Source organism: Pecten maximus, chromosome 6 (genome assembly GCF_902652985.1).
Source record: "Pecten maximus chromosome 6, xPecMax1.1, whole genome shotgun sequence".
NCBI lineage: Eukaryota > Metazoa > Mollusca > Bivalvia > Pectinida > Pectinidae > Pecten > Pecten maximus.
The window spans coordinates 14,000,008-14,072,096 of NC_047020.1; the positions used below are offsets into that span (position 1 = coordinate 14,000,008).

The 72,089-nt window shown below is 36.9% G+C and overlaps 5 protein-coding genes across 6 annotated transcripts; all 5 read right to left on the bottom strand.

Annotated features, from left to right (window-relative positions):
* Window positions 1–1,574: 1,574 nt before the first annotated feature.
* On the bottom strand, window positions 1,575–15,424 carry LOC117329030 (carbohydrate sulfotransferase 11-like). Of its 2 annotated transcripts, none has more exons than XM_033886716.1 (4): window positions 15,264–15,424; window positions 13,081–13,190; window positions 10,728–10,771; window positions 1,575–3,343 (listed from the first exon to the last, which is right to left on the bottom strand). In XM_033886716.1, exon 4 carries the CDS (start codon window positions 3,295–3,297, stop codon window positions 2,215–2,217), a length of 1,083 nt encoding a protein of 360 aa, XP_033742607.1. In that variant the 5' UTR covers window positions 3,298–3,343; window positions 10,728–10,771; window positions 13,081–13,190; window positions 15,264–15,424; the 3' UTR covers window positions 1,575–2,214. The 2 variants fall into 2 exon arrangements, with proteins under 2 accessions (XP_033742607.1, XP_033742608.1); XM_033886717.1 differs by having other exon boundaries at window positions 13,061–13,190.
* Window positions 15,425–18,354: 2,930 nt separating this feature from the next.
* On the bottom strand, window positions 18,355–28,415 carry LOC117329033. Its single transcript, XM_033886719.1, has 8 exons — window positions 27,832–28,415; window positions 27,079–27,225; window positions 26,146–26,281; window positions 22,716–22,853; window positions 21,949–22,053; window positions 19,794–19,918; window positions 19,467–19,575; window positions 18,355–19,284 (listed from the first exon to the last, which is right to left on the bottom strand). The coding sequence occupies exons 1-8, from the start codon at window positions 28,069–28,071 to the stop codon at window positions 19,214–19,216; spliced, it is 1,071 nt and encodes a 356-aa protein (XP_033742610.1). The 5' UTR covers window positions 28,072–28,415; the 3' UTR covers window positions 18,355–19,213.
* Window positions 28,406–31,721, bottom strand: LOC117329032. The gene is made up of 2 exons (XM_033886718.1): window positions 31,695–31,721; window positions 28,406–30,062 (listed from the first exon to the last, which is right to left on the bottom strand). Exons 1-2 carry the CDS (start codon window positions 31,719–31,721, stop codon window positions 28,425–28,427), a joined length of 1,665 nt encoding a protein of 554 aa, XP_033742609.1. The 3' UTR covers window positions 28,406–28,424.
* Window positions 31,722–50,820: 19,099 nt separating this feature from the next.
* On the bottom strand, window positions 50,821–54,324 carry LOC117330050. The gene is made up of 3 exons (XM_033888270.1): window positions 54,124–54,324; window positions 52,745–52,795; window positions 50,821–52,402 (listed from the first exon to the last, which is right to left on the bottom strand). Exons 1-3 carry the CDS (start codon window positions 54,322–54,324, stop codon window positions 51,299–51,301), a joined length of 1,356 nt encoding a protein of 451 aa, XP_033744161.1. The 3' UTR covers window positions 50,821–51,298.
* Window positions 54,325–62,559: 8,235 nt separating this feature from the next.
* LOC117329034 lies at window positions 62,560–65,294 on the bottom strand. Its single transcript, XM_033886721.1, has 2 exons — window positions 63,244–65,294; window positions 62,560–63,132 (listed from the first exon to the last, which is right to left on the bottom strand). The coding sequence occupies exons 1-2, from the start codon at window positions 65,098–65,100 to the stop codon at window positions 63,127–63,129; spliced, it is 1,863 nt and encodes a 620-aa protein (XP_033742612.1). The 5' UTR covers window positions 65,101–65,294; the 3' UTR covers window positions 62,560–63,126.
* Between the last annotated feature and the right edge of the window lie 6,795 nt (window positions 65,295–72,089).

The window sequence follows — 72,089 nt, forward strand, 5'->3', positions numbered from 1 at the left end:
TCGTCTTAGTCTAGACACAACACATGTACTCTTTGACAAAGGAAGAGGTGTAACTCTCATTAATGATAAGAAAGCACGTTTATAATAGTGGCATTATGTTAAAGCCAGAATCATTCATTACTATTTGTCAGCAGGCAGGAAATCATTAATTATTTACATAATTATTTACATTTATGTAAATATGTATAATCAGGGCTCGTATGCAAAACTTTTACATAATAGTTGCTTCCATTATTCATATCGCTGTTTAATTGATAGATTACAAGAAGAGGGACAGTATGGTGGGACATGGAAATGCTCGCAGTATAAGGTTTCGTACGTACACATGCTTACTTGTGACTTACTTTTGCACTTTCTTCTTGTCATTATATCATCATTTGATAACAAACACGCCACAAAAGATTAATACACATGTAAGACATATTTAAAAAGATATCTAAACAAAGAGCTGCCAACATACTAAGTATGGTCTATTTCATATATAACCAATACAATACAAACGTATGCCATCAAGGAAAAACTTGGTACAGATGTTAAAAATAATTTTTAAAAGTTTTAAAGTTTTTCATTGTTGACTTTTCACTTTAAGATTTAATATTTGATATATCTTCTTCGGTGTTTTGTTGTTTTGATATACTTTGCTTAACGCACATGTACAGGGTACCAGAAATACGGGTTGTACACGGTTATATTAAGTTGTATGGTCCTAAACATAACCTGATATACAGATTTTCCGATTTTACAAAAATATGGGTTCCTTTTCCATTCTATTTCGACATATCGAAGCTTACAAAAATGTAGATTCTTTGTCCCCGTCCCATTTCCACACATCGAAGCTTATAAATATATGGTTTCATTGTACCCGTTCCATGTCGACATATCGAAGCTTATGAATATGTTGCTTCGTTGTCCTTGGTCCATTTGCACATGTTGAGGCTTATAAATGTGTGCCTTCATTGTCCCTTCCAATTTCGACATATCAAAGGTTACCAATGTGTTGTTTCGTTGTCCCCGTTCGATTTCAAAACATCAAAGGTTATAAAAATGTGACCTGATTGTCCCTGTTCCATTCCCGACATGTCGAAGCTTATAAATATTCGCGTTCACAGTCCATGTAAAATTTCCACGCAATTTTTTGAAATCATTTAATAACGAATGTTTATGCTATTAAAATATATCAGTTGTACATGTGTACCTTAAATAGGAGTCAGTTACTCCCTCATCTAATAGTGTAAAAACCATTTTGAGAAGATTGAAAGCTTTTCTATTTGAATAGGGTTTGAACAATGATTTTATTGCGTTTACGGTGGCATGGACGCAATTTGATACAAACATATTTGATATACAGCGCTGTAAGCGCTGTATATTGAATGTCTGTATCCCATTGCGTTCATTCGACCGTAAACGCAATAAAAACACCGTTCAATGCATATATTTACATCAAATAATTCGTTGAAATACCGTACGAAGAAAATAAAAGTCGTGATGTGTTGCGACGTTGGTACCTAAGGCAGTCGTGGTTGCAAAGATAACATAGATCCAGTGAATCTACAAAATTAAAAGAAACAACTCAACTTTTTGTTTAATAAATTTTACGTTTTAAATTCATTGATTTATTAACAATCCATAATTTCCGTCTCGCATTAACTATGGTTATCAAGCAGAGCGAGTATTAACACAGATATAGAAGTGACGTGGTCGGTTTATTCACTCATTTCCTCAATCGTCAGTTTAGTTTTTGAGAAAACACTCACTTGACATTAGCTTTTTGCACAGAGATCATCGGGTAATTTGAGAAAACGCTCAAATTGTGTAGATCAGTCCTTTGAAAATGGCGCCGTCTATTTGACGTTTCGGTAACGTCACAAAGAGACGACGTCATGATAATCCACTGAGCCTTTTTTCACTGCTTTACGTTATCTCTAACGCAGTCAAAAGCTGAAGAAGGGATAGGTGTAAATATAGACAACAACTACAATATTTCACTGATGTAGTGAAATGTTTTATGTTGTACTTCCTTTGTGGTTAAGGAATTTAATGGTAAACAACCAGTCTGAAGTATAATAAAACTCGTATAATAATAAATCCCTCATGAGTGAAGTATGCATGTACATAGAACAAATTGCCATTCATTTCTCAAAATTGCAATTCAATACTGGAACAAAACATAACAATTTCCTCAAACGATTATTTTTGAATAAATATAAGTGAATATCATCGCCATCTATTGAAGAGAAATGAAGGTCTATCATCATATCCAAATAGCTTACAGTCTGGGAGAACATATTCTCTGAATTTTTCCAACAACTGTTCGTTAAGTGTCCCATATGTTTCTATCAAGGACTTTCGTCTGTACTCCGACACACGTGACGGTTCACTGACCTTGACCGCTTCACGATACAACGTATCTATGGTAACGTTTCTTTGAGTTGGAACTGGGGCTTCAGGATTGATCAAACCTCGCATCTGTAGGGTCCGCCACGCACGACTGATCATTTCCCTCTGGGGCATACAATGCGCCATCTTCTGTCTCAGACTAAAGGTGTCATTTAACACCAAGTAAATAGACAAAGTTACTGATGCGTTTTGTGATAACTCAACAGGCGTATTTTTAAAAAGCTGAAGTTTGGAAATTAAAAAAGATGCGTCTTCATCGAAATTTTCCATTGTACCTACGAAGTCATAATTCAGTTCACATGGTAAACAGTGCGTGTATATTTGTGAGAAATGAACGTCAATTCTGCCGTGAAGGTTTCTTTGCTTCATACCCACTATATATCTTATGAATTCAGTAAAAGTTAAATCGTGGCCACACGCTAAGCTGGCCGCGGTTGCATTTTTTCGTAATGCTTTAATGATACCTCGACCAAGCGCTTGCATGTAGTAATAGTTGAGGGAATATAGCTTGTCCACATACCCAGAAAATGCACGAGCGTATGGCTCACGGACAAACATCGCCTTATTTGCTGAATTGATTATTTTCGTGGAATTTTGGATACTGAAATTCCGCAACGTCGGTAGCTCGTCATTTCGAACGAGATAACTAGGGATGGAATACAAGTCTCTGTATTCGGGGTGATTTAACAGATGAAATACCCTTCTCCAAAATTTACTTCCGATCTTCTCTACCATACAGTAGATAAAGTTGTTTTTTGAGTCATACCATAAGTTTCTGTCCTTGATAAAACCAAATGTTGGAATCACCTGGTACACGGATTTCGACTGGCAAGCTTCCGAAATATTGAAACGCATAGCCTCAAAACGGTTCTGAACCATCGTATCGTGTGTAGCTTTCATGATCCCGAAACTGTTTTCTTTCCTGTTATCTCCGAGCAAAGTTTATCTGTGGAAGAAATAAAATATATTTCAAAATTCAAATAAAATGATTTAATCAAGGAGAACGATATCAATATGCTATAAATTGAATATAAAGCAAATTACAAAAGAGATAACTTTGTGATTATATATGAACTCCTTTGGAAATAGAATTTTGAAAAATATAATAGATTTTATCAAATGTTTTGAAATTTTGGCTCTTTTTCCATCTTATCACCCCATCTTGATTTTGACATTTCTTTGACCTACTTCGACGTTTTGATCGCCTCCTGTGGTCAATTTAGGCCTAAGTATCACTGACAAATCCTAGGACTAATCAGCTGTATATGACAGTGTAATTGATTTGTTTAGAAGATTTGTGATATCTCGAGGTCTTACAATCATGCGAGCCTGGAATTTGGATTTTGTTTTTCGAAAAAGCTTAGTTGAAGTTCTTTTGGATATTTGTTGAGTTTTTTTCAATGAAGAATATTATTTATTGTACTTTTTTGAATAACCATTCAACTATTTAAAATGAGAAATTTACTACCCACCACATGGAGTTAACGCAGTGATCATATGATATATCGGTACCACAGAACAGACTGACCTCTCGTCCCACAGAACAGACTGACCTCTCGTACCACAGAACAGACTTCCATATGTACCTCTCGTACTACAGAACAGACTGACCTCACGTACTACAGACTGACCTCTCGTACTACAGAACAGACTAACCTCACGTACTTCAGACTGACCTCTCGTACTACAGAACAGACTGACCTCTCGTCCCACAGAACAGACTGACCTCACGTACTACAGACTGACCTCTGGTACTACAGAACAGACTGACCTCTCGTACCACAGAACAGACTGACCTCTCGTACCACAGAACAGACTGACCTCACGTACTACAGACTGACCTCTGGTACTACAGAACAGACTGACCTCTCGTACCACAGAACAGACTGACCTCACGTACTACAGAACAGACTGACCTCTCGTACTACAGAACAGACTGACCTCTCGTACTACAGAACATACTGACATCTCGTACTACAGAACAGACTGACCTCTTGTACCACAGAACAGACTGACCTCAAGTTACACAGAACAGACTGACCTCGCGTACCACAGAACAGACTGACCTTTCGTACAACAGAACAGACTGACCTCTCGTACTACAGAACACACTGACCTCACGTACTACAGAACACACTGACCTCACGTACTACAGAACACACTGACCTCACGTACCACAGAACAAAATGACCTCACTTACTACAGAACAGACTGACCTCACGTACTACAGAACAGACTGACCTCACGTACTACAGAACAGATTGACCTCTCGTACTACAGAACAGACTGACCTCACGTACCACAGAACAGACTGACCTCACGTACCACAGAACAGACTGACCTCTCGTACTACAGAACAGACTGACCTCTCGTACTACAGAACAGACTGACCTCACGTACCACAGAACAGACTGACCTCTCGTACTACAGAACAGACTGACTTCTCGTACTACAGAACAGACTGCCCTCACGTACTACAGAACAGAATGACCTCTCGTACCACAGAACAGACTGACCTCTCGTACTACAGAACAGACTGACCTCACGTACCACAGAACAGACTGACTCCACGTACTACAGAACAGACTGACATCTCGTACTACAGAACAGACTGACCTCACGTACTACAGAACAGACTTACCTATCGTACTACAGAACAGACTGACCTCTCGTACTACAGAACAGACTGGCCTCTCGTACTACAGAACAGACTGACCTCTCGTACTACAGAACAGACTGGCCTCACGTACTACAGAACAGACTGACCTCACGTACTACAGAACAGATTGACCTCTCGTACTACAGAACACACTGACCTCACGTTCTACAGAACACACTGACCTCTCGTACTACAGACCAGATTGACCTCACGTACCACAGAACAGAATGACCTCACGTACTACAGAACAGACCGACCTCTCGTACCACAGAACAGACTGACCTCACGTACCACAGACTGACCTCTCGTACTACAGAACAGACTGACCTCACGTACTACAGAACAGATTGACCTCTCGTACTACAGAACAGATTGACCTCACGTACTACAGAACAGACTGACCTCTCGTACTACATAACAGACTGACCTCTCGTACTACAGAACATACTGACCTCTCGTACTACAGAACAGACTGACCTCACGTACCACAGAACAGACTGACCTCACGTTACACAGAACAGACTGACCTCGCGTACCACAGAACAGACTGACCTCTCGTACAACAGAACAGACTGACCTCTCGTACTACAGAACACACTGACCTCACGTACTACAGAACAGACTGACCTCACGTACCACAGAACAGACTGACCCCACGTACTACAGAACAGACTGACCTCTCGTACTACAGAACAGACTGACCTCACGTACTACAGACTGACCTCTCGTACTACAGAACAAACTGACCTCACGTACCACAAAACAGAGTGACCCCACGTACCACAGAACAGACTGACCTCTCGTACTACAGAACAGACTTACCTATCGTACCGTAGAACAAACTGACATCACGTACTACAAAACAGACTGACCTCACGTACCACAGAACAGAATGACCTCACTTACTACAGAACAGACTGACCTCTCGTACTACAGAACAGACTGACCTCACGTACCACAGAACAGACTGACCTCTCGTACTACAGAACAGACTGACTTCTCGTACTACAGAACAGACTGCCCTCTCGTACTACAGAACAGACTGACCTCACGTACTACAGAACAGACTGACCTCACGTACTACAGAACAGACTGACCTCACGTACTACAGAACAGATTGACCTCACGTACCACAGAACAGACTGACCTCACGTACTACAAAACAGACTGACCTCTCGTACTACAGAACAGACTGACCTCACGTACCACAGAACAGACTGACCTCTCGTACCACAGAACAGACTGACTTCTCGTACCACAGAACAAAATGACCTCACTTACTACAGAACAGACTGACCTCACGTTCTACAGAACAGACTGACCTCACGTACTACAGAACAGATTGACCTCTAGTACTACAGAACAGATTGACCTCACGTACCACAGAACAGACTGACCTCACGTTCTACAGAACAGACTGACCTCACGTACTACAGAACAGACTGACCTCACGTACTACAGAACAGACTGACCTCACGTACCACAGAACAGACTGACCTCTCGTACTACAGAACAGACTGACTTCTCGTACTACAGAACAGACTGCCCTCTCGTACTACAGAACAGACTGACCTCACGTACTACAGAACAGACTGACATCACGTACTACAGAACAGACTGACCTCACGTACTACAGAACAGATTGACCTCACGTACCACAGAACAGACTGACCTCACGTACTACAAAACAGACTGACCTCTCGTACTACAGAACAGACTGACCTCACGTACCACAGAACAGACTGACCTCTCGTACCACAGAACAGACTGACCTCACGTACCACAGAACAGAATGACCTCACTTACTACAGAACAGACTGACCTCACGTTCTACAGAACAGACTGACCTCACGTACTACAGAACAGATTGACCTCTCGTACTACAGAACAGACTGACCTCACGTACCACAGAACAGACTGACCTCACGTACCACAGAACAGACTGACCTCTCGTACTACAGAACAGACTGACCTCTCGTACTACAGAACAGACTGACCTCTCGTACTACAGAACAGACTGACCTCACGTACCACAGAACAGACTGACCTCTCGTACTACAGAACAGACTGACTTCTCGTACTACAGAACAGACTGCCCTCACGTACTACAGAACAGAATGACCTCTCGTACCACAGAACAGACTGACCTCTCGTACTACAGAACAGACTGACCTCACGTACCACAGAACAGACTGACTCCACGTACTACAGAACAGACTGACATCTCGTACTACAGAACAGACTGACCTCACGTACTACAGAACAGACTTACCTATCGTACTACAGAACAGAATGACCTCTCGTACTACAGAACAGACTGGCCTCTCGTACTACAGTATACAGAATGACCTCTCGTACTACAGAACAGACTGGCCTCTCGTACTACAGAACAGACTGACCTCTCGTACTACAGAACAGACTGGCCTCTCTTACTACAGAACAGACTGACCTCACGTACCACAGAACAGACTGACCTCACGTACTACAGAACAGACTGACCTCTCGTATTACAGAACACACTGACCTCACGTTCTACAGAACACACTGACCTCTCGTACTACAGACCAGATTGACCTCACGTACCACAGAACAGAATGACCTCACGTACTACAGAACAGACTGACCTCTCGTACCACAGAACAGACTGACCTCACGTACTACAGACTGACCTCTCGTACTACAGAACAGACTGACCTCACGTACTACAGAACAGATTGACCTCTCGTACTACAGAACAGATTGACCTCACGTACTACAGAACAGACTGACCTCTCGTACTACAGAACAGACTGACCTCTCGTACTACAGAACAGACTGACCTCTCGTACTACAGAACAGACTGACCTCACGTACCACAGAACAGACTGACCTCACGTTACACAGAACAGACTGACCTCGCGTACCACAGAACAGACTGACCTCTCGTACCACAGAACAGACTGACCTCTCGTACTACAGAACACACTGACCTCACGTACTACAGAACAGACTGACCTCACGTACCACAGAACAGACTGACCCCACGTACTACAGAACAGACTGACCTCTCGTACTACAGAACAGACTGACCTCACGTACTACAGACTGACCTCTCGTACTACAGAACAAACTGACCTCACGTACCACAAAACAGAGTGACCCCACGTACCACAGAACAGACTGACCTCTCGTACTACAGAACAGACTTACCTATCGTACCGTAGAACAAACTGACATCACGTACTACAAAACAGACTGACCTCTCGTACTACACAACAGACTGACCTCCTGTACTACAGAACAGACTGACCTCTCGTACTACAGAACAGACTGACCTCACGTACTACAGAACAGACTGACCTCACGTACTACAGAACAGACTGACCTCACGTACTACAGAACAGACTGACCTCACGTACCACAGAACAGACTGACCTCACGTACTACAGAACAGACTGACCTCACGTACTACAGAACAGACTGACCTCTCGTACTACAGAACAGACTGACCTCACGTACCACAGAACAGACTGACCTCTCGTACTACAGAACAGACTGACTTCTCGTACTACAGAACAGACTGCCCTCTCGTACTACAGAACATAATGACCTCACGTACTACAGAACAGACTGACATCACGTACTACAGAACAGACTGACCTCACGTACTACTGAACAGATTGACCTCACGTACTACAGACTGACCTCTCGTACTACAGAACCGACTGACCTCACGTACTACAGAACAGATTGACCTCTCGTACTACAGAACAGACTTACCTCTCATACTACAGAACAGACTGACCTCTCGTACCACAGAACAGACTGACCTCTCGTACTACAGAACAGACTGACCTCACGTACTACAGACTGACCTCACGTACCACAGAACAGACTGACCTCACGTACTACAAAACAGACTGACCTCTCGTACTACAGAACAGACTGACCTCACGTACCACAGAACAGACTGACCTCTCGTACCACAGAACAGACTGACTTCTCGTACTACAGAACAGACTGACCTCACGTACCCCAGAACAGATTGACATCTCGTAATACAGAACAGACTGACCTCACGTACTACATACAGAACAGACTTACCTATCGTACTACAGAACAGACTGACCTCTCGTACTACAGAACAGACTGACCTCTCGTACCACAGACCTGACCTCGTGTAACACGGAATAGACATGATGTAACATAGAATAGATTTGCAATAGATCTAATGTAACATTCATTGCACGTTACCCTTCGTCATTGTGGGAGTGTAAAATGTACATCGTCATAATATGGCTGATTACCCTTCAATAGTATTATTTATTGCAAATAAATGTTCCAAATGTACTGTAGGTATGGAAATCAAGTACATGCTAAGGTAATATCATTACGTTATATAAAAGCAAACTAAATTCGTAGTCCACATATGATTTGGCATATATCACATCAAATGTAAGATATCGGAAGTTAAATCGGAGCACACTGATCAATTCCATTGTTATGTAATTCTTCTTTACAATACATACAGTTTCATTTTCAACATATTATGATTAAGATGCTATCAATTTGTAAAAGAAAATATTGGCATATTCAATTGCTTTCATACTAGGTATATCCTACATTAATATTCAAATGGTTTCAGCATACAGTGTGACTCTACTCAAAACAACGGAGTTCTTAAATTCAATATTATTATTTTAACCAAAAAAGGGCCGTAACGTTTGGTTTCCAGGTGGCGTGATTCTTATGTAGAATTAATAACAGTCTTGCCTTAATTAAATCTAGGAATGACCGGTAAATCTTTCATCCGGACTAGTTGATGGTCACAAATTATCATTGTAACCATGCATTTTGATGAAATCACGAAGTCTTGTCAAGCACCAGAAATAATTCATATTAGGAAAATAATGTCAGATCAGAATGTTATGTATATGATACGTTAGATAATTAATGTCTTAAAATGCGAATCCGGCGAGGTGCTACTTCCCTATACACATATCCCTTCTTTGCGTCATTTGTCATATATCCATATTTAAATAATTCTTAATTTTCGTTGAAAAGCTAATTATTTCTCATCCTTTCTCTTAAATGTCAGCCTGAACATGAATGGAATAAGTGATATATACATTTTTATCCTGCAACTGCCACTGCATTGTCGGAAGGCATCCACCATATATGTTTTTGCTGTATACGGTAGTGACGGAAAACAGCTGTATTTTGGAATCTTAGCACGTGCGTCAGATCTACATGTACTTCCAAGTGAAACAACGTTTAAAAGGCGAACATATTTGGAATATTGTTGATACCGTTTCCCTTCACAATGACTATTTTTGATGACTGTTGCAGGGTAAATAGAATACATGGTCAGTGTCTTAAAATATACGCTGTATTTTTTACTAGGGACAGAAAGACAAAAATGGCTCGTCAAGGCTCGCCACTTTTGTCTTTCTTTTCCCGCGCAAAATACAGCTTACATTTTAAGACACTGACCATGTATTCTCTATGTATATGTACTTCTCTTTCTCTCTACGGACTCTGTCTACCATCTCCGTCTTCAGTTTTAAATGTGATTAAGAACGAAATGATTCCACACTTGTAAAAGGTTTGAAAAATAGGAGACATGTTGTTAATTATCCTAGGTTGTTCGTTAACTCGGCCCATTACTATCGAATTATATCACTCTACGTACCTTGGTTTCCTTTGAGGTGTCACTATCTAAAACATCCGGATACCCTGCATCAATAGAAAAGGTTATGAAATACTGAAAATATCTGCAAATTTTAACGTGAACCAGATGACTATTCTACGAAATATTGAGGAAGACAAAGATAAATGAAATTCTTTTAAAGTTTGAAATATCAACGCTTAGTATATATTTGTTAACCAGGATACGCTCATAGTAATTTTGGCTAGAGTTTGTGTTAATCGACATAAAATATCCACATTGATTTCTTCCGAAAGAATTGTACAAAAGACAATTTATTGATTCAAAATGAATAGAGAGTTAAATACCTCGGTGAAGTTGATTACTTATTCCTTATTCCTTATTCCATTACTTATTCTATTCCTTTACTTATTCCTTATTCCATTACTTGTTCCTTATTCCATCATCATTCCTTATTCCATTACTTGTTCCTTATTCCATTACTCATTCCTTATTCCATTACGTATTCCTTATTCTATTACTTATTCCTTATTCCATTTCTTATTCATTATTCCATTACTTATTCCTGATTCCATTACGTATTACTTATTCCATTCCTTATTCCTTATTCCATATCTTATTCCTTATTATATTACTTGTTCCTTATTCCATTACTCATTCCTTATTCCATTACGTATTCCTTATTCTATTACTTATTCCTTATTCCGTTTCTTATTCCTTATTCCAATTACTTATACCTGACTCCTTATTCCATTACTTATTCCTTATCCCATTTCTTATTTGATTCCATCATTGCATTTTCGTTTCCTTTTACTAATTAGCACTTCAAATGGTTCAAAACCTATAATTAAACGTTTCCATTACCTATTCGAACATGTTATTCCTTATCCATACCTTATTACTTAAACAATTCTTTCATTACTTATTCGATTCCTTCATTACTTATTCGTTTTCTCTTTACTAAGTAACACTTTAAATGGTTCAAAACTAATTATTAAACATTCCCATCATCCAGTCGACCATTCCATTCCTTATCTATACCTTATTACATGTTCAATTCCCCTCATTACTTATACGATTCCTTCATTACTTATTCGTTTTCTCTTTACTAATGAACACTTTAAATGGTTCAAAATTAATTATTAAACATTTGCATCATCTAGATACAGCAAATGAATTAAACTGTATGATATAGATGTCCTACCAGGGCTCGTCAGTGAAGCTAATGTGATTATAGGAGAAGACTAAAATCTTGTAATATGCCAAACGGAAATGTCAACATATGGATGGGGAGGTGCCAACAACCGTAATTCCAATACACTTCCTAAGTTTTTATATCTTATTTCATGAGAACATTAAGTTCACGTGTTTGTTCTAATCTGTATCACTGATGAAAGTTACATGCCATGTTTCTCTAGTTATTTTCCTTATCAAATATCTACCCCTTGCAAGGACAATCGCGTAGAGGATCGGGACATGTTTTTACTTTATTGCTAGGCCGTTAAGACATTTCATCAGATACTATACTATAACGTGAGTTTCTGTGATTTAACTTAAATTCCGATTGTAAGTAAACACAAATTTGATGAAATAAAATGATCATGTGTAGACGAAATCGTATTTCATCTTTTGAGGAAAACATATTAATCCTGATCCTGACATAAATCAGGGCGTGTAATGTTTAGGACTATAGACAAGATTAAGTAATCTAAGAAACAAAACATAAGAATAAGAGCAAGGGATGGTGTAAAGAGGATAACCCGTAACTAGCCGAAGCCATGAATTGTAAACAAATGATACCGAAAAGTAGGATGACAATTAAATGTCAATAACAGAATAGCAAACAGAACAATCAAACCGAAGACAATCTCCCGGAGGGAACGGACAGATCTGATCGGCAAGTTCCATCGCGGAGTCATATGTGGTTTCATTGATGTTAAGACTATACAGAGTAGGAATGCAATAATGTCCTCATTAATTCAGAAACAACACATACTAGAAGTAACAGAAATATAAACACTAAATCAAAACCAATGACGCTATTTCTAAAAGTTCTAAAAGTCAAGAAGGAAACTTCAGTAACAGTAATTTTCAGTAAAACATCAAAACCTGGCTATCAAATAATTCCTCCAATTTTATATCTTAGCCAAAATTAGTTTAGAAAATGTTGTTTACAAATACGTATTAGTTGTATATTGGTCTTTTGGCGGATAACCTGGTGTCACGTTTGAAATAATCACAGAGGTCCAAAACCAAGTTGACAACCTCGTCAACGACGAACCCAATCTGTGTTCTAGTCACAGCAGTAGAAAACAGGTATATGAGCAAAGGATGAAAATGTATTTTGATAATTTTACCCTTGTATATGGTTACCCACCAGAAGAACCATCCTCCCGATAATGCCAGACGACTATACATGCGAGTGTCAACACGCCTATTGTTACATGCCAGGGCCACCTCATGACAGGACATGTAAAACGATAGCACCTGCAATATATGTAAATAACATGTAAAGCAAAAGGAAAACATTTAGATTTTCATGGACAGGTGAGGTGTAATTAACTCCCAGCACAAAGAAAGGTGACATAATAGGAATTACATATCAGTCATCATCAAAATATTAACTCTCGGTCTATTGTCGCAGGCAAACGATATATATCTCTGTTAAGTGTCTCCAGAATCATTTAATACAGCAGTAAGTTGTAAATTCTAATTTATCAGTGTTTTTGTACTGATTGTAGACAAGAATCAACAGGTAAATTAGGGGAATCATTCACTACATGTAAGCATCAGGGTTCTGGAATTTCGATATACTAGTAAAGAATGTTATATTATGCGAGTCAATTACTCTTGAACTGTAAGTTTAATTGGAATGTCTGACCTTTAAGTAACCCAGTAGTTCCTTAACAAATAGTTGATCGATTCTTCTTGAACTCTAAAGCAAACATGAGTTCCTACACTAAGGCATGTAGTGCTCAGTGTTACTTTAACATCGGTTTTACCTGTTGGTTTACAAGGTATTCTCAAGACTTCAAGTGAGATATTAGTTTTGGTATATAGTGTTTTCGTTTAAACTGCTATTTCATGATTTATATTAGTTTAATGAAGTGGATTGAGCAAGGATTTCATGCAAGTGAAGGCATACCTTTTGGTCTAGCCACCTGTTACTGTCTCTATATTAATTAACTTTGATGTCTACACTTGTTTATTTCATTCGGAACTGCATCACTGTTATATTTGTTTATATTTATGTTAAAGTGTGTATGTGTGTGTGTGTGTGTGTGCAAGTGCTTTATGTAACATATTCTGTGTTTATCTTGTGTTAGAAAAATAGTTACTTCCCTTTAATTCCTTTGTTTATATTATGTATTTCATTTCAAAATATTTAGACCAATTAATTTATAAGATTGTAATTATATTCGATCACTCAATCCACCATGGAAAGAATTTATATAGGCTTGCCTGTTATTCGATCCAATTGATATTAACATCATGTCAATAAAATTTGTTGAAATGAAATACCTTAAAGTAATTCAAAAGAGAAATGTTGTTACATATAAGATTACTGAAAATTTGAGTCGACCAGAAGTTCAAGATCCAAAAGGTATAACCGGAGATCCACGGACTGTAAATAAAACGTGAGTTTCTTATGTAGTAAAGGAAGTGCTCCTATACTATGATATAACACGGTGTCCTTAACCATGAATGAACCAATCAGCTGTCATATAAATGAGCGATGGACATTGATGTGTTATATTCAGGTCATATGGCCTTGCTAAACGCGAGAGAAATGTCACTGGAAATATATTGTGACAAACGAGACAATGTATTAACTAGCGTTTGATACAGGAAAGACAGGGAAAGAACCAGACAGTGTGACGTGTTTCTTTTTCGTAGAATACACAATATTACGTTTACTCTTGCCTACATTATTATATTACGAGGTTTTTTAAAAACTAACCTATACAGTATGTATTACGTTCATTATTACATCAATTCATTATTATATTACATGGAATGTAATAACTATGCAGGGTTACGTTTACTCGTGTATTCTTGCATACAGTATTATATAACAAAGACTATAAAAGATATACAGTATTACGTTCACAATACAAAATATACATTATTACATTAGGTTTTACAATAATATAGATCATAAAGTTTAATTATGTCAAATATCACGTGGAGTATAGGTGATCTTTTATTAAAGGGAAAAGGATCTACGATATTTCACACAAAGACATCGTCCGCTTTAATGGATATTACTATAAAATGTGTCATAAAACATACGAAACTTTCATTTACCGTGGTGGATATTACGCGAGAAATGTAAATGGTGTACATGTATGTTGAAAGTCGGTGTTTAAATATCATCGGTACGATATCAATGAAAACAAGTGTCAATATCTCCTGATGACAGTGAAAAAATGGAAGGTTTTTTTCAATTAATTTACTTTACTTGGTCTGTTACTTGGGAGGTGTTTCATTGAAAATAGGACATAAAATAATTTGTATTAGAAACAATTTCACAAGTAAACATATGTCTCCCGTTCTTACCTTGGTTCGTCCCGTCTGGTTAATCCTACATTGCCTAGTGGTGTGATATAATTGCCTGATTAGTCCTCTCCTTATCTGTAATGCATACCAATATGAGCATGTTTGCGATATATTAACTGTGCCGGTCCATTGCCTACAGCAATATGTAGCACATGCTCCACACAGGTCCCTTATAAAGCGCAGTACAGTCCACAATGAGCTATGGTCATTCACATACGACAACAATGACACATATGTCAGCGCCTATCATGCCTGTTATGTTCAGGTGACAGCACAGTCCCCAGGCGAAATTTTCATAGACTCAGTAATATAAAAAAAATAGAGAAAAAGTCAACGCATGTTAAAAAGTCACCATTAATAAAGAAATTTATGCTAGGTAATTATTTTCCCTTGTGTTGTAATAGTGCAAACAAACATGAACTCTGTTATGCAAACTGTTACGTAAGTAATATATACAGAACGCAAGAAATTTGATAGTTTACATTTTGTAGAATCGCTCCACTCCATAACAAATGGCAGAATAAACCACGAAATAAAACCAAAAATGTAAATTTATTACCAATTAATTTTTTGTCATCGGTAACTTTAATGCTTGTAGGTCATGTATTTATTACCAAACCATGCTTTATGGGAGGAGAAAACGAAGTGTATCTCGCGTCTGGTCCTTTTTTGTAAATATTTTGTAAAATCAGAACAGTAAAAAAAATCGGTTTCAGACTTGTGACACCTTCTTTTGGAATATCCTGTCACGATCTTACCATGGACAGGAGATACAATTTATGCCGCCCCTGATTTCATGCACAGCATAATTTGACATTGTCAGTCAAAGTGTATTAGACGTATATTTTAAGTTGTATTACATAATATGATCACAAGTTTCAACACTCAAAACGCATAAGGCAAACATTGTTACATGTACCACAGTGCTCTTCAGGCATTCACACGTGCTATGTGAGTACAAGTATTAAGTGGCATTCACACGTATAATTCAAGACGTGTTGATAAAATGTGAAACTATCAATATGCAAATATATGCATATAAATCCTTAAATGAAAACACGATGTGTTTCGGACTATTTAGATTATATTCAAAACTTTAAATACACGTGACATTTTACCTTCTCCTAGTTTACCCTGGATTACATAGAAACAGATAGAAAGGTGTTAAATGACTGAACAATATATGTTTAATTAACAACACAAAACAGCAGAATGTGCGATATATGATTTAATTAATTATTCAAACCAAAGACGAATACAATGGAATATAAGTATTAATATAATGGAACAGAATATAAAACTACTGTGTCGACAAGTTTTGAGTATGTAAATTCAAAGTATTGTTTTCAAACATATACTTATTGTCAAAAATCTTGATATATGTATCAAAGGAAATTAGAAAGTTTATGAAAATACAGGTATTTTGAACAATTAAGGAAAATTGACGTGAAAAAGTAATGTTCACTTTGATAAGTAAGAGTTCTTTACAGATTGTTAAATCATTATTAATCAGGTTCGTATAATAAAGACAGAGTTAAGCAAACATATATTACAAACAATCACTGTGTGTTATCTGTGTGAGAATTGTCGGATTGTGCAATGGACAGCTCATCAATGTTTACCAAGAAGACGACCGGGGTTCGAGTCATCAATCTGACTCGTAAAGGTGATCTTTGTCTACAAAAATATGTCTAGATCTCCTCTAGTCTCCTACCATATATCAAACCCGCTAACTTCTAGGCTCATATAATCCATAAGCAAGCAGAGTATCGGTATTCAGTTGAAGTTTTTCCATCAGACTAATCATATGCAGTACGTTTAGTTTAAACATATTTTATTGTCTTCTGTGCAATCGGGATTGGGCACAAGTTATACAACTTATCTAAAGCCTTCTCCCTTAAATATTACAATCATAAATTACACAAATAAATCGATATATAGGCTTACATATGTATATTTATGGAGAGAGAGAGAGAGAGAGAGAGAGAGAGAGAGAGAGAGAGAGAGAGAGATATTTGGATTTAACATAAGTATTTATTTATTATATGCGTGCTTGCGACGATCTTTACCAATACCGGCGGCAAAAGTTGAAGCTTTCCACTGTTCCAAGCTCACTGCTTATACTAATGTCCAAATAATCCAATCCATGGTGAGCGTTCCCCTGATCATTCCTTTCTTTCTTTGAAATACGTTTCTCCTATGCCGTCGGTATTGGAAAAGATATAACCATACACTTGAAATAAGTAATTTGTACAAAAGTCGTAATTTAAAAGAGATATAAGGAAGATCAAAAGGAGGGGGGGGGGGGGAGGGGGGGGGGTTAGAATCTATTTGAATCCTGAATGAATTCCTGAGTGTACATGAAAATGAGTTCGTTTTCTCGATCAGACAAGTTAGAATCTCCAAAGAGCAATAGATTTACGGTAAGGTGAATATATGTATTGAGATTACGAAATAGTGTTATTCTTTGGTCTACAACTAAATTGGCCCTAAATAAGTGATTTCTTAATGTACTGGCACGGTTCCTTAAACGAGTATGTAAAATGTTATGTTCCCTTTCGCCATAGAAAAATAGTTCGGTAATTTATGTATATCTGTGTTGCGGATGGCATTTTTAAAGGCTGAAAGTGAAACAGTATGTCTTATGTTAAGGGGAACTGATTCCATTGTCTGATTGTAGAAGGAATGAAAGATTGATAGGAAGATTCTAGTCTGTTGTTTGGCAAAACATAGTTTTCGGAATTGCAGAGATTGTGTGTGGAGTTATCAGAAACAAGACTAGGGAGTAGAGTGGTAAGGTAGCTAGGAGTAAAGTGATTATGTATTTTGTAAAACAGTAGTAGTTTTCTACGAGAACGACGCTGGGATAAAGGTTCCCAACCCGTTTCAGTATAAAGAGATTGTCTACTGGCATAAGAGGGTAGACCAGTGACAATGCGGCCAGCTTCTAGTTGTATTTTTTCTAATCTATCAGCGTCGGCTAAAGAACAGCCATCCCATGCAAAGTTCACAACACTATTTAAGGACAGTAAGAACGAAAGATCTATATATTCTATTCAGTGTTGTTCTATTTAGAGTATATTTTTACGTATATTTCGGTATAATACAATAATGCAATAACAAAGCTACTCTATACATATTTATAGTTATTATCAAACACACTGTAGTCTTCTCCTGTAAACACAAAAAGCAAACAAACGGGGAAAAGACAAGAAATACTTATTTGTCAATTTCTTACACAGTCCCTGCATTCAAAATTTGAATTAACTTAAACATCCAAAGGAGCTTAAAAAGGTCATGTCATCAGGTGAATTTCATTAATTACGGCCATGGCACTTCAAAATATAATGAAATTCTTTGCACACATAATCTACGATGTCCACTCACAGAAATATGTCAATCATGTCAACAAAATGTGCATCAGTGAAAAGTTACAAAATTTTACCTAGACCTTTAACTTTTATTTTTGTACCCGGTGTGTCCCGGCATATATTTTGTGAAGTGAACATTTTAGACCAAATTTCTTGTAAATCGGACAATAAATACGAAAATTACCAGCCGGGCCATAATCAGAATATAGCGAAAATAAGAACATAATATCTATAAAGAAAATATTTAAACGATATAAAAATATAAAACTTAATATTGTACGTAAATATTATATGGAATAAAAAGAAGAAAATAATACATAGAATATTTAGTTTGTGGTGTAGCATTGATACTGGCTACATGGGAAAGGAATTAATATAAGCTCTAAGCTTGTTTTCCCATCCCATAAAAAATATTTTTATATGTATTGATTATTTTGATTAATGAATAAAATATTGTTTAAACTAATGTCTATTTCGCTGAGTAAGTTTTAACAGAATCACCAATCAAATATGTCACTTGTCCATCTAACAGAATTACATAAAATTCTGATGATGTCACATCCTACGTTGCAGAGGTCTTCATGCAGGTTCACTTCCTCGGGTTCGTCCAAACACTGAATTGTCGTCGCATAAGTCCATAGAAAGACTCCCTTACAAAACAATAATTCATTGTAATAATATACGTTCAACGCTAGTGTAAAAATAGATTGTACAAAAGACACATACGATATCTACACCCTTCAATACACCTGGGAGTAAGATGACGTAGAGCCAAAATGATATTAACAGCACCAAAAAATTGTTTAAATTGTACTTATAAATATACACTCACGTAGTTGTTCAAAGTAGGGATGTTTACGGAGCCTGGACGCTGAGATCCGTCGTTCCTTGTCCGGTTCAAGTAAATGTGCCACCAGATGATTAATTAAAGGAGGCGGATTCTTTAAGATAAAACAAACTGTAAATAGTAACCGATGTTGTAGCTCTGTACGCTCTGAAAAGGCCGTAGCGAAATACTAACCCCTCAGCCTTACCCCTAGAAATGTTATTTCATTAGATATGCGATTAGCTGACGAGGAATCGACATGTTTTATAGCTATATTATAGACCGACAGAAGCTCGATATGATTCTTGTTGCTTTGGTTAGCCAGTCTGTTACCTGGATTTGAGCTATTATCCCTTGCAGTAACTGACCGATGCTATGCATATCTCTTGCTTTGCCTTCCCAGATAAATCGTGTCAGGGGGTCGATTCCTTCTAGACGACATTCAGTCAGAAAATTTTCTGTGTAAATATTCAAAATTTCTTAACATAAGCAGCACGAGTTACCAAAAGCATACTACGTTCACACTAAAGTATTGAATTAAACAGTTCTTTCTGTGCATATTTTATTATAAATACGCATGAGAATTAGAAAAAGCATATTTACACAAATACGTTTGTCGCATTTATATCCGTTATATTTTGTGTTTGCTATTTTAGCTTTCATTTTATTCATATAACACATATGCATAAAACATAATTATGTAATATTTTCCGCGCTTTCTGTGTACATTTCCGGAAATTATAACATTAAAAGTCGGTGGGAAAAATTATTTAAATCAATTTAAACATATTCATAATCTGCGATATGCAATTATAATTACATGCATGTTAAAATATGTCATATCATATAAACTACGTGATTGAGTTACATTTCTAATAATAAAAATGCACGGAAATGATTGTCTTTAATGTTAAAGTTCACTCCGTGAACGAATGATTCCACATGCCACTTAGGAATATGATATGTGACAGCGTCTGTGTCAGTTATATCATTAATTGAGATAGCAAATTAGAATTCTTGGCAGATAATAATACCGAATCATATATATAAATTTGTTTACGTGCTTTCGAGAGATAAACCGACAACTCAAGTTGATGTTAAATGAAATATACAAGCCTATTTTTGTAGATGTTGTAAACAGAAAGGACAGGGAAACCTGGGATATTTATAGAGGTACAAACATGTGTCAGTGTGGTATTAATAGAACAAGAAGAGGGCATTTTTATAAAATGTTACGACACTATCACCTTGATATAATGAAAATGTCTTTACCTTCCGTTTCATCTAATTCTATTATACAATATAAAACTGGTTTAGTGAATGTGAAAATAGCATTTTATTTTTTTCAGTTTTAAAACCTGTTGTATGTTGTATGTACGTAAAGAATACAAGCCAAAAATTGTATTGTATGTAGAATAGTGGACAGTCTGATATTCTAGTTAAAGCATACATCTTCTTTGTGTTTATATCGGACAGGTTTGATATCTGTTTAACATGTGCAGTGAACCACGAAGGCTATTGATACAGCAAAAGGACGATGGAGTCATACAGCATACTTTGCAGGCTTTTGTAGAAGTGCATGCATTACAGGTGTGTGAAATATGCCAGAGTAGAATTTAGTCCCATCTTGATAATGTCGTCCAACAATAAAGGCGCATTCCCAACACGTGTGCAGTATATTTGGAGCATCGGCATGCAGTATTGAAATGGATGAAATTCTAACAATGTGATTGATTTATTCACGAAATTGATGGTGTATTTCTAGGACTATATCTGTGAGATAATGAATGAAAAAAATAAACAGCACAATTGAAGTGAGAAAGTTCAAGATTTCAACACCATCTCCAAACTACATTTCACCAAATCAAAGACATATCACGGCCATAAATCTGGAGTTATTTTGTTCACATAAATTGTGGTGGGGGATGTTCCATCAACACCAAAATGTTATTCCTAAAATTGAAGAATTCAAAGGGAAATGCACGTAATGCCTGGCAAGTGTTTGGATATTTATTAGTTCCGTGTTTCAAACTTTTTTAAAGGAAAATGTAAAGTGCATAGAAAGTCTGAATATAAATACCGGATATTCTTTAGGAATGTTGATATTCAAATTATGTGTGACATTTAATAGATATTTATTTTCCCGTTATTCTATTACAGTTTTTCATTGTATAACATGATTATATGCTCACTCAAAAGCTTACCGTGAGCTGTCCACTATTTTGCCTGTATCCGTCCAAAAGGTTACACGTGACTGTCTAATAAATGCATTTTTTGTGTACTTGTTGGACTGATACAAGTAACTTATTAGACGGCTACATGGTATGTCGAATATAGCACGCAAATGTCAAAGGATGATGCCACAACTGTTTTTTTTAATTATATGGATATAGAGGCTTATAAAGAGTCTAATGTATCTATCAAATCATATCAGATAAGAGAACGGACATCAACGAGACATTTTTTATTCATTTAATCGCCTCCATACCTCTGAGATGTTGCTTCTCAATACTCGTCCTTGTCATCACTGATATGGACGGGAAGAATTGAATGGTGCTGGAGCCTAGCTCTGCATCCAACAGAAGCATGCCACCTTCGGGGAGAAAATAATAAACTCTAAACAACATCTTGAAAGTGTTCTTAAATCAGTTTATCAAATTAACGTGTGTTATATAGATAATAAAACTAATGCCTACACGTTATAAAGCATAATCAAATTTATATTAGTGATGTCCAGAATTAATTAAATTTTTCGTGACATTTTGAAGCATTAAATGTAGTCAAATTGGTGGGTTACACATCGGAAAGCTATACAGATCAATAACTAGAAAGTGAAATGTGGTTTATGAAATTGAAACAATGTCTAATAAAACGAAATCAGATTTTGCTTAAACGGAATAATAATTGAAGAAATACAAAATAAAATTAGTGTACAGGGTGTCTGTCAATAACAAAAAAAATATAAAACTATATGAAATATACATGTATCTGTAGACATAAGAACGAGCTCCGGTGTGTGACGGTTCGCTGACAAGTCGTCCGAGATAGATGTGGTATACAAACATATATTCCTGTAATACAAATCAATATGAAGAAAATGTAAACAGTCGACAGAATACGTTACATTTCGCACTACCATTATTTGTCACTTTTCCTTTTTTGTTTATCGTATTTACTTAATGTTGCTGCATTTTCTTCTGTGTTAACATCTTACCTGTGTGACGTCTTAGTATACCTTGTGATGGTCATACCTACCACCGATTCCTCCCAGAATCACGTCTTTCGAGTGCAGTGTCTCTATTCCGCGGACCAGCTGTTCCATGAAGATCCTCATACCCTTGAGGTTATCCATAAACCTCCCCGCGTTCACCACAGACGTTAATACATCATGTCCTGTTATAGAGTTCAGCACTGACAGTTAATAACGTATATTTTCGTAAAGAATAAACAAAAACAGCTTTATGATATTTATTTACAAAACAAAAGCTTTCGAATATCAGAGGGAAAATATTGACTGTCTAACGGATATACTCTGGACAGATCGAGTTACCCTGTACAAGTACTCGAAACGATTAAAATAAATGTTTTGTCATTTGTTATTAAATTTGTTTTATTCAATATTGACTGTTGAAATACAATAGAACTCGTTCGGCCTTTAACGTGCCTCTTTAAAACTAATTATCTATAAGCCATTTTTCTTTTTTTTAATCATTGATCGGTAAAATGGTTAAGTAAAAAATATGCCAATGTTCCTAAATAATACTATATTGCTATGTGATAAACTTTTAAACATATCCTAAACATCGAAAATAAGTCAACCTCAGAAATACGCATATCCCAAAAACAAGCCTACCCCCTCAATAAGTATATCCTGAAAATAAATGTGGCAGTATGAGACTTATAATGATTATGTGTGGTGTTTTCCTGTGTTTATATCAACTAAATGTATATATATAGTTTAAATTATTTTACGGGGGCACCAATTTAACTCTTTTTGCCATGAACATAAAAGGCAATGCATCCTTACTGTTAGTGTGTTATCTGTACCTGTTAGTTTCTTTACTTTGTATGACACCTTACAGACAGAGTGACATTTGGTTAATCTGTGACTGGCTTATCTAAGCAGATGTGGTGTTAAGATGAGGATGGGCTATATGCGATACCTGAGAAGTCAGTCAGGTGGATCGACAGCATAATTACAGTTAAGTCATTCCAAGGCTTGATATTTCATAAGTCTTTGTAATAGTTGTATAAAAGTAACCATCGTATTATGGTAGTATGCTGTATACAGTTAAGGTAGGGTATATGTGGTATTGATATTCAAATTAAAGATAATTATTGTATCTTTATTTAGAAAATAGCCATGTGAGTGTTTCCATATTTCAAGAACATTGAAGGTCACCAGTTAATAATGTTCAGTAAAACATTGTGATGAAGGAAATAACTAATGTATAGGTTATTTGTTAATGTCATTGAACAAGAGGATTAAATATTTACTATGGTTTCATTCACTTATACACTGAGGTGTCTAAATTCCCAAAAATGGAGTTGGCGGGAAAACTCTTGTCCAATCATGCAGGGTATGTACTGTCCTTAAAGGTTTCATCCAAAAAGTACAATACTATGTACTGTTACTGTATGCATTGTGTTTACATCTAGCAGTGAGAATGTACAGTCAGTTCTGTGTGAATTGCCATAATGATGTATCATTATTAATTATATTCAATAATGAAGATAATCGTATTCTGTGAAAAGTTTCTAAGAATAAACGTAATTAATGTGGTAACATTTAAAGTATAAAAAGTATGAAAATAAAAGTGTTTTCTAGAAATAGGGTAAACTGTTGTAATTGATTGAGTAAGAGTTATTTCTCTTGGAAGGTGAGTGAGTGAGTGAGTGAGTGAGTGAGTGAGTGAGTGAGTGAGTGAGTGAGTGAGTGAGTGAGTAGAATTGTGTGTAACTATGTTTAGTATTTGTAATTTTAGGGGATTTGCTCGAGTCGTGTCCTAAAAGTAAAGACAATAAAAGAACCAGACTGGATCGTTCGAGTCACATATAGTGCATGCCAGTAGTTTCTTCAAAACTGACTTTTAAATAAACTTTTTTGAAAATGAGTCCTTAAAATTTTGTAATGCTTTATAGTGTGAAAAAGTAATAACAATACAATAGCTTATGTTATGCATATCATAATAATAATATAGTTGCGACAACGATTACACTTTTTCTCACAAACATGACAACTAAGGTGTAGGAGTATATCAAACGAACACCAACAAAGATAAACAATATCCTGAAAGTGAACGTTTATTAAACCTGAAGTTACATGTCAAATGTACCGGCAAAATTTATCATTTATTCACATAGAACTTGAAAAATACAAAGAGAAAATCAAACTTCTGGAAGGAGGTTGCATTCCATGGAAACTTTGAAAAGAATAAAGAGTCAATACTGACAACACGACCCTATGCTATCATGCTCTGCATGCACGAAAGAAAGAAAAGCTAAGGAAATAATTTGCAGTGGGGAAAAACAGAGAAACAAAGTCACGCTTCAATGGCATTCACATCATGCTTTTAAGACATACAAATTATGTTCTATTCAGTAAATGATCTAATAATAACATGCGATGCTGTTTACATACATTATCTTCATTTCCTTCATCGGGTTTACAAAGGATACAATACACATTTTATGTGATAATGTTTATATACATTTTATGTTATGTGATAATATGTTTACAAATAAAAACGAGAAATGGTAGTCATTTGGGATCATATAAATTTGACTGTAAAATAAAATAAAATAAAAACAATAGAAATACCGACATATCAACAGAATCGTAAGTATATTAGGCATTGATTACCTAGGACAAATACTACATTTATAGACTGATTAACTAGGACAAACACTAGTTTTAAAGACTGATAAACTAGGACAAACACAACATTTATAGACTGATTAACTAGGACAAACACTAGTTTTAAAGACTGATAAACTAGGACAAACACTAGATTTATAGACTGATTAACTAGGACAAACACTAGTTTTAAAGACTGATTAACTAGGACAAACACTAGTTTTAAATACTGATAAACTAGGACAAACACTAGTTTTTAAGACTGATTAACTAGGACAAACATAACATTTATAGACTGATAAACTAGGACAAAAACTACATTTATAGACTGATAAACTAGGACAAACACTACATTTATAGCCTGATAAACTAGGACAAACACAACATTTATAGACTGATTAACTAGAACAAACACTCATGAATGAAGTATGAACTTCAAATGTAAGTTCAGTGTGAACTGCGAATGAAGTGTGAAATCCATCTATTTATCTATTTGCATAGAAATATGACTATATGTTATGAACAGGAATAAAATAGAAAGTAAATGTGCACCTAAATTACAGTGTATACACATCCTATTTTTCCGACTTAAGTTTACATGCACCTTATTTGGGGATATTATAGCTTCTAAGCAGGTAAGCCCATGTACACTTTAATCAACATTTATTATACACATCTGTTCACTTTATACTCCTGCTGAATGTTTCATGAAACCATTGCCATTTTGGAGACGAAATCAAAAGACACCGATTCGTATTATGTTTCAGACAGTAGCATTTATAACTAATGATTCATAGTATGTATTTGATGACTCGTAAATCAACCTACCTGGTGTGTACAGAAACATCATCTTGACGTAGCCATCCTCCTCGATGACCCCAAGTAGCTCTGGAACAATGAGCACCTTTCCTCCAAACTCCAGGTAAAACAGAAGCTCCTGATCAAGAAAACATTTTGACTTCCGCTGGGAAACAAATTTTGAATAGTAAATATCTCAAGTCTTGTATATTACTAGTGTCATTACAATATACTTATCTGTTCACAGAGTGAAAATAAGTGCTTGGACAGTAGCCTAAGTAATATTATTCCATTATCATGCCGTTCATTAAATGTTATGTATTGTTCAGTCATATATCTATACATATCATCTGCGAGATCATTGTGCTTTATTTATTATTAAATTGTTATATTTAGAAAACAATAAATTTCAGATCAGAACACAGGACAGCTAGTTATATATAGACCAGAACTGTCACAGCTTGTTATATTTAGACCGGAATACATGAAAGCTTGTTATATTTAGAACAGAACACATGACTGCTTGATATATTCAGAAAAGAACATATGACAGCTTGTTATATCTAGAAAAGAACACATGACTGCTTGTTATATTTAGAACAGAACATATGACTGCTTGTTATATTTAGAACAGAACATATGACTGCTTGTTATATTTAGAACAGAACATATGACTGCTTGTTATATATAGACCAGAATACATGACAGCTTCAGCTTGTTATATTTAGAACAGAATACATAACAGCTTGTTATATTTAGAACAGAACATATGACAGCTCGTTATATTTAGAACAGAACACATGACAGCTTGTTATATTTAGAACAGAACACATGACAGCTTGTTATATTTAGAACAGAACACATGACAGCTCGTTATATTTAGAACAGAACATATGACTGCTTGTTATATTAAAGACAGTTAAGTCAGAGAAACAGCTATGTACATTATGTATATGAACTTGCCTCAAGCATGAGAAAAGTAACAGCATTGTGGTCGTCACATCCACGACATAACGTCATTCTTCCAAATTGATCCTCTGTGAAGTATTTCCAATACTGGTAATGTCGGTTCAATAGGAATCCTTCTTCTGTAGATATGTTGTGCAGTCTCTATTAGATAAAAAAAATGAAGTAAAAACATGAATCAATTAATAAATAAAACACCCTTATTCACAACATTTTGCGGAAGGAGAATTGATTTTTCCAAAACAAACGTTTGGCTTTTTCAATTGGGCGTACAGTAATTCTGATGATTGACTTTTATCTGCCATTATTAATTAAACCATTCAAACTTGAATCTGTTATCATCCCATGTTCCTTTTATTTCGTTTTTATCATAAAATAGCGGTTTAAAAGAAACCCTTAAGCATCCAAATAATAAGTCACTTGAAGTATTTCCAAAACTCCTTCAAATGGTTCGAATGCCAAAATTATCACCAAAATTATTTGATTCCGAGAACAAAATATAAAAACAGGTCTTGATATTTTCCAATTTTGCACTGTGCTGTACTTTATGTGTCGCAGTGATAATAACTATGAAAAAAAGTTTTACGACTTTGCTATGAAATGTTTAAATACATAGCAATGATTATTTGGTTAAATTTTGAAAGTTAAAATTTAAAAGAAATTGAAAGTTAATTTTAAAATAAACACGTGCAAATCGGAATAATTGTAGAAAGTCCTTTCAGAAATGTTAATTGATATTCACGAACTAACCTGGTCTCTTAACAATCCTCTTTGACCTCCGATTGTTTTCCGCTTTTTGAGAAAACTTCTGACGTAATATGGACTTGTTCCATAAATCAGCGGTACACCTTTTTTGCCATGTAGATCTACAACGGTCCCTGGTTTCATTTTGTTTCTGATCCTGTGAATGTTTTCTTGCCTGATTGGTTTCATTGAGACGATACGATCAATGTGATATGTGAGGAATGCATCTTGTTGTTCGGAATCCATTTGGACAGCATTTGAACCTGGACCGTGGGAGTGTGCTTCCTCGGGAATAGCCAAAGCGGCGTCGCCGGATAAACTTGGTACAGGATCGGAAGAGTTTGCAGCTACAAGAACATCACAAGGACGACCGGCTACAAAATCAAGGGGAGGTGCAGCTTTTTCAGGAACAGCTACAACACAATCACCCGGAAGACTGGCTTCGGAGCCAGGAGGGTGTACAGCTACTGTAAGAACAGCTAAGTCGACATTACCAGGAGGACCGGCTACAGAATCGGGATAGCTTGCACGCACTATTGGGACAAGTACCTCTTCATCCTCTCTGACTGACGTTGTTGGGGACAGCTGGTTTTCATTTGTCAGAAGGGCATCAGCCGCCCGTCCAGAGTACTTACCATGTATGTGTTCAAAGTGGGTGTGATTGGACGAATTCCAGCATCATAATATGATATCGCTACCTCCTTCAGACTGTTTGAAATTTTGCTCTTTTCGGTAGACACAGAATGTCTACGTAAGTTTGTTTGCTTTGAAAAGGGTAACAAAGCATTCCATAACATTCCACTCATAATTCTTTGTAGTTCAAACACAATACAAACGATCACACATGTCATTTGTAAGCTGAGTCCCGATTCGATGGATGATGTGATCTGGTCTATCACAGTGCTATTTTTCAGGTTTTTGTGACTTTGCTCATAATCTTCGGTGGTGTTTTGTATGATTCCTGCTATAGATATCATCTTATCGGTCTGTTGTGATCGCATCACTGCCAGCCATCGAAAACATTCATCTCGAAATCTCAAAATATTTTCCATTTCGCCATGTTGAAATTTCGCCGAGGCGTAATTTCCGCTAAATGCTTTTGGTGACATGCTTTTCGTACTGGTTATAGTTGTTTCCAACCTGTCTCCAAGTAAAAAATTCCTTTTTGCATCAGTCTGAGGAAAATTTTTGAGACGTTCCACCGGATCCACGAGAACAGTTTCATCCATGGAAATACCTGGTGATTGTCCGTCAGTGCGTGCACACATAGAGTCAGCATCAAAGTCTCTACCAAGGACGTCAGCATCATCTTCCAAACGATCTTCAGGTATATCGGTTTTGATAAATGGATTTTTGATTGGAATGATGTCATTCCTGCTGATTGGTAACAAATCAGCAGCTTCTTCCGAAGTAACTTTCCCCTTTCCAACAATTGCTCTCGGGTCGACAGTATGTGACATCTCCTTCTCTTCAGGCGAGCGCAATGTTCCAGCTGCTCTCTCGAGAGACATGCTCCTCTTACTGCTAGCATTTGTTTTCAACCTGCCGTCCAGTAATATATTTCTTTCCTTGTCTGTCTGAGGAACATTTTTGAGACGTTCTAATGGGTCCATGAGAATAGTTTCATCCATAGAAATACCTGATGATGGCCCGTCAGTTTGTGAATCCCACATGCATTCAGCCTCGGCAATATCAAAGTCTCTATCATTTTCTTTATCCAGGAAGTAAGCGCCATCTTCCGAACCGTCTTCAGATACATCAGTTTTGGTAAATGGATGTTTAACTGGAGTGATCTCATTCGTCTTCATTGACAAGACAGCATCATCTTCCGATGTAACTTTCCCTGTCCCAACATCTGTCCCCAAACCCTCGGTATGGGATATATCCTCATCTCCAGGCCAGTGATTGCTTTTAACAGATTCATCTTGGTTATCTCCAAGGTATTTTGAGTTTTTTGTAGCCTCTGTTTTCCCAATGATGTAGCATCCGTCGTAAATATCATTTTCCGGTGATATGAAGTTCAACGAACCATTGAAGTCAGATCCATTTTCAGGTGGTTCCCAGATGTCCGTTCGATAACGTACTAGTCCTTCATACACGTCTTGCTCACTGTATTTGACACTGTTGGTAAATTCCCACTTATCACCCCCGCTGCCTTTCTTTTGCGTCACCTCTTTTCTAGCCGGTTCACTCATCATCGCTAACTTGATATACCCATCTTTTGGTTCACTATATCCCTGTAATACAATACCAACAGTACATTATTTTATCTATTGTCCCTTATAAATAGTAAAACTCCTCATGTTTATATATATCTATCTAATTTATTTCATTTCTGTTTGCTAGTATGCTCATCATTTACTCAGATTCAAATGAATTCGACTTTGATACCCGTATCTATGCTTGTTGATTGAAATTATATAACATGATTGTCCCAAACGTACAAAACAATTATCCTTCTTTAACACATCTAATTCAATGTAGATTTCCAATGCATGAGTAATACAATTATTTTATTAGCTATGATTCGATTGACCGTTTCTTAGTCAAGCGTACCTCTGGAAGAAAAGGGGGGAAAGTTGAGAGAAAGCAAAGCAGAATTTGACAAAAATAATTGTCACACTACTTCAGCTACATTAGATGCAGACAAGGAATGTCAAAAACCTCTGAAGAAAACGTGATGCTTAGGTGTATATTGACAAGGCGTCCATGGGCCACCGTCATTGTAATGGTGTAGACAAACTATTTTGTGGTACTATATATAATTTCACATAATATATTTAGATTATTTGAGATATATATATTATATATATACATGTATATATATATTAAGCATAATACATGTAATATGTAAATGTCTCTAAATGAATATTGATGTTTTCTATTTTGTCAAGCAGTACTTCGCATCATAATCAACAAATGGAATGACCCCGATATTTGAACCCGGAAGTTATTCTACAGCGTACTTCGGTTGTTTATTTCCGCTATAAAGGGAAGTTTTTACGTAATAAAGGGGAAGTTTTACACATCTTTCCCCGTTCCTTCAAGTAGGCATCGTGATGTTTCATGAAACATTTTCTTTAGATTGGTAAGTACATATTGTTTTAATGTTTTTGTACAATTGTACAACTATTCTGGAATTTTAACCATGGCGTTTCGGCAACTTCAGCTAGTCACTATCTTCTAGTGACCAGTGCACCGTATGTACATAGACTATCAGCAGTTTTTATCAAGTATTAACAATTTAAAAAATTACAATACTATATCAAATTTTTACGTATTATTTTATTTGTAATTTTATAGTCAGGGGCCAGTCTAGGTACATGTACAGGGCGCGACGAATTACCCAAATCTACCCAAATCCACCTAAATCTACCCAAATCCACCTAAATCTACCCAAATCCACCCAAATCTACCCAAATCCACCTAAATCTACCCAAATCCACCCAAATCTACCCGAACCCACCCAAATCCACCCAAATCCACCTAAATCTACCCAAATCCACCCAAATATACCCAAATCTACCCAAATCCACCCAAATCTACCCAAATCCACCCAAATCTACCCAAATCCACCCAAATCCACCCAAATATACCCAAATCCACCCAAATATACCCAAATCCACCCAAATATACCCAAATCTACCTTAATCTACTATGTAAATCTAACAAAATCATACTTAGAGCTTATAATTTGGGACAGTGAACTTGTAAAATCAATATTTTAGTGCACCATTGTCGCGTAAAGCAATTTTCAGTTTGACCATTACCCTCCTCGTGGATCCGCCTTCCAGACCCATGTGTTAACATGGACAGACAAAATGATTAAAGCGAGCGGGGGTGTAAATATGCGTATGGACAAGTTTTACCTTACAGACAGCTAGTATCGTTGACATATATCTTGTAAAAGTAAAAATCATACAGTTTAGAGCAGTTGTAAGTATTGTATGAAAGACATTAAGACAATATGATATATATATGAATATATATAAGTAGACATTTTCAGTTATAAGGTAGTTTTTACAAGATATGTATAAAGTGACGTTTACATTAAAAAATACACGTTTTAAATTCAATATTTATCTATTGTTTTAAATTCGATATTTATCTATTCTCAATTGTTCTTTTATTTTTTTTATCAGAAACGAATATTATTTAATATAATAAACTTTACAAAATCAAAAATATGCAATTGTACGTTCTAGAATTACGGAATAAAAAAAAATATCTTTAAAAACTGATGAGAAACGTGGGCGGAACACCTGACACCTATCAGAAATATATATAAAAAAAAACTAATTCAATATTTTAAATGTCTATTTTTTGTTTATGCCTATTTCAATGTAATCAGTCAGTTGGCAATGAAATATGTTTAAAGTCAATCCATTTGAAAAGAAAATTAAACAAAAATACGAATATTACGACCCGTGCCAACATGTTAGCAGTCTTATAAGGGAGGTAACCCCTACTTAATTTTGAATTTTAAACCAATCGACAAAGACCGTACGTAATAGGCCTAATCATTATAAAATGTTAAAAACATCTTTTTGATACGTTATTGATGTAATGTATATCATTTTGTGTGGAATATATTGGTAGATTTGGGTGGATTTGGGTAGATTTGGGTAGATGTGTGCACACTGATATATTCGATGAATGAAATTATACTCTACAATCTTATACCTTTGGGTGTATTGTATTCTGCTATGGTTTACACTGTAATCGTATGTACACTGTGGTGTTTGATGAACGAGTTTGACACTATAATGTTATGAACACTTAGATGTTTTATGGACGAGATCGAACACTGAAATGTTCTGTACAATGGGATGTTTTATGGACTAGATCGAACACTGAAATGTTCTGTACAATTGGGTGTTTGATGGACGAGATTTTTACACTGTAGTGTTCTGTACAAAGGGTTGTTTAATGGTCGAGATTGTACACTTTAATGTATTATACAATGAAATGTTTGATTGACGAGATTGTACATTGTAATTTTATGTATATTGAGATATTTGACGGTTGATACTGTAACCTGTAATATTCTGTACAATGTTATGTACACTGTGGTGTTTGATGGACTGGATTGTACTCTCTAATGTTATGAACACTTGCTTTAATTGAGTGCTTGATGGACGAGATTGTATTCTGTAATGTTATGTTTACTGGAGTGTTTCAGGGACGAGATTGTATTCTGTAATGTAATGTTTACATGAGTGTTTTAGGGACGAGATTGTATACTGTAATGTTATGTTTACTGGAGTGTTTCAGGGACGAGATTGTTTTCTGTAATTTTATGTTTACTGGAGTGTTTTAGGGACGAGATTGTATTCTGTAATGTTATGTTTACTGGAGTGTTTCAGGGACGAGATTGTATTCTGTAATATTATGTTTACTGGAGTGTTTTCGGGACGAGATTGCATACTGTAATGTTATCTTTACTGAAGGGTTTTAGGGACGAGATTGTATTCTGTAATGTAATGTTTACTGGAGTGTTTCAGGAACGAGATTGTATTCTGTAATATTATGTTTACTGGAGTGTTTCAGGAACGAGATTGTATTCTGTAATGTAATGTTTACTGGAGTGTTTCAGGAACGAGATTGTATTCTGTAATGTTATGTTTACTGGAGTGTTTTAGGGACGAGATTGTATTCTGTAATGTTATGTTTACTGGAGTGTTTTAGGGACGAGATTGTATTTTGTAATGCTATGTTTACTGGAGTGTTTCAGGGACGAGATTGTATTCTGTAATGTTATGATTACTGGAGTGTTTCAGGGACGAGATTGTATTCTGTAATGAAATGTTTACTGGAGTGTTTTAGGGACGAGATTGTATACTGTAATGTTATATTTACTGGGGGGGGGGGGGGATGTTTATTGGAGTGTTTTAGGGACGAGATTGTATTCTGTAATGTTATGTTTACTGGAGTGTTTCAGGGACGAGATTGTATTCTGTAATGTTATGTTTACTGGGGGGTTTTAGGGACGAGATTGTATTCTGTAATGTAATGTTTACTGGAGTGTTTCAGGGACGAGATTGTATTCTGTAATGTAATGTTTACTGGAGTGTTTTAGGGACGAGATTGTATACTGTAATGTTATATTTACTGGGGAGGTTTAGGGACGAGATTGTATTCTGTAATATTATGTTTACTGGAGTGTTTTAGGGACGAGATTGTATTCTGTAATGTTATGTTTACTGGAGTGTTTCAGGGACGAGATTGTATTCTGTAATGTTATGTTTACTGGGGGGTTTCAGGGACGAGATTGTATTCTGTAATGTTATATTTACTGGAGTGTTTCAGGGACGAGATTGTATTCTGTAATGTTATATTTACTGGAGTGTTTCAGGGACGAGATTGTATTCTGTAATGTTATGTTTACTGGAGTGTTTCAGGGACGATATTGTATTCTGTTATGTCATGTTCACTGGGGTGATTGATTAATCTCCCTTCTTTGAACCGTTTATAGCTTTTTTCAACATGACTTCAGACAGTATTGTTCATTGATATCTAATCGATTGTGTTGGCTGTTATGAAATGAATTTGACAATACAGTCTTTGTCAGCAAAAGTGGTCGATTTGCATAAGCGTTTACACAAAAGATGTATTGGTCATGTGACAAGATATCAAACATATTGACATTACATTCATTTTGATCAAAACACCACTTTCCTTTCTCACACTTTTAGAGTTTAACATCAGTGTTGATAACGAATGTTATGAAGTATATTCGTATACACAAAACGTTCAATGACAAGTATACAATTTAATTCTGGCTATGTTAATTTATACAATATTTTAAACAATAACTACAATATACATCGGTATCTTTGATAACAATCATATGCTAGAACATCTTACCTGTTTTAATAGTAAGAAATGATTGATAATTCTCAATTCTTTCTTCGAACGTCAATCATTAATGGTTTACTTTCGTTTTAGCTGGTTTATCCAATTTGTAAAATTCCGGGTATCATTTTTTTTTATTTCATGCAATTTTAATGACAAAGCTGTTATCAGTCAATTAGATAGAATAACGAGCAAACCTATTTTATTTTCCCCAGTGAAATGGTCAAAGTACATGTAGGAAAAATAATCAGAAAATATTTCAGACATATCGGGAATGGGGGGAAAACCACGAACTTATAACAACACAAAGGTAAGGGGAAGTAACTTAAGAATGAAACATCTCACAACCTCCTCCACACTTACAGGGAACAACCAACCAATTGAAAAAATAGATTTTTGAAACATCCCCTGTGTATAGAAAGTTGAGCCAAGGATAAAATTCTGGCAGCCACTGATTGGCCAGTATGTTATGAAGTAAGAAAATAGATATGTAGCCTGATAGGTAACTATCCATAAGAAATGTTGATATAAATTTCGTTAGCCCGATTTAATGTTTTTCCCAAAAGTTCAGGTAATAATAATCAACAGGTAAACATTTAAGATTTTTGAGATTTTTTACTGCGAAATTCACCCATTTTCAAAATGGCTACCTGGAGAAAATTTGAGCTGAAGGACCGAACTTTTTTTTTTGATAATGTGTTTTATGAGACCCTAAACTTTCGTTATAAACCATAATTGAATTGAATTCAAGAGTTTGAATGAACTACTCCAAAACGTACAAATACATTTATTTCTGTATATTGGTCAGACCAAACGTCAATGTTACATATATCGCACGGGTCAGGGCTACCATCAACCGTTACAATTAACAAAAACAGTATTATCTTACCATTATAAAGATAAGTACATGTTAATGTATCTAGTCAGTAGTATCATTATGTTTTTTGTTATTTTTTTGTTTGTTATTTTTTTGTTATTTTTTTTCTGTTTTTTTCTTTTTTTTTGCTTTTTTAGTTGTTAGAAGTTTAGTCGTGAACAATTGGAAACGACGGGCTTTTCCAATAGAATAATACACAGCGTGTAGTATTTGTCTATTTGTGGGTCCATCCCAATCAGGAAAGCCCCGGAGAAGAAAGTCAATATCAAAATGACTGTTAAAACATTAACTATGAAGAGAAGTAAACAGTGTAGTTCTTTGATTATCAAACATATGAACAAAAATTAGAGTATGTACAACTGGACTAACAGTAAAATAGCCATCATGTTAATAAGAATAACTAGAGGAGTTTCGAAGTTGACATTAAATAATATTTGCTCTTCTGTTACCTTTTGTTTTGAAATTTGATGCATATTTACCCTCTCAGACATTGTATTTATTCGGGTTTTTTTCTTTTATTTTTCCTTGTTTTATTTTTATTTATTTATTTATTTATTTATTTCAATGCTGCAGGAGAGGGTGAATGAAGAAGATCAGAATCAGCAATGTTAATTGAACATTGTTGGGGGAAATCTGTAAAATAGATTTTAGTTCTGTATAATGGTGAGTTAAGAAAACCTAGTTTGCCAGAGAGGGTAGGGGTTATCATTTTGATTATTGATAAAGGGATTAGACATTTTGTTAGTAATGAGTTGTCTGCATTGCATGTCTGTTATCTCGTATTACATATAGTGTTTCCCTACCTACTTCATCGTATAGTTTGCCATGCGATACCCCTGAATTACCATAGCTGCTTCTAGTTGTACAGATTTAAGAAGATATTTTGCCTGTTGTGTAAAGTCCCAAATAATGTCTGAATATTCCAAAAAATTGTCTAATAAATCCCACAGATATTTTAATTAATGGTCTTCTAATGACTTTAGTTTTGACATGGCTAAAATATTAACTCTATTGTAAGTTTTTTTGTATTCATTCTGTATGTTCTGTTTCCATGAAGCATCATTCTGAAGTATACATAAGTGCTTAAGTGAGTGTCTAGTTTTCTGCAAAATGTATGAGTTATTTGGTTTCATTTGGATTGAATTTAATGTCCCAATAGTTGTCCATTCACCTATGTTAGCAAGATCAGTGTTGAGATATAACAATATAATTTTCAGTCAAACAGTTTTACAGATATCCATTTCCCCCCATTATGTATATATTTAATTCAACACATTATGACATACGCCATTACATGTATGTTTACAACTAATGACCATTATACCATATTCTAGTTTCTTATAGAATGATAACAGTAGAGGTGATTTCAGAGAAGCATGAAGCTTTTTAACAATTGTGGAAATAGCACCAACAGAGCCTAGGTGTTCATAGCATTGACAATATTCATTTGATCAGAAACCTCATGTTTAGTGATATTAATGTTGATTAGTGAATGCGAGTTTGGTAGTGAATGGGGGAGTGGGGCATTGGGTTGTGCTGTCTAGGGTAATTCGAGGTCAGGTGTTAATGTAGAAATGTGATAGTGAAGTGGTTGTTAGGAAGGTCTTCTTTGTCAGCTGGATAATGGTTTATTTAGCCGTTAGATTCAAGTGGTGGTATAGGAGATGTTGTATTAAAAAAAAATTATATCATTTAGTGATTTTTTAAGATTTGTTTTATATATATAGTTTGCTTTGCTTTTATCTCACGGATAAGTCTTTTGGAGGATTGCTACCTTGCCGTGGCCCGAAGGCTTGGAGCTTTCCTGGCAGGAAATGTATGAGCTCCTGTTATCTGTTGGTCAAACAATGTCATTTAGGTTCACGTTGATGAACCAGACCAAAATTAATACAATCCAGAAGCTCAATCTCGAAGCCGTTATTTGCGTCCCCTAAATCTGAGTTCTCTTCTAAACTATCCAATAGGATAAAGAACACAAACACAAAAGTTGTATTTCCCAGCGACATAGGCACTGATCTGATGAAATCAATCACATCTAAAACAAATTCTGCCATCATCCAAATACATCAAAATCTGTAAACCCTCACCTCTCCATATTTTAATGAGCGCTCTAGTTACTTTGGTAAAAATATATGGAGCGGTAGATAGACCAAATGGTAACACTAAAAATTTGAAATATACCTTCTTAGAACCAAATGTCCAAGAAAAACCAAGAAATTTGGTATGAGGTGGAAATATATATATGTGATGATACGCCGAATGTATGTCAAATTTAATTAACCAACCCTGTTTTTCTATATACACCAAAGCCGTGCGTAAATCGTCATATTTTACAGATTGTTTCCATAAATGTTTTTCCTTTTTCCTAACAGGTTTCGACAATAATCGCTTAGCTCCCTCAAAAACATTTTTTACAAGTAAAGAATCAGTGGGAGATGTTTTATCCACGATATTGTGTGCCCATCTAATGCCGTATAAAGCGTCAGTTAAACTTCCAACACTACCGTTCTTTTTAACCAAATATGATAAATATATACACAAGATGAAAGTTTTAGTCGGAAAAATATCCTCTTCCTCAAAACTATTTTGACACGCCCACTTTTTCCATCGTAAAAAACCATGGCAGTATTTCCTAACTGTACTGTCTGCTTTACACCCCTGTAGTAATTGTGGAACCGCCAACGCAAAGTCCTTTAGATGATCCGGAACCATATCGTATTCATCTTTCAAAGCATGTGCCACTAAACGTAAAAAATAAAAAACAAAAATATTCCAAAATAAGTATTCAACATGAAAATATATTATATTGTACACTTGTACACAAATAGCGAAACTTAAATTGTATTGTGATAGGAATAATATCCAATAATAAAGAAAAAACGTGTTAACAATACCTTCAAAATTTATATACATGTAAATACCGTAAGATCAGTTAAAATGAATGAACTTATCACCGAAAAAACGGTACAGAATCGATCAAACCAATCATGCGAAAAACTAAAAACCGAAAGTCGGTATATATACAGTACATGTATGTCTGTCAAAACACCGAAAACCAGTATAAGGATATACAATTACCATAACTCTCTGTCACGACACCGAAAAACGGTATAATAACACCGAAAACCGGTAACACCGCAAAACGGTATGTATAATACAGTTATCATAACTGTCTGTCATAACACCGAAAACCGGTATATATACAGTTATCATAACTGTCTGCCATAACACCGAAAACCGGTATATATACAGTTATCATAACTGTCTGCCATAACACCGAAAACCGGTAGATATACAGTTATCATAACTGTCTGTCATAACACCGAAAACCGGTATATATACAGTTATCATAACTGTCTGTCATAACACCGAAAACCGGTATATATACAGTTATCATAACTGTCTGTCATAACACCGAAAACCGGTATATATATACAGTTATCATAACTGTCTGCCATAACACCGAAAAACCGGTATATATACAGTTATCATAACTGTCTATCATAACACCGAACACCGGTACTGCGACAATATAAACTGCTAATCAAATAAATCTTATAATACGATTCTCACCAAAAATGGTATCATGTCAAAGAAAATACTATGAATCAAAACAAAAAAGCTGTACACAAAATGTCCATATAAACCTATTTACATATGTGTACGTGCCTGATTATCGAAAATCAACACGTAATGCAAGCATAGGAAATGCCAAATCTACATGTCCGAATATACCCTTTCCTGATCGGGAAGGGGTATAAAAATATTTCTGTCTGTAAGAATCTGTATTCCCTAATCCCCACTATAAAGCTCCGTCCGTCCGGATACACACAGGGCCAAAACCTACAAGACTTCCAAAAAGGAATGACAAGCGTGCCATATGCTTTACACATTTGCATATACCGGATAACTCTCGAAATGAGATACACTGGAGGAACAAACTATCCATTAAAACCGGACCAACTAGCAGAAAAGGCGTCAATACCAGTGGACCCTGGATTCCAATACCTAGAATAAAATGTAGACACCTTACTGTTGTACCAGGAGGCAAACCAGTCCACCTCAAATGTACCCCAAAGGTCATCCAAAAACTGGAAAATACTTTTACTCACACCCCAATCGTCAACATCAACAATTTTACTGATAAAATCAGCACACACATTTTCCTCTCTGGGGATCCATTCCATTTCCAATGAAATATGATTTTCTAGCATGAGCTTAAAAATATCAAGTGCTTCATTTTGCAGAGATGATTTCATGCTCCCCTTCTGAACAATTGAAACCACGCCCTGGTTATCTGAAAACCATTTAACCCGAGTTCCTCTCAATTCATTAACAAGAGAACATAACACTCGATATACAGCTGTCAATTCCCTAAACGTCGAACTCTGACCTGCCTTGTTCTCAGTCCAAACTCCGTGTGCCACGCCCACTGGAGACTCCACACAATATCCACCGTACCCTATGCCACTAGCATCCGAATAAACTATTCTATTGCACTGTGGAGAATACTGAATGTCTCTAGAGTTGATACAATTGATATGATTAACCCAGAATTACATCTGAGCTACAGCATTTTCATCCACAAAAATTCTGTCATTCCACGACTGGGCTTGTAAGATACACATACTGATACATTTTGTCATCAGCTGAGTAATATTACCCAGTACTATACTCATGGACATAATTTGACCAACAAAACTAGCTAAAGTTTTAACATGGACTGACCTGCCACTCTGAATAACATTCAACATATCAAAAACGCACACACGTGCTTTCTCTACTCGTCTCTGCGGTATAGATAAAATTCCCACTAAAGTATCGATATCTACACCGAGAAAAGTCATACACTGGACAGGATCCCACATGGACTTGTCTGCTTTGGGCACAAAACCCGACTCAATAATATCACTTTTCACTTTAGAACTCTGTTCTAATAGCTTCAACTTGACAGTATTATGACACAATCCATCATCCAAATACATCAAAATCTGTAAACCCTCACCTCTCCATTTTTAATGAGCGCTCTGGTTACTTTAGTAAAAATATATGGAGCGGTAGATAGACCAAATGGTAACACTAAAAATTTGAAATATACCTTCTTAGAACCAAATGTCCAAGAAAAACCAAGAAATTTGGTATGAGGTGGAAATATATCTATGTGATGATACGCCGAATGTATGTCTTTAATTAACCAACCCTGTTTTTCTACAATGTATATACACCAAAGCCGTGCGTAAATCGTCATATTTTACAGATTGTTTCCATAAATGTTTGTTGACTTCTCTCAAATCTAAAATTAAAATTAAACGCTTTTTACCGCTGCTCTGAACCGATACAGTCAATGGATTTGTGATATATGGCAATTCCTCACATCTCCCTATCAATTTACGTTTTTCTAAATCAAAAATAGCCTTCTCCACAAACCCTGCATGTTTCAACGCCGAAACGTTATTTTTAAATTCTCCCTTGTTTGGTTCCGAATAAAAAGGAATTTTATACCCAGTATCAATCACATCTAAAACAAATTCTGAACAACCAATGTTCTTCCAGTATTCAATGTTATTTTTTAATCTACTTTTAACTAAAATGTCAGCCTGTCCTTGCTCATATTCAAAAAAGTCATTCGTTAGATCTCCTGAATCACGGACTCCTGTACAATCACTACTTGACAAATTATTTGTATACTTATCTTTAATGACTTGACCCTCTGTGGTCTCTATGTCCCTATGTCCCAGTCCTGGACTGTCCGGCCGACTTGTTGATGATTGGACAGTCTTTCCGAAAGTGTCGGAAGTCCCCACAGGCGTAACATGCTCCCTGATTTCCTCGTTGGCCACGAAAAAGATTACTCCCGTCAGAATGACGCACAGTAGAAATCTGACTTGAAGACCCCGCCGCAAAACTGGGACCTTGAGGCCCATACCTGGACCTCTGCCTGTTGAGAAAAACATCCTTCTTCTTTTTCTGTTTGTCTTTCAACCTTTTCACTGCTTTGTTCTCAGCACGAGAAATTTTCGTGTCGTCATCTGAATCACTAGCAAGAGGGTTAGCTATATATTCATTGACTGTCCCCCAACCTGCCTCAGAACTTTCTGCTATTCTGATAAGTTTGTTCCTTTTATTAATCTTTTCCGACACTCGCCTCAGAATTTCAGAACAATATTCAAACTTGCTATTGTCAACATCCCATAACGCTTGTGTAACTTCCTCCAGAAGGTCCGAATTAAAGGAATACTGTTGCTTATTCCCATCACTTTTCCACGTGATACTTATGTCCTCCTTCAATTTTTTAATGTCTTTAGAAACGTCTCTCCCGTTCTGAATTTCAGCCAACCTATTGTCCAAGTATTCCTTAATTTCACCTTTCTGGCTTTGTAGTTGTTGAAATATATCATTTAAGGTAACGCTACTGGCAGAATTCGAACTGCTGCCCTCCATTAGTGAACATGTAAAATCGTCTATAAAATTTACGTGTGATCTGGTATACCTGTGTCGCCTGAATGACACGTATAGGCTATACCCTACCCAATTTGCACGTGCAAATACCAGTAACGCCACCTATTGGCATACCTCATACCGAAGAGAAAATAATTACATCCTAATTCCTACCGTCAACCGGTTGAAATTATATGAATAATGTCCTGGTAGTTGAACAGTTGGCTTCAGACTCTGACTACATTGGTGGTGATATGGTCTCTATATTATCAATCGGGTTGTATCGTCTCTAGAAAAACATTGGCTTCGGGGCAATCACGGGAGAACCAAAATATAGTTTTCTGTTTAGACTATACTATTTTAGTAACCCTGAAACACTGGAAATCCGTTCCGACGGGAAGGTCCTCTGGTTGGGCTTCGTGGTGGCTTGGAACAACAATAGTGAATAACACATATGGGTTTAAATAAAAACAATGACGCGGATCATCATGATGAGTCAAACAAAAAGAAACATACCACAAACTACAAAGACACACACACCGAACATTACACCAAACACAAAACCTACACAACCTGGAAGGTGGCCTTCCCCGATGCTCCCGAGATGGCAAACTAACCCAGGCAAAAACAACTCATTTGAAGAGCCTCCTGCTGGATTACTACACCCAAACATTCAAAACAAAGCATAACTTCCTCGTCCAAATAACCTACCAATCAGCCAGCGGCACCATAGAAATCAGCAAATATGACAAACCATTGAAATTCCATGGCAGGTGCCGACCATCACAAACAGACTCGCCGGTCGACACTTACCGGATTGGTGAGTCTAGCGACCTACAACCGCATCACCTCGGGACCAAAGAATACCAAAATCTAGGTTTCGGATCAATAGGCATTCCGCCCTAAACAACAAACAAGCAAAGGGTTTGGATGACTCTATCCAGGGTTACAACTGATATGGTATCCTTATGGACATATTAGCACAATGTTGCTGGTACCAAACAGTTAACACCATGAACATTCATCGCGAATCAGGATAATAGTCAACAAATTTAAACAAATGAACATAACCGGTATGGTTTCATATCAAACGTTGATCAATAACAACTCTCCCCTACGATCTTTTTCTTGAAGAGATTGAGGAAAAACTAGAGGAACATGCACATTAGTATACCACCTATACCATGTGCCAGTATACAATGACCGTACAACAGGTCATTCTGCAATGATCGTCATCATGGACATTCTGCATTCACAGATTAAGCTTAATTCGCCCCCGTAAACTGCAGCTGTCTCTGTTACTCTTCACAGACAGGTAACTAATGCTCTGATTCAATGGCCATAATACTATGTACCTAGGGACCACCTAACACTGATAATAGGGATAGACACATTGAGGAAGTCACCAACAAACAAAACTTACATCCCTCTACAATCTCTTATCCATATTGCTATACCATCAATCCGTCTACCTTGACAATAGTCGGTGGTGAACATTTGTAACACAAAACTTGTGAAGTTCAATTTCATGTTTTGGGGATGTTTATTTCTTCAATAGCTGGTCAGTTCTTTCTTTCTCTTACTTTCCGGCCCTTCCGTCAGTCTGTGTTCGAGTGTGTCCTTGTGTCTCTGTCTCCCTGACCATACCATATCTCTCCCTTTTATAGCTTAGGGATTGCTTGACTTCTGTATGTATTGTATTGGATAATTAATTACCCCTGTCACCCTTCCCTACCTGTTAAGCGTATAGGCACACTGATATTGGTACTTACATAATCATACCGCTATTATTCTGGCATATTGTGTTCATATTCCGTATCTGTATTTGACATGGTAATTTCTCATACTGACTAAATGACCCTGACCTGGTGCGTGTAGATCTCTATTCCAACCGATTATGCCCAGGGATTGTTTCTGTTAAGATTATTACTGAGTGAAAATACTTATTAACTGATTAAACATTGGTACTTATTTTAAAATCCTTGAACGTATTCAATTCCATAAGTTATTTTGTAACATATTTCCTGATATTTCTGGTAAACATCGGATAACTATAATATGAACCCCCTCCCTCGAAGAAATATGCGCAAAGCTTACTGGAAACAGTCATCCGTAGGGTCAGCAGGAAGAGAACATTTTCCGTCCTTTCTACTTGAAAATTAACGACAAAACAGCCACACCCTACATTGCAAATGAATTGGCAAAATCGATATCTGAAAACTCATATCACCTCGCCAGGTCCAGACGACATTCCATCTTAATCTGAATATCGACTTTTTGACATCTCACCCATTGAAATATTTAGCATACCTCACTGGACAATTGCAACCTCAAAACATTAATCTCTCGTTGCATAATCAAGAAAACTCCTCCGCTCTTCCAGAATAATACAAAGTAGTTTTTTTGTCTTCTAAAACCCTTACCCACTTCGATGCATATTCCATACTCTACACTGACGGACCGAAGGATGGTGAACGAGTTGGAGCAACCTGCTCCTGTACAACTTATCAACGTTCTTTTGACTCCCAGACGGTTGTTTCAATCTTTCTACATGGGCGTCTGCGAATGTTTTAGCTCTGACTAAATTGGCAAATGCATCAACAGAAAAGCAGTTATATGCTGAGATTTGTATGTCTGTTCTTCAAAATCTGAAATCCTTTTACCTCAAAATCTTATGATCCAAAACAGGATCCACAAAATGAAATGTCAACTAACTCTTCTCTGATTTCCGGGGCATGTCGGTATCAGAGGAAATGAGAGTGCCGACACTGCAGCCAAGAATGCTTTTACCAAGCATCCCACAACAATAACATGTCCACATATATACATCAAATCGTCAATTCAATCTGTGATGCATGACCACAGTCAACAGCGATCGATGGTACCTTGAAACAAACAATAACATATTCAAAATCAAGTGAAATATTGGTTTATGCCCTCCACAACGAAAATGTTGCAGGGCGGAAGTGGTCTTCACTCGACTTCGCACTGAACATTCCTGTCTTACATATAAATTCGCCACCTTTATGTTATGCATGTGACTCCCCATTCACTGTTGGTACACAATAAGAGAACTTAATTCTCTTTTGCGACAACATGCAATTTACCATCCGATGTCATGTGTCACACTTTATCTGCACTGCGTGTTCATTCACCACGTGATTTTAACCCTAGAAATTCTAAAATTTCACATACCCCAGCCGTCTTAAAGTTCCATATATTGGTCGAAAATGACCATGGCCATCGCCGGACATGTAAACAAAATTAATCAGTCGATCAGTCAGTCATGGATAATAGCTTCATTCAGTAGGGTTCAAAATCGTCCCCAATAGTGAGGATTGTTTATTAATCTAGCTTTTCGATGAATTTTTTTTCGTTGATTCATTTTTAGCCTTATTGTGTTATTTATTTATGATTTATCCCTTGGTTGAATAGACACTTTTGTGGGAATGAAAATATTGATAACGTGACTATAGTGTTATCAAAAGCATTAGACTCATATTTTGAGGACAAATTAAAACTATTAAATAATGCATTCTTCATTCTATCAAAGTCAGGTTCTTTATATGTTCTATATATTTTTTTACTGTACCTGGCTTAATCTCAATATTATAACACAAATTTGATACAACAAATTTTGAAATCAGAAGAAAAATACGATATCAAAATATGTATACCGTGGTATGTAGATTTTTAAAAGGTGCTTTAAAAGAACTATTCTACCATGTTTGCTATGCAACGCCAGTTTTGATTGGTTTAAAACCATGTATTATTTTCCAATAATACACGCTCGTGCCAATAATACACGCCCGTGAGTCAAGGCTGTTACAATTTTATATATCTAATATTCACACACTTTATGTAAGGTTACTATAGCCGAGTGGGCTAATGGGTTAGTCTTTCGTTCAATTTTTATCACGACGCGAGTTCGAATTCTACGAGGCCCCTTCCTTGTTTTTTCTTTTCTTTTTTTTATCCCTTTTTTAATTTTCAAAATCAATGCCATATGATAGATGCTCTTGATCGTAGTACGGTAGTGTATGTAAAGAAATGTATATTTCATCAACAAATAATGCAATACTCAAGAAATAAATTACAAGGTTTTCCCGGGGTTTCTTTGCTGTTTTTCTATTAGAAAGAGGTCGATCTCAGAACTAAACAGTACATGGTAGAATAGAAATAATCAACTTTGACTCGTGTATTGTTGCAGGATATGCAACTCGGACTCGGATATTTTGCAATTTTAATTAATAACTCAGGCCTGCGGCCTTCGTTATTAATTTAATTGCAACATATCCTCGTCCTCGTTGTATATCCTGCAACAATACACGAATCATCGTTAATTATTTCTTAAATAATCAGTCAAAGAACAGATTTAAAACCAACATTTTTTACACTACAATTACCCTTATCGAAGATGTGGACTTACTAACTGGTTTACCCATTTGTAATGCAACGTAAAATTATCTATAAATACACAATGACGAGTCTTCGTCGTATTAAGTTGTAGTTTCTTTTGTTAACAGTCCAAAGTGATAAGTGACGCATGAATTTGAATTCTTTTCTTCAAGAGAATAAAAAGCTAACGGTAAATATTAGACCTGTAGACAGAATTGAAGAACATGATTAAGTATTTTGTTATGATTCAATGTAGTTAATACAAATCAAGTCAGGAGTTTATATTAAAAAAAATACTTTGTCTGTACTGCTGAAAAGCAAGTCAATGATAGAATATGATAAACCATCGAAAACAAAATCAATTACTTGATATAGTCATTCATATATTTTATTAAGCCACGGCAAAAGGCAAAAACATCATACAGTTGATAGATACAGGTACACCATTACCATGGCTACCCAAATTTTACATGTAAAGTTAAATATAAACTTTATGTAGTTTACAACAATTACGAAACAAGTTATATCAACTTATATTAATCACGCATGTTAAATCACTTAAATCTGCTTAACACAAACACTGTCTTCACAAACAACGGTAGAAATTTTTTTGTCATAATTATAGTTAATTAATCAGAAAACAATGGGTTTGACCACGTGTAGATAACATTCGATAACCAAGGGTTACACTACGATAAGATCTATTTCACTTGAAATGAAGTTTAGCGTACAAGTGTAAACCTTGTAAGCGAAGATGCGTGAATTTGGAATATTGTTATTTTTTGTTTTTTATTGATATTTATTTTAGATTAAATATAGGATCTAGCTTATGTAGTTTAAATGAATATGTACAGGTTTTGGGAGAAGTAATATTATTCATTCTATATTTTCTGATATTTCACAAGTGAAAAATATCACTTTTTTATTTGACAATCAGAACACTCCGGCATGTTATATGACGTCGTAGTGCAAGATAGAATGCATAACGTCACGATTTGGCGTACATTTGTGAGCCGATGACAGGTGACCGCAATGAATTCTGGGAGAGATTGAGCTGTATATTTTGCTATAAAATGTAATAAACAGAATAACAGTATCTTCAGTAATACCAAATATATTTCACTCGTGTTTGGTAATGTTATCTCTTTACGTAAAGTAATGTTCCTTTCTGTGATTAACTAACAAACGGCATGTAACGTCATGTAATATTATGTAAATCGAAGTGACCATACAGATATCACATAAAATATTGTAAAAACAAAACACATTAAAAATACATTGAAGATTGGTTTAGAATATATATAGGTAAACAAATCATCAATACAATCAAGTAAAATATATTGAATAGTGAAATTATTATCAAAACAAATCTGAATACTTATTCTGTCATAATATATGTTTACATAGTAAATACCGTTGAGTAGGGTGCATTGATAAACACTTTACATGAAAGGCAGGCTGAGACGTACAATCCTTTTATATTAGACAGTGTGTTGTATGTTAAAAGCATATACTATTATTAAATAGATCCTTCCGGATGTACCGGATTGGTCCAATAAGATTTGTATACCTGTTCGACAAGCCCACTAGCGCACCCATGTTTTTAGTTTATTACGTAATGTACAAATGTGCCTGTGCCATGCATAGTGCAATCAATAGAGGTGACAAACATGCCAGCTTTACACAATCAAGGTAAATCTGATGTCCTTTTTTATTTGTTTTAATATCTTCAACTGTACAAAAATAGTACATTTAACGCGTATACCTTATCTTAAATATTCATTTCTGTTTAAAATGTTACATGGTCACATTTTTGAAGTACATACGTATCTTTATTGTGACTTGCTAGGTGTTATATTGTGGATGTGTTTACCGTCTGTTGTCTTAACTACTCGACATATAGTTATATTATATATTGGGTTATATTACGCTGTACTGTATTATGTTGTGTGGGTATAGATTATAATGTTCTCAGTCATATATAGACAATTTGAGACAGGATTTCAGAGATAGATATCGACTGGTAAAATCACAATGTTTTGAGAGATTAGTGAAAACTTGTGAATGTTGTATGATCGAAATGTCATTGGGAATAGCCATATTTCCCTGTGTGAGTACTGATATGATCATGGTCGTTGATGTGCTCGATGGTTCATTGTCACAACTTCCGGTTCTTGTTTTGAGAAAGTCATATTTCCTGGGTTTCAGCTTAATTTTCATGGCGAGTGCCATCGATGGCACAGAGGACACTTACCCTTATCGGGTACCAGTTCGTATTGCCCCTGTACAATTCACCAGTTCGTATTGCCCCTGTACAATTCACCAGTTCGTATTGCCCCTGTACAATTCACCAGTTCGTATTGCCCCTGTACAATTCACAAGTTCGTATTGCCCCTGTACAATTCACCAGTTCGTATTTCCCTGTACAATTCACCAGTTCGTATTTCCCTGTACAATTCACCAGTTCGTATTGCCCCTGTACAATTCACCTATTGGTATAACCCCTGTACAATTCACCAGTTCGTATCACCCCTGTACAATTTACCTATTGGTATCACCCCTGTACAATTTACCTATTGGTATCACCCCTGTACAATTCACCAGTTCGTATCACCCCTGTACAATTTACCTATTGGTATAACCCCTGTACAATTCACCAGTTCGTATTTCCCCTGTACAATTCACCAGTTCGTATTTCCCCTGTACAATTTACCAGTTCGTATTTCCCCTGTACAATTTACCAGTTCGTATTTCCCCTGTACAATTCACCAGTTCGTATTTCCCCTGTACAATTTACCAGTTCGTATTGCCCCTGTACAATTCACCAGTTCGTATTTCCCCTGTACAATTCACCAGTTCGTATTTCCCCTGTACAATTCACCAGTTCGTATTGCCCCTGTACAATTCACCAGTTCGTATCACCCCTGTACAATTTACCTATTGGTATCACCCCTGTACAATTTACCAGTTCGTATTTCCCCTGTACAATTTACCAGTTCGTATTTCCCCTGTACAATTTACCAGTTCGTATTTCCCCTGTACAATTCACCAGTTCGTATTTCCCCTGTACAATTCACCAGTTCGTATTGCCCCTGTACAATTCACCAGTTCGTATTTCCCCTGTACAATTCACCAGTTCGTATTTCCCCTGTACAATTCACCAGTTCGTATTGCCCCTGTACAATTCACCAGTTCGTATTTCCCCTGTACAATTTACCTATTGGTATAACCCCTGTACAATTCACCAGTTCGTATTTCCTCTGTACAATTCACCAGTTCGTATTTCCCCTGTACAATTTACCTATTGGTATAACCCCTGTACAATTCACCAGTTCGTATTTCCCCTGTACAATTCACCTGTTCGTATTTTCCCTGTACAATTTACCTATTGGTATAACCCCTGTACAATTTACCAGTTCGTATTTCCCCTGTACAATTTACCAGTTCGTATTTCCCCTGTACAATTCACCAGTTCGTATTTCCCCTGTAAAATTTACCTATTGGTATAACCCCTGTACAATTCACCAGTTCGTATTTCCTCTGTACAATTCACCAGTTCGTATTTCCCCTGTACAATTTACCTATTGGTATAACCCCTGTACAATTCACCAGTTCGTATTTCCCCTGTACAATTCACCTGTTCGTATTTCCCCTGTACAATTTACCTATTGGTATAACCCCTGTACAATTTACCAGTTCGTATTTCCCCTGTACAATTCACCAGTTCGTATTTCCCCTGTACAATTCACCAGTTCGTATTTCCCCTGTACAATTCACCTGTTCGTATCGCCCCTGTACAATTCACCTACCATTTATTCATATATTTCTTATCTTTAATCAACTTTGATGTAGAATTTCGTCTTGGTTTTTCATTGGTAAAAATATTATATGACTAAATTCTAATCAACTGGTATTACTACATTGTAAACAATACATCCTGTATTGTTTTAGGAATGGGAGAATGAAGCATAGTACATGGTTTACAGCATTATAAATACATATGGGTGTTCACTGAACAGCATTTAAATGGCGGCTTTTGAAAACGATTCTTAGTTCATTTCTCTCCGTTTTTGACACAGGGGTAACCCCGAGTCATAGGGATTGATATGAAAACCGGAAATGGCAGCGGTAAAAAGACAGGTACTGCCCTCTACCGGGCTCTCTGAACAATATTATAGTACACACTAATTTTGCATCTGCTGAACGGAAGATGTGAAAGCATTACTTTAGTTAATGCGGTTCCTATAAATTAGTCATAATCATATCAGTATTACATCATTTCCTTCTTATAGTATATTTTTGTGTGTTTACATGTTTATTTCGAAGCTAAAAGCTAACCTGCTGTAGCCATACTGTTCTCCTACAATCTCTGTTCGTGCCTAATGCCAGAAAACACACAAACACTTGAATAAATTGCAAACGGGGCGACCGACCCGCGTACTAGTTTATTAATTGCCATGAAATACATACATTTCACAATGCAAACTTTTACACTAACGATGTACACAGCCAAAACAAGTTATATTATTTCCATCAAAATACCCCTACAAAAAATACGATGACCATGAAAGCACTCAACATCGCACAGACTGTCGGTAGGCAATGTATGTACACTACCTACATTGTGTATATACACAAAAATGTATTTCTGAAGACAGTCACGAACTGTCACGCCCGCGACGTTGTGTGCTAATCCAATAAACCTTTCTGCAATAAAAGCAGATTTAACAACAAAACAAAATTTGTATCGAAAATTTTAACGAAAGCTGACCGTGTATACGCCTAAAAGGTCGTCGCCTGAATGACACAACCACGAACACGCACGTGCTTCGCAGGTAGCATATAGCGCCACCTAGCGGTCCGCTCTACTATAGGAGAAATTAATTTCGTTCTTATTCCGCCTAGTCAAACGAAAGAAATTACATTTCTCCTACAATCTCTGTTCGTGCCTAATGCCAGAAAACACACAAACACTTGAATAAATTGCAAACGGGGCGACCAACCCGCGTACTGTCGTATACCTAAATTCCTGGAAACTAACAATCTCTCCTCAAGGGAATCCTTTACATAACAGTCTTTCGCATTCTCCGATTTCCATCTGCCGTGCCTCTTAAATATTCTGTCTGCCACTGTTAAATTAGCCGCGCTTGTTGCTCCGCCGGACCGTAAACTGTGTAAACCATATTTACTGATATCAGATACGAAAGGAGAGAACACTTGAATAAATAACTCGCGCATCCGCGTATATGACAGAGGTTTGTTCTCATCGCGCAAAATGAAACCATTGCTGGTCTTAGTAATAGATCGAAAAACATAGCGATCTGAACCAAGTATTAACTCCGCGATATCAATATACCTCTCCAGATTGGATACCGGACATAACTTAGTATACGTCCTAGCTTTTACAACATGGTCACCGTCCCTATAAATATCAGTCTTGCTCTGACGAATTGAAATAGTCATATGACTTTCAGAAAATTCAATGTCGCACATACGTATGCTAAGTAATTCTGATACGCGTAAAAAACCTGCATAGGCTATCAAGCAACCACAAATTGTACGCTGCGAAAATAAATCTTTGTCACTGTAATTCGCAGAATACATAGATTCTAACAGTTCTGGAGTAATAGGGTCCTTCCTATTCCTCGGTGTAGACAAACGCCTCTTTGCTCCCTCGAGAATGTTCCTCACTAATAATGAATCAGTGGGAGAATCCCTCCCAATGATAGAATGCGCCCATTTTAAACTATAATAGGCTTGTATAACCGGGCTTGACGTCGCATTATGCTGGACTAAACACGCGAGATAGAGAGCAACATGGATGGCCCTAGCCGGAAAACACTCCACCTCAGATAACCCTTTTTTCAAGGCCCAGTCCTTCCAACGTACGAATCCCTGGTAATACCCTTTCGTTGTGCTACTGGCTTTACTTTCGGCCAAAAGTTGAGGGAGGAGACTGACGTATCCGACTAAGGCCCCAGGCAGCTCTGCTATTTCCCGCTTGAAAGCCTGCGAAAATATGTTTAAACAAAACAAAAATACTAAATTAAAATGTAAGCAGTAAGTTGCTTATATACATATAGTGTCACATCCAAAACGCCCCTATCAAAAAACCACCACCAGGATTTCACGTACTAGTATGGAGTACGACCATCGTAAACAGTTATAGGTTAATACATTTAGCATTGTTAAAATTTAACCTCAGAGCAATCATCTTGAAAGGAAGATCAATCCTTCCGAACAGACTTATTCCCTTAGGATCCTTTGTTAGTGGGTAAGTATATAAATTCCACCACCTCTGGTATAAAGCCACCACCACTTGGACATAAAAATGGCCAAAAACTGGCTGACCTCCAAAGAGGTACCACCATGGTCCCATATGCGCCACACTGCTGCATATAACTAAGGACACGATGCACTATGCATACTGGTGGAACATACCACCCGTTTACACCTTGCCAATCGGCTGTAAACGCATCCATACCGGATGACCCCACATTCCAATACCTTGAAAAATACACAGGTAACTTGTTATTGTTATCGCTGGCGAACCAGTCTATCTCGTGGGGTCCCCAAAGGGAATCAAAAAACTGAAAAATATCACTGGAAACACCCCAATCATCACAATCGACAATACGACTTATGAAATCTGCCTTTTCATTCTCGTTTCTCGGAACCCACTCGATATCAATTGATATACAATTTCTTAAACAGGTGTAAAATATAGATAATGCAACCTTCTGCAAGTCGGCCCTCATGCTGCCCTTGTTTACAATAGATACAACATTCTTATTGTCCGTGTACCATCTGACCCGTCTACCCTGAAAGACGTACACAAATGACGTCATGACCCTGTCCACAGTGGACAGTTCTCGCCAAGTAGAACTCCTACCGGCTTCAACCTCGGACTACATACCGTGTGAAGTACCCATAGGGGTATTCATGACGTACCCGCCGTATCCTGTATGACCCGCGTCGCTAAAAACAATAGATTGACAGGAATTATCATTAATGAACTTTTTCCCATTAATTTCGCTAACAGATTTGTCCCAAAACTTGAGTTGTTCAACGCTTTGACCCGACAACACTATGTCGGCGTTCCACGAAGGGGACAAAGCCACGTCTATACTCAACCATTTTGTCATTATGTAGACAACGTTACCCAAGATATATGACATAGAAATGATCTGTCCAACAACAGAAGACACCTTTTTAACCCTCACAACTCCTCTCTCCTCTATATCTGTTATTACCCCTGAAATACTTGAACGTAACTTTGTCAATCTGACATCGGGAACTTTTAAAATACCCAAAACAGTGTCAATATAATTCCCGAGGAAAACTAATTGTCTGACAGGCAACCAAGTAGACTTCTCTGGTTTCGGCACAAACCCGCTCAAAATCAAATCATTCTTGACCTGACTGGATATAGAAGCACACACTTTCTCATCTCTATGAGTACCTAACCCATCATCTAAATACATAAGTATTTCTTTGCCCTCGGATCTCCACTTCCTAATCAAAGGCCTGGTTAGCTTTGTGAAAATGTAACAAGCCGAGCTAAGACCAAACGGAAGTACTTTGAATTTAAAAAATTGCACCCTGCCCCCCAAACGCCAGGAAAACCCTAAACATTTTGTATGGGGCTCAAAAATATCAACATGATGGTATGCGGAATGAATATCAAACTTAAAGCGAAAACTATCTTTCTTGATGAATTGCATGGCTACCCTGATATCCTCAAACTTCACACTGGTCTTCCATAAATGATGGTTTACATGCCTTAAATCTAAAATGAGACGTTTCTTTCCATTACTCTGAACAGAAACCGTTAAGGGGTTGACAACGTAGGGCATTTCCTTACAAACGACTACAAGGTCCCTAGCTATCAAATCTCCAATGGCTTCCTCAACGAAACTCGCATGCTCCATAGCTGACCGATTATTACGTAAGAATACAGAAGTAGGGGTTGAATAAAAAGGTATCTTATACCCGATATTTATAGTGTCAAGAATAAAATCGCTACAACCAATGCTCTTCCAGAACTCTAAACGATCACACAAACGCCCCTTTACTCTTATATTGACTTGACCCAACTCATATTCGTAATAATCGTCAGTAAGGAAAATGTCATTATACTCATCTTTCAACAGTTCATTCTTTCCCGATGGCTGGTACACCTTTTCCTTGATTAGGACACTCGTTCCTCCAATGCTGGAAAGATCCACAGCCGTAGCATGCTCCCGATGACCGGCCTCGTCGTTGTCCGTATGCGTGCGCGTGTGTGCCGCCGCCTGTACCGCCGAACTGGAACATAGGGACTCCACGTGCACTGAACCAAGGCTCTTGGCCTTGGGGTCCACGAAAGGGCTGCTGGAAATTAGGAAAATTACCACGCATGCCCACAGCGCCGCTGGACTTGCCAAAGCCCGTAGACTTCTTTCCTTGTATTTTCCCTTTCTTCTTTTTAATAGCTCGGTTTTCTGCTCTGTTGATTTTTCCCTCGTCGTCGGAATCACTGGCAATGGGATTGTTTTCATATTGCCTAACTGTTTCCCAACCTCCATCACTAGAGTCAGCAATTTTGATATGTTTGTTCCTTTTTGAAATTTTATCTTGCAGACTAGTCAACAACTCGCGTGCGTAGTCTTCTTTGTTGTTGTCAAGCGCCCAACTTAACTGACCAATGTCTTCGGAAAGTTCCGAATTAAATCCGTGCTGGACCTTGTTACCCTCAAATTTCCACTTGAATGAATTTTCTACCTTTAACTTTTTCACCTGTGTTGCCACGTTTACAGCAGAACCTTTCACTTCGGCTTTGAGCTCACCTATCTCATGACGCAAACTGTTATTTATAATGTTAATATTGTTCCCTTGCTCTTTTACAGCATTCCAAATATCTGAAAGACTAACGTGGTCTTGTCTCTGTAGCTCCTCAGTATCCGCCATGAATGAATTTTAACGAAAGCTGACCGTGTATACGCCTAAAAGGTCGTCGCCAGAATGACACAACCGCGAACACGCACGTGCTTCGCAGGTAGCATATAGCGCCACCTAGCGGCCCGCTCTACTATAGGAGAAATTAATTTCGTTCTTATTCCGCCTAGTCAAACGAAAGAAATTACATTACTGTATGTTATCGTAGGGTTGACCTATATAGTAACTTCACTTCGGTTCCGATTGTGTAATTAATACACAACACTGCAAATTGCCGGTAATACGCCAAGTTACCTTGGATTCAAATATTCGACGTAGAAGGTAGAAGTATTGAAGTGATGGGAAAGATTGACGAGTAAATATGGACTTCGAAAGATTACCGATAGTGCCAGTTTGTCCTCGCTATTTTTAGATGGAGTTTTGTTTGTACAACATACTGAATCGCCCCAGATATTAAATCCGGAAAAATATAAGTGGCCTAATTTATTTACTCATTATTTTATTCAAACGCTAAAAGCGTGTAAATTTACGCCACTTTGTGTGAAGCTTTTATTAGAAATATCTTTTAATTATTGTGTTTGCTTTATTAAATGGAATACCACAGTTTAAATGTATCGGGACATTTGACCCGGTCGCTGGTTTGTGTGTCAGTTTTGCCTTGTGACCCGTATGTTCATCGAGACATTTCACCCATCTTGTTTACCGTCGTAGACTTTCTTTTGGTTTAAACTGTATTTAATTTGGTTATAGCAATGGTACATACAAATAATACAAATATAAGGATACAGAAACAAGTACTTGGTACTTATATTAATCCGTCTCCTGATGTAGATATAGACTATGGACTGATATTGACAAAATTAATAATACATTTGTCATATATATTTATATATATATAATATGTGCAGGGAAGAGAAAAAGAACGGGTGCAGGGGTCGGGTTGGGGATTACTTGGTGGCATCGGGGTTGGCATCAAAAATGCAAGAATGGAACAAACACTGGTTATTTATCATCAGAGTTCATAACAGATATGTACTTACACTATATGATATAAGTATTGGGACTGTACATGTATTTCTGTAAATATGTACTATTAATATATAGTAAAACAATACAAACACAAAATTTTAACGAAATCTGCGCCATACAAAGTGTATATAAGTATCGCGACGATAAATAGGATTTCTAGCATAAAGACAATAGTAATTTCAGAAACGTTTAGATTGAATGATGAAACTTTGAACACAATCAAAAATAACTTCGTTGAACTGAACAGGGAATTCTGGACTACCATAGAGTAAAAGGTTAACATTATAGTTAGGAGGAAGGCGATTAAAACATTGAAGTCTAAGCTGCCGGTAATTGGCACAATGGAGGAGGAAGTGTTCAGTAGTTTCAGTAGACAGATTACACGAACACATAGGGCCATCAACTAAGTTTCGAGCGAACAGATGAGTATTCAAAGAGCTGCAATTCATTCTTAGACGTGCATGATGAATCTAGCCGTGTCTGCTTCTGCAGTGGTAATAGTGCTGAGGGACAGAGTGAGCAGAAAGAGTTTCGGAGTTAAGGAATGTTTTTAAGTTAGTTATGGACGGATTGGATTTGATGTTTTCAGGAAGTGTGTTCCATAAATCAACAGAAGAGGATATAAAAGAATCTTTATAGAGTTTTGTTCGACAGTTTATTTGACAGAAATTATTAGCTCTTCTTGTGTTATGAGTATGAATATCAGATTGACGAGAAGGTAGGAAGTTATTCAGATAAGGAGGGCACTGACCATGAACAATCTTGTGGAATTGAATAATTTTATGCTTTCTCCTGCGAGCACTAAGGGGGTCCCAACCGGTTTCTACATAAAGTCTAGCGTGGCTTGTGAGTTTAGTTGCACCAGTCACGATTCTAACTGCTTCTAGCTGTATATTTTCAAGAATCTGGTTTTGGCCTAGAGTTAGGTTGTCCCATACAATATCACCATATTCTAATAGGGGTCTAATGAAAGTATAATACATAGTTTGAAGAGACTTACTGTCAATACTAAATTTGAGGTTTCTAAGTAAACTAAGTTTTTTAGAGGCTTTACTAGTTATATATTGGATATGGTCAGTCCAACTCCCGTTAGCAGATATTGATACACCGAGGTGTTTATGGCACGTTACTTCAGTTAGGGAAATGTTATTCATGATCAGGGGTGGATGGATAGGTTTGTCAAGTTTCTTACTTACAGTCATTGTAACAGTTTTGTTAGGATTAAAATTTACGAGCCATGTTTGAGACCACTCATGAATTTTGGTTAGATCGTTATTTAACTAATTTGTGGCCAGACCCGGTGACTCCACTTCGACATATAGAGACGTATCGTCAGCAAATAGTTTTATATTACAATGGATGTCATGAACAATATCATTTATGAAAATTAAAAATAGTAATGGTCCTAAAATTGATCCCTGGGGAACTCATGCTGTGATATATGCTAAATAAGATTGCTTACCATTTATAACAACACGTTGACAACGATTTTTTAAGTAATCCGTGAACCAAGTAAAAAGATTTCCTGTGATACCCAACGATCTTATTTTAGAAAGAAGGCCTCGAAGTCAAACCCGGTCAAAGGCCTTGCTTATGTCACAAAATACCATTCTGATTTCTAAACTTTATTTTGTGATCGTAATATACCTGATCAGAATACTATGCAATGCGATAATTATATATTGGTAGCTATTTTCAGAGATGTGTGCTATTGTAAAAATGCAAACGATGCGGTTAACGTGGGATTTTTCCCACGCCGTTAGGCGGCAGGTTTCTTTCAACACTTCGTATACGGACGTACCTGTTTGGCCTTGGGTCAAAATTAAAACAAAAACACACCGGAGTAATACATAATACCTTTATTAGAATTTGTCAACAGTGAACTAGGCAGGTGAGACATTGTTTTCTCATTCAACAAAACATTTCTGTTTATAATTGGCCTGAGCAGAATTTCGAACTCGAAAAGATCGATACCACTACTTACGTTAGAAACTGTCAGTGGTGAAATTTTACAGCGGTACTTCGCTGTCATTGATGATTTCTGATTGTGTAATCATACTGCCTACAAACAAGCATATATATATATCCTTTTGAATAGAATAACACCCCGTAATAATGATATACACAATAGCCTGATGCTAACAAACCGTTTGAGATCTACGTTTTTCAAAGCCAGCTAGTTTTCATTCAATTTCATTGTGATAAATGCCTAATTAAATGGGATATCAACACTTTAATTTGTATTATTTTATGATTTGACATTTTAATCTAGATTAAAACACCCGATACACATGACTTTCATTTTAAAAAAAGTCTTTTTTTTGGAAATGCAAATTTTATATCTCAAATCTAGATTGTTAATGAATTCACGAAAATATAGTGTACAGAAAAATTGAATAGAAATAAGAACCGACCTATATCTACCGTAGATTTTAGACATCATTCTATTTTTATTAGCTGATTGGTCATAACGTTGCCATACCAAATAAACCCAATAGGATAAATGAAATGTGGTCTAGATCTAGATCTTGCACAAAACAAACATTGCCTCTAATTCTAGCTTTTAGAGCCACAACCTCTTGCATCTTTGCTAACGAAGATATGTTTCAATGCTGCTACATGTACAGTTCATCCAGTTTGGGCATTCGAACTACATTTTCACCTGACAGATGCTGCAGATTAAAAATAAAGTGTTCTAATTTTGAAATTGATGATTTGATATCATCAATTTCAAAATTAAGTAAGTTATACATTCAGATATCACTAACATAAATTATCATTAAATATACATACATATGTATCATGCAGTTGCAGTTATGTATATGGTACATATACTATTGTGGAGAATATTTGATGTAATGTACTTACAAAAAAATGTAAGTGAAAAACAAAATTCCACTTCAAATTGATTTGAACTGTACATGTGAATGAATGTGTTTTTTTTATAGATAATTTGTAGCTACACAGTATGGAGTGTAAACATATAACATAGAGTGCTATATGAAAATCATGTTCACTCTAATGAGCGATTAAGAAATCGCCACAAGTCTGAGCTGATATGAGCATGTAATTCTAAGTTTTGAATGCTAATTATAAATTAGTTTGATGTGCCCGTCAGTGATGCCAATGCCGTATATATAATGGTATACCCTGCCCTGTCTACATTCGCATTCTCGGCCTCCAGAGTAGTTTAGCATACCCAGGTGTTTTTTTGTACTTATATATTAATTACACAATTGAATATGTTTTAATGCAAATGAAGTGTAACTAGCTCAGTATGTAGCTAGTTTTCTAATCCGATACTGAAACCTTAAACCTATAGTCAAAGATGATTAACATCTAGTTTATGTTATCATAAAGACAGTCTTAGGAATTAAAATTCTGTGTATATCATGCAGGTGAAACATTGAGATCTATAGGTTATTATTCAACCCCTCCCACCTTCCCTCCCATGCTGATACGGGTGTGCTCGACACCCTTTTATTACCTGGACAGTTCAGGCCTCAGGTTATCTTTCAATACACTGGTCAATTAGAGTTACACAGGCATGTTGATTATATCTTCCGGGAAGTTCCCAAGTGTGAGGAATTAATCTTAAAATATGGTAGAAATAACTTCCATAACTGTGAATGTATTAGGTGGCTAAAAGAGTAGGATGGAGTAAGAAATATGTCTTATTGTCCAGTAAATCTATATAAAACAAACTATGATAGCAAGGGAAAGCAAACAAATATGTCATACAACAAATTGAATCTAATTAGTCAATCATATATAGTTCATTATCTTACATCAAGGAAAAGCAATAATATAAACTGGTGATGGCGTCACTTTTTTGTTATTAAGATATAGAATACCACATAAGTATGGAAATCATCACATTTTACTGTGTCCTGCACTCACAATTTCTTGCATATTTTGTAATATGTAATTAACCATTGATAATATCTTAAATACATTTTTTTCTTATTTTGTGTTATCAAGTTCATGTGGAATTTAATTTGCATAATAAGGATTTTGGAATTATAAAACATAAATAAGTGAAAGCGTTACGTTATAGCATAAATATAACAAGATTCTAAAAAGTTGAATGATAAGCAACCTTTGTGTTGATTATTGAATCATTTTACAGTTTATTCAAGTGTCTTCAATATTTTGATTTATGTCTTACATAAAAGATTAATATCCAGCTCAGACGGCAATTGGGCCGTGATTCATGAATGATTACAAAACTTATTTGAAGTACTTCTCGGTCAAATAAACCCCTACTATTTTACATACAATACAGTTGTGCAACATGAAGAACATTTTGGTCCAATCTCTGAAAATGATGCCAATTTCAGGCCCAGTTTCCTCCGTTTCAGTTAATACACAAGTCCGTTTCGTCACCTAATACAAGGGGGCGCAAGTCCTGCACCCTCCAAGTCCATTATCCTTCTCCAGGTTGATACCGCTACCATATCAATCAAATTAAGTAACTCTGATAGATCTATAACGTGTACCAGACAGAATGGAACAACATACGCTCGTACTTTGCTTGTCATTAAGATTATTGGAAATGATGAATATTTACAAATTATTCTTCAATTGTTGGATAAATATTAAGTAAACTTTATACGCATCACAAAAAGAAATTGTAGCTGAAAGGTTCTTGCTTTTTCCAACCGAGTCAAAATATAACAAACAAAGGGCCATAACTCGTAAAATATAGTCAAATGAAATAAACGCAACTTCATGAAATGGTAATTAAGCATACCCAGTTTGAAAAAAAAAAGGTTATTGATGGTGGGAAGAGACCTCCGAACAAACCACATAATGCCTGAATTAAATAAGTTCCACAAAGGGCTTATCCTCTGTCCATATCTCTAGTTAATGTTGTCAAATCAAACTGCAGTTCAGGAAAACACAATTTTATGTCATGGTTATGAAACATACCAAATCTGAAAACTTTGAAGAGATTACCAGACAAACCACATTGATACATGATGCCCAGGCCAATTTAACTAAGTTCTACAGTGGGCCTTGTACACAACTTATGTCATGGTATATGTATACTAAGTTTGAAAGAAATTGATTATTTAGTGTAGGAGATCTCCACACAAACCCAATGTATTTGCTATACAATGACCATATTTGGCAAATATGCAATACTGTTACTCAAAAACGTGAATGACGACAACAAAGCCCATCTAATTTGGCTTTGGGAATTCGAAGGGATAGTGTAACTCCAAAACGTTACATATGCCGAATATCTGTGACATCCATTGATAAACAGTGCTAGTCATATGACATTGACGTTTATTGATCAACTATACTAGCCATGTGCCATTCATGTATTGATAAACAGCTAACACCAAAACTACTAACATTTGAAAACCAACGTAACCGAAACTAGGGTGACAACATTAGCTTTCCATCTTCTTTGAAGAAATTAACTAATGAAATTAAAAATTGATTCTAGCTCTCCATCTTCTTTGAAAAAAACGAGCTAATAAAATTTAAAAAATGATTCAAAGCAGTGACTTAAACTGTAATGCATTTTCAACACATCTTTCAAATTTTCAATGACATGTTCCAGATCACAAAATATTACATAGTCAGTATACATATCCACTCACAGTATAATCCATACTTAGAATTATCCAATATCAATAATACTATTAGCGAATCTAAATATAATATCAAAGCATTGTAGCCAAATGATCTCAATAGAATAGAAACTAGATAAGAGCAAAAATAGAACCTTATTTTGGGCACTTATACTAAATTTGGGCCTGTAGCATGCTGGGATGAAGGGCTACAAAGTTTGTTCAAATAAATAACCTTGACCTTCATTCAAGGTCACAGAGGTGAAATAGGCTATAATCTTCACACGACTTCTTCTCAATAAGCAAGAGGCACAGGGACCTGATATTGGGCCTGTTGCATGCTTGGGTGAAGGGCTACCAAGTTTGTTCAAAGAAATAGCCTTGACTTTCATTCAAGGTCACATGGGTCAAAAAGGCTATAATCTTCCAACGACTTCTTCTCAATAACCAAGATGCCCAGGGACTTGATATTAGGCCTGTAGCATGCCGGGGTGAAGGGCTACAAAGTTTGTTCAAATAAATGACCTTGACCTTCATTCATGGTCAAATGGGTCAAAAAGGCTATAATCTTCAAACGACTTCTTCTCAATAAGCAAGAGGCCCACGGACCTGATATTGGACCTGTAGCATGCTTGGGGGAAGGGCTACCAAGTTTGTTCAAAGAAAACATTTTGAATCCATGAAATAGTGCAATTATTTTCATTATCATAGTCACGAAAATAGTATTAGGGTGAAGTAGAGTACTCGACTTTTCAAATTACATTACTACATTTTACAACACCCAGAATAAGCTCCGCCTACCTCTCTCATGACTGCAAAAAAAAAATGTGCACCCCTGTGTCTTCAGTATTTACAGTACTTTGATTAATGTAAGAAAACAGTAATAATATTATATAGATCCTAGTTAATTAGCGGTACAATTTACCCTATATAATGACGTTGGCAATATTGTTAGCGTATGAGGAAACTAGTTAAGGACAGCCTGTTAGTCTCTTACCTAAGACATGGAGAGATAGCATATTTTATATACACAATATGTTACACTGAAATAAGGATATGAATTAAAATGAAGAAAAAAAAAACCAAAACAACAACAACATCAGCACGAGTCATCCTTCTTCAAACAGGAGTTGTATGAATTGGAAGACATCCTCATTCCCAGTGTCTGGTTCTCTTCGTTGCTTAGGGCTGTAAAAGGCGAAAATAAAGTCATTAGTTTACAATTCACATTTTTATTATTTAAATGAAGATTATCCAAAAAGTTTAAGAAAAAGATATATTTTTGTTGAATATACTTACTGGTGATTGGCTCACGTAGATGATGTCATAGAGGTGAAATGTATTTAAGAAATCTGTAGTATAGACAACCCGGATCACTCGTATCCCATCGATTTCCTCTATATGATAGTACAGGGTGTGTGGGTAAATTCGCTCTGAATCAATTGTCCGTTCTGTCGATTCTTGCCCTGTCGTATCCGGATATTCTTCTCTATGAGAAGACCGTACTCGTCTTCTATCAGACAACCTATCTCTCAAGGGTGGTAACCCTTCTATAAATGGTTGTACTTCAGCAGCTGAAGGTTGTAGCTGCCTTCTCATATTAGATTGTTGTTCTCTACAATGACGCGTTTCATCTGTTAAATAAGCTGGTTGTCTTCTAGAGGTATGACCACTAGACTGTGTCTCGTGCCAACGAGTCGGTTCCTCTCTCAAGCGAGATGGCTGCCTCCGTACAGATGACTGTCTTCTGACTACAGACATGTCAGATGTCACAGAAATTGCCCCATAGCGATGAGAGTTTGCGATGAAGTCAGGGTCAAAGTCAACTCGTATCACTTGCCTCCCATTTATAACTTCGACGCGATAGTGCATTATGTGTGAGTATATTCCCAGAGAACTAATTTCCCTTTCTGTTAGATCGTGCCCTCTCCTGTCAGAAGGTTGTTCTGTAAAAGAAAATTGAGGTTGTCTAACAACAGACAACCTTTCTCTCAAGGAAGAGTTTTGTTGACCTGTGGAAGAAGGTTGTAGCTGTCCTCTCATATTAGTTTGCTGTCCATTCCAAGAACGCATGCCATCTCTCAAATGTAATTGCTGCATCCGTACAGATGACTGTCTTCTGACTACAGACATGTCAGATGTCACAGAAATTGCCCCATAGTGATGAGAGTTTGCGATGAAGTCAGGGTCAAAGTCAACTCGGATCACTTGCCTCCGATTTATGACTTCGATGTGGTAGGGCATGGTGTGTGGATATATTCCCTGTGGAATGACAATGTCAGGAGCTTGTGCAACACGCTGCCGTCCTACTAATGGTGATATTTGTCTCTCTTCGAATGGTTGTCTCCTCTCAGGAGGTTGCCCTCTCCTGACAGACATTTGTCTAATCGTTGAAGGCGGTTGTACTCCTGTAGCAGGGTGGTGGCCATCGAGGACAGAAGATGACTGGCTTGGATAAGAAGAGTTACTCCCAACCTGTCCTTGCCCACAGCGAAGTCTTACAAATGGAAAGGGCACGGCATATACATACATGTACCTATGGTTCCATGCATAAGAAGATGATGTGATGTTCATGGGGAATAAGATGTTCTTTTGTTCCATCATAGGAGTAGACAATTTGCCAGACGATATATTCGTCATGAATTGACTTTTAAATGGTTGTGAAAATAACAGAAAAACTGAGACTTTCATCAAGATATTGTTAATCAATTCTGCATTGAAACGTCTCTTTCTATGTCTTTCCGAAGTAGCATCAGTCTCTACAACAGGCTTCACTATGTACACGTCGCCCGGACAGTCGCTGGCACATTCCGGGCAATCCATGTCACCTTCCGAAATATTGGTTTCACATTCCTGGCTATCCATGTCACCTTCCGAACTCTTGGAATCACATTCTGGACTATTGATATCGCCTTCCGAACTATTGATATCACATTCTGGACTATTGATATCGCCTTCCGAACTATTGGTATCACATTCTGGACTATTGATATCGCCTTCCGAACTATTGATATCACCTTCCGAACTATTGATATCGCCTTCCGAACTATTGATATCGCCTTCCAAATAATTGGTATCACATTCTGGGATATTAATGGAATCCTCCCGACCATTGGTGTCACATTCCGGATCGTTTATGTCAGAGTCGGAAATCATGGTGTCGGAGTATTGACTTAGAACTTCACACACGAACTAGTAATAGTATCGACTGTCTTATGATTGAGTGTAAGAGATATTCAACCATAAAACAAATATCACAAAGTTAGTGATAGAAAATACAGCAATAGTGTATCTTGTTATATAACATTAAGAGATAGTATCCACATATTCACACAACATTGTTTGTTTGACAAATAACTTCCTCTTTCGTTTTAATAGTCTTAGGAAACCATTTTGTTTAAATATTTTAAAACAAAATGTTCATTTCTTGAGTAATAGTTCGCAAAACTTCTAAAAATTTTAATTACAGTCAATAATAAATTTTATTCATATTTTGTTCGCATGAAATTCAATGTAATTGCTATGAAATAGCGGAAGGTAAAGTGACATCATTAATCTATATATACATGTAATATACACGACAGAGATCGGTAACTTAATTTACGTTGTATTATCCTGTCTGCGATTGGATGATCACATAATCATATACACATGCGATGTATGTTAGTTTCCAAATGTAAAAAACAAGAGGCCCATGGGCCTTAACGGGCACCTGAGTTTTGAAACATTTCTGTCAATTTAGCCTCTTGTTGAATCAGCCCTAGGGGGTCAGTGAGGGCCAACATTTGCATAACATCAAACTGCCTTCCAAAACTGCTAATTCAAACCAAGTTAGAGTTAATTCCAAAACAAATCCAACAAATGATAATCAACAATGTGATTTCCCTATTTAAGCTATAATAAAGTTTAACCCCTCGCCAGGGGCAAACGAGACCTCAGGATCAAGAAAATCGCAATTTTGGTAAAGCACCTTAAGACCCTTTCATCTATGAAGAGTATTTTATTCTACCTTATTTGGATCTTGAGAGGTTAGACCCTTTTTGGCCTGTCTATCAGCCCATTGGGGTCGGTCAGGACCAACATGTGCATACCATCAAACTGTCATTTCTCGAACTCGTTCGCGATCTTGTTGATATATAGCTGCATACAAAGTTCCATTGAATTTGGTTGCTATTAACTCCAGTTATCGTATTCATAAGGTCCAAAAATAATAGCATAAAAAAGGGTTACAACTCTGTAAGTTACTATCAAATAATTTCCATTTGTTTAACTAATCTGAGATCTTGTCGATATATGGCTGCATACAAAGTTCCATTAAATTTGGTTGATATCTACTCCACTTATCATGTTCACAAAATCCAATGATAGTATTATTACACAGGACAATAACTCTGTAAGTTATTGTCGAACAATTTCCATCTTCAAACTCGTCCGATATCTTGTTGATATATATGGCTGCATCCAAATTGCCATAAAACTTGGCTGATATTTACTCCAGTTATTATATTCACAAGGTTCAATAATGATATTATTACAAAGGGCAATAACTCTGTAAGTAACTGTCGAAAATCTTGATGATATATAGCTGCATACAAAATGTCAATCAAACTTGGCTGATATATTTTACTCTGTTTTAATTATTATGTTCACAAGGTACATTAATATCCCATTATTTTCGCATTATGTTAGCTTCCCACCCACCCCCCCCCCCCCCCCCCCCCCCCCCCCACCAAAACACCACCTCGTCTGGATTCCAATTATGTTAACAACCCCCAACACCTCAGTCTGGATTCCCACTATGTTAACCCCCAACACCTCGTCTGTATTCCCACTATGTTAAACCCCCAACACCTCGTCTGGATTCCCACTATGTTAACCCCCAACACCTCGTCTGGATTCCCACTATGTTAACCCCCAACACCTCGTCTGTATTCCCACTATGTTAGCCCCCAACACCTCGCCTGTATTCCCACTATGTTAACCCCCAACACCTCGTCTGTATTCCCACTATGTTAACCCCCAACACCTCGTCTGGATTCCCATTATGTTAACCCCCAACACCTCGCCTGTATTCCCACTATGTTAACCCCCAACACCTCGCCTGTATTCCCACTATGTTAACCCCCAACACCTCGTCTGTATTCCCACTATGTTAACCCCCAACACCTCGTCTGTATTCCCACTATATATGTTAACCCCCAACACCTCGTCTGGATTCCCATTATGTTAACCCCCAACACCTCGCCTGTATTCCCACTATGTTAACCCCCAACACCTCGCCTGTATTCCCACTATGTTAACCCCCAACACCTCGTCTGTATTCCCACTATGTTTACCCCCAACACCTCGTCTGTATTCCCACTATATATGTTAACCCCCAACACCTCGCCTGTATTCCCACTATGTTAACCCCCAACACCTCGTCTGTATTCCCACTATGTTAACCCCCAACACCTCGCCTGTATTCCCACTATATTAACCCCCAACACCTCGTCTGGATTCCCACTATGTTAACCCCCAACACCTCGTCTGTATTCCCACTATGTTAACCCCCAACACCTCGTCTGTATTCCCACTATGTTAACCCCCAACACCTCGTCTGGATTCCCATTATGTTAACCCCCAACACCTCGTCTGGATTCCCACTATGTTAACCCCCAACACCTCGTCTGTATTCCCACTATGTTAACCCCCAACACCTCGCCTGTATTCCCACTATGTTAACCCCCAACACCTCGCCTGTATTCCCACTATATTAACCCCCAACACCTCGCCTGTATTCCCACTATGTTAACCCCCAACACCTCGTCTGTATTCCCACTATGTTAACCCCCAACACCTCGCCTGTATTCCCACTATGTTAACCCCCAACACCTCGCCTGTATTCCCACTATGTTAACCCCCAACACCTCGTCTGGATTCCCACTATGTTAACCCCCCACACTTCGTCTGGATTCCCACTACACTTTTGTATGTTAACCCCCAACACCTCGTCTGGATTCCCACTATATTAACTACCAACACCTCGTCTGGATTCTCACAATGTTAACCCCCAACACCTCGTCTGGAATCCAACTATGTTAACCCCAAACACCTCGTCTGGATTCTCACAATTTCAGCCTCTAACACTCAGTCTGGATTCTCACAATGTTAGCCTTCTCACTTCCATGACTTGTCCTACAAGGACGAAACACGGATAATATATAGTATCTTTATAGTCAAGTTATTCGACACATACAATAGGAATCGCAGTGTTTATGTTACTATGTACAAGAGTCTTGCGGTAGCACCAAGCAAACAGCCTCATACAACTAAATTGTGTCCGTCAGCGATGTCGATCATGTATAGGAGGCGACCAAAAACTAGGAGAACAACTAAAGATGTTATTCTAACTACAATCAATAAACAACAAAGAAATACGGAAATTATTTTAAAACATAATAATGAGACCATGTGTTCAGGGTTTTTCAGCGACTATACTCGCAATGGACATCCAGGTCAAAATCCACGTAACGTTACGCTTTCCAAAATTAGAACCATGCTTGTAACATTAACGCTTTGGGTTAGGACATTTCGTGGTACTGTCAGTCATAAAACTTCCCTGTGGTCTGCATCAACAGCCTCCAATAATTGTAAAACAGTTTACAGAATAGTTGACATTGCTGTAGGTTGTGCTCGGTAAACAGTTTGTCAGGGAAAGTCTTCTTCTTTAGAAAACCTTTTTGTTACATGCGGTATTATTTCCCTACAAAGTATTTAGGCTCAGAAATACTAACAACATTATTTTAATGGTTAATGAGATGGAAACGACCATGGAAGGTTTCTGCATTTTTTAAAGATGCCGAAAACAGTGTTTACGGACGAACAACGCGTGACTGAGGAATTAATTTCCCATCCCCAGCCATGATAAATTTTGAGGGAGGGAAAGAGAGAACAGGGGCGCAGAAAAAGCTCCGCCCCCCCCCCCCCCCCCCCCTTTTTCCGCGCCTGTTTTCATTATAAACAAAATAATTTCTCTTTGTCCGATTTACAAGCATATTTAATTATTATTATTATTATTATTTTTAAAATATATATTGCAGACGCATCTGTTCATGACCATGTGCACGGCGCGTAACGGCACGTGGTCGTTGTTCGTGGTTCTCGGTTAAGTCCTGGCGGAAAGGCGTGCAGACCTAGTGAAGACAGATGTAGGTCTCTGGTCAAGATAACACGGTATGTAGAATGCCAATTTGTATGATATGTTGCTGAGATATGCCCAGTATGATCGACATGCTTTGAACGAGCAGACATATATGTCCCTGCAGCTACGTCGTTTTTTGCGTTCTTGGGCCGAAGTTGAGTCGAGCGAGATATGGATCATTGTTAGGTAAATTGTTGATATATTAGCTTAAATCACGGACTGTATACATATCACAGTAACAGTGCGATTTTAAACCCATGCTAATCATAATGTTCAATGTCAACGGGGTCGTATAACGCAAAACCCAAGACAAGTTTGGTTATTATTGGTTGATTTATTTCTTCCCAGAGAGAGAAAAAACCTAAAAGTAAAACGGACAATGATTAAACAATGAAACAGACCATAACACGACTGACATACACCAAATTGATTCACGCCTCTCACTCTGATAAACACACACACATACGACTTACCAGGCCTCCCACCACACATACGACTTACCAGGCCTCCCACCGGCGGTATCCAGTTCCCGTTACAGGGGTATAGGAAATCTGTGACTCTAGATCTATATATGTATGAATTATAGAGAGCTATATATGAACGTGCTCTCGTGAGCACGTTCCGATCTAGAGTGCTAGAACGAGCGGTGGCGGCGTTAATTGGGGTGGAAATTGGCGGGAGGGTCCGTGGGTCGCATGCAGGAGTGTGGTGGTCAGTGAGCCGTCAATGTCAGAGGTCATGTCACATATTTATATACATACATAACATGGACAGCACATATAACACGTGACGTAAATTAAAGACGACTACTACTCACGGGTACTATACCCGTCCTACTAACTACTCCACATGTGTATAGAACATGAACACGGGTTACATCAATAATAACCCCACAGCCTCATGATCACACAGGTCCTAATATTTTTTTTTGAGACATAACAAGATGGGAACATCCTCGGATTTGAGAGGATGCACTTGAACTCGCTAGGCCGCTCACAGGCATGCCCCTGTGGGCCGGTGGAACTTGATCGCAATGCATCCTTTCATATTACAAGGGAGACTCTGACACATTAGTGTACTGGTAATTATATTTTATAAGTGATAGTGTTTTTAAACCATAGCCCGACAAAGTGGATTTTACTCATTTATGTAGACTACTGAGATATATTATCAGAGACATATATATACACAGAGATTGGTAACTCTCTATATGCCCTTGTGTTAACATAGTGGCCCCTGACCTTCCCACAATCCTTTGCGGTCGCTCGGTTCAGTCTTAACTTGACGCCATATTAGAGAAATCGTGAAAACCACACAAATAATTATTGATAATTTCTATTTGAAATCATCACCAAGATCCAATTATGTGCTTTAATTTTATTAATATCAAAGTGCAGAAGTGTCATCAATATGAAATATATCACAATTTGCTGTCCAAGTGTTTGTATTTTGAGTATGAAAGTCAAGCACACCGCAGGAAAGATCGGCGGGAATCTCCAATTTTCGAAAAGTCCCTATGGGGTTTTCGAGAATACGGATAAATGACAACAATGTGCATGATAAACAAGACCATATTCCATAAGTATGATAGTTTTTGGTTAATGTGGTAACTTTTGTAGTGGCCTAGATAAAACGATGTGCTTTTTGTGTGCGTTTAAAATTGACAATGTTTTGGTCTGACGTAATGGCTGCTTAATTACAAAACTTGGACATGTCGATAGGACCCAATGTATTTTCGAAAATACGGATAAATGACAACAATGTGCATGATCAATAAGACTATATCCCACAAGTATGATAGTTTTTGGTTAATGTGGTAACTTTTGTAGTGGCCTAAATAAAACGATGTACTTTTTGTGTGCGTTTAAAATTGACGATGTTTTGGTCTGACGTAATGGCTGCTTAATTACAAACTTGGACATGTCGAATAGGACCCAACGGATTTTCGAAAATACGGATAAATGACAACAATGTGCATGATCAATAAGACTATATCCCATAAGTTTGATAGTTTTTGGTTAATGTGGTAACTTTTGTAGTGGCCAAAATAAAACGATGTGCTTTTTGTGTGTATTTAAAATGACGATGTTTTGGTCTGACGTAATGGCGGATTAACCAGAACATGTCGAATAAGTTCCAGTATATCGATACACACATGCGCAAAGCCCGATTTACCTGTGCTCGCGTGTGTTTGATAGGGGACAGGGCGCTCTCGATAAGGGATATGCTTGAGTGGTCACGAATAAAGGGAGCCACCACTTGTACGGGGAAATAGCGATGTTACTTATCTCTGTGTATATATGTCTGATATTATACACTACAAATGCAAACAAAAAATTCAAAAACAAGGCCGTCTTAGTCTACATTTTACTCATTGATAACCTGGTATAATAGCTTGTCATAGCAGGAGGAAGTGAGATGAAATCGATCCCAGATTGAATTCATTCTTTGATATTTTTTACTTGCAGAAAGGCAACTACATTTGTATATGCTATAACTCCTCCGTTGCTTGGCCGATTTTGTTTATGTAAAATTAATTCTTCATTTGTAAAAATTCAAATTACCATGTCAGTACTATAAAACTGTCTTTTGCATATAGCAGGGAGCGAGGTGAGGGGTTTGGGATTATTAGTCGGCCATCAGCTTACACACAGTTCTTTTTTTTTTTTTTAAGATTTACAATAATAATGATAATGTTGTATTTCACAAGCATCAAGACATTTAATATATACATATACAGTGCATTCCGCTTAATTGGGTTGCCTATATATTTGCGGGGACTTTTTACCCGATTAACCGACTTATGCAATAAGCCGAAATGCACGTTACCATCTTGGATTTGGTCCGTAATGGTTGTCAGACTAGGGTCGATTTTGGATGAAAATATTTGCGTTATTATTGTTAATAAACAGTGTTTTTGTTTGTGCTTTTACTGATGTCAAATTATCAGTTTACTATTACT

Coding starts and splice junctions, on each gene's coding strand:
- LOC117329030 (XM_033886716.1), bottom strand. CDS start 3,297: ATGAAAGCTACACACGATACGATGGTTCAGAACCGTTTTGAGGCTATG.
- LOC117329032 (XM_033886718.1), bottom strand. CDS start 31,721: ATGTCAACGATACTAGCTGTCTGTAAG. Junction 30,063..31,694: donor CGATACTAGCTGTCTGTAAG/GTAAAACTTGTC, acceptor ATTGTATTACAG/GGATATAGTGAACCAAAAGA.
- LOC117329033 (XM_033886719.1), bottom strand. CDS start 28,071: ATGGATTCCGAACAACAAGATGCATTCCTCACATATCACATTGATCGT. Junction 22,854..26,145: donor GATGTTTCTGTACACACCAG/GTAGGTTGATTT, acceptor ACTCTATAACAG/GACATGATGTATTAACGTCT. Junction 22,054..22,715: donor GATTCTGGGAGGAATCGGTG/GTAGGTATGACC, acceptor TTCTCCCCGAAG/GTGGCATGCTTCTGTTGGAT.
- LOC117329034 (XM_033886721.1), bottom strand. CDS start 65,100: ATGATTTCCGACTCTGACATAAACGATCCGGAATGTGACACCAATGGT.
- LOC117330050 (XM_033888270.1), bottom strand. CDS start 54,324: ATGGAGCATGCGAGTTTCGTTGAGGAAGCCATTGGAGATTTGATAGCT. Junction 52,796..54,123: donor TGAAGTTTGAGGATATCAGG/GTAGCCATGCAA, acceptor TCGTGTCCTTAG/TTATATGCAGCAGTGTGGCG. Junction 52,403..52,744: donor ATGGTGGTACCTCTTTGGAG/GTCAGCCAGTTT, acceptor ATATTTTCGCAG/GCTTTCAAGCGGGAAATAGC.